The sequence below is a fragment of the Vipera berus genome, assembly GCF_964194415.1.
Source record: "Vipera berus genome assembly, chromosome: 2".
NCBI classification, from domain to species: domain Eukaryota; kingdom Metazoa; phylum Chordata; class Lepidosauria; order Squamata; family Viperidae; genus Vipera; species Vipera berus.
In genome coordinates this window covers 94,769,716-94,841,804 of record NC_138203.1, presented here as the reverse complement: position 1 = coordinate 94,841,804, position 72,089 = coordinate 94,769,716, and the positions used below count along the sequence as shown (strand labels likewise).

Below are 72,089 nucleotides of genomic sequence, written 5' to 3'. Positions count from 1 at the left end.
GCCATGGAGGAAGGAGCAAAACAACGAGAAAATTGTGCTCCCATTACCAATCCTTGGAGCTTTCCTGATACAATATCAGCATTGTATAACCTTCCTTGATTTTTAATTTTTTTTTAATCTACAGATCCCAATACCGCTGCAAATTTGGCGCTGGAGATGTTAGAAGCTCCTCTTTTTCCCATCCTCCAAGTATCCCTCTGAAAAAGTGGCAGTGTTGACCTTTGTAATGAAACGTTCTACTTCAGCTTTCAAAGATCATTAGCTGAACATTGCTAATTGGTTAAGGGCAAGCAAGACAGACGTAGATTGCTGGTTACTTTGACAAGGATCCACAATCAGGCAATTTTCTTCAGATGAGCACAAAACAAAATAGGATAAATGCTTATCACTGTGGCTTGCAAAATATTATTCATGTAAATGAGGTATCTGATCAAGGTGTTCAAAATCTGTTTTTATAAAAAATAAGTCTCTCTCTACATTTCTCATCTGCATCAGTTAAATGCAACCTGATATTCTTCTCATGCTCTGCTTGTGAAATTCTTATTTGCCACCATCAGAATTCAGATACTTGCTACAGATGGCTTCAAAAACGTTAGGATTGGCCAACGAGACGCCGAATTCTATAATCCCATAGTGTCAACTAGGCAACCTGCTGTTTCCCAGCATTTCAGTTTAGTAATCCCCATAATCCCTAACCAGATTGGCCACTAATCAGAGATTGTTATGGCAGGTACCATTCCAAACATTTTGAGAGCTCCACATTTCTCCCTTAATCTGATCCAGTTGGCTTTGTCTTAAGTAATTATGACCAATAATTGCACCCTGAGGGCATATGTTTTAAAGCCATCTACTGCTTGAGACTAACTAATTGCTCTTTATTTTGATGGCAACTAGTGAGTACCATTCATGTGCCAATTTCTTGTAATAACCAGTGAAATGACCCCCATTATAAAGAGAAAGATTTAAGCAATCCTGCGGGGAAACGATTTTATAGCCTGTTTAGCACCTCCTATAAAATGCAATAAGAGACACGGAGAACTGAGTCAGCCAAGCCCTCCTTGCATTTCTTCAGTCCTTCTTCTGCACACAATGTTGCCCTGGGTTTTATTTTTCCTGTAGTGCTCATATGCTCTAACATTTATGTGGACTGGCACTTACATTTCTTGATAACCCAGAGGTCAAATACTGCAAATGATCCTTGTCATGGGAAGGAATGTTGAAATTGGCTTCTAACCCAGGCTGTGTTTTTTTTGTAGAGGAGCGAAAAGCTCAGTTCTTATTTCTCAGACTATTAATCTAGCGTTTTTATGAGTCTATAGATAAAATTTTTAGTAAGGCAATTTTTGCCGAAGGCTCTGATGCTGACTCTAGCCTTAGTTCGTGTAGAACTGATATCCTCACACTGGCTTTGCCAAAGGGTCAGAAATTTAGCAGAGATAACTGAAGTCCTTTTTGTAAAGATGGGGAATTATGCTTAATGGAGGGCAACCTTTGAAAAGTGATTGGAAGTGCTAGCGGGTGCAGGATGGAGAAGTTCATCTCCAGAGCATGTTGCCAAAACAGAGCTGTCTTTTGGTTGCTAGTTAGCATCTGGGCTCAATCCAAGAACCTGGCACTTGTCTTTTAAAACCTACTTCAAAAAATGGCTATGCATACTTTTGGTTGATATGCCAGATGTGTTCAATAACTGGAAATTCAATATTTTTGAATTGAGTGTGATTTTCTTCTAAGTAAACATAGGATGATGTTAAGACAGCAGTAGTTTTTATCTTTTTTTTTAGACAGCACTTAACTCCTTTCTCCCTTGATTAAATTTTACATTAAGAATCCCCCTTTTTTATAGTTTATCAAAATCGTATGTTTGTTTGGTACAATACAGGTAGTCCTTGACTTACAGCAAGGAAAAAATTTGGTGGAAAAAATTACCTTTTCCAGAACAGATAAGTTACACATGTCTAAAAGCTAATCTAACATCTGGAATAATCTCACTTTCTCAACTTCTCATTATTATTCTTAGATGTCCCACATGCACTGTACAGTCATAATTTCTTATAGATAGTCTAATTTCAAAGCTTTGATGAATAGTCATTTAGTGACTATTCAAAGTTACAACAGCACTGAAAAAGTGACTTATGACCATTTTTCACACTTATGACCATTGCAGCATCCCCACGGTCAGGAGATCAGAATTCAGATGCTTGGCAACTGGTTTGTATTTATAACGACTGCAGTGTCCTGGGATCATGTGATCCCCTTTTTGTGACCTTCTGATAAGCAAAGCCAATGGGGAAGCCAGATTCACCTAACAACAGTGTTACTAACTTAACAACTGCAATGGTTCACTTAATAACGGTGGCAAGAAAAGTCATAAAGTTCACTTAACGACTGTCTCACTTAGCAACAGAAATTTTGGGCTCAATTGTGGTCATAAATTGGGGACTACCTGTACTGCTTGATATATTATAGCTGGGATGCAAACAATCAGACTACCACTAGATGGTGCTTTCTGTGCTCCTTATTGCCATCTAGTGGTCATCAAAATATTTGGTATAGTACTATACGTATACACTCTGCTCATCTGTGGTCTTCTTTGTGATAAGGAATGTGCCCAAATATGATAATAGAAGGTCAGTACTTCAGGCTAAATTCTTATTAGATATGCATCATTCCATTGTTCAATAACTGGTCAAGATAAGGCATAAAATGCCCATATTTTGTGAATTATATTTGGTGCAAAAGAGGGGAAGAAGTGAATCTTCCCATCTGTCCAAGGCAAAACCACTAATGGTGAGAGATGATGGAGCATCCGGAGATATCTGGAGTGCCGTAGGTTCCATCCCAGATTTAGAATACAAATTTGGGGGAGAAACATTTACTCAGAGAGGCTTTTGAGTGTTTGCTCAAGTTCGAACAACGTTAAGCTGGTTTAATTTCAAGTGCAAACATCAGATATTTGCTGACATGCCATCTTGTATTCGTTGACTGTCCAGAATTTATCAGTTTATTGATATTCTGAGAAAGTTGGGTGGAAAGTCCACCAAGAAGCCTTTTCCCCAATGCCTTTCCCCACACTTGCCATTATAACAAGGTTATTGACCACAGCAGCTTTCAGAAGCTTTTAACTATAAAAGCCTAAAATAAATAAATAAAGGTAGTCCTCAACTTATAACGGTTTGTTTAGTGACTTTTTGAAATGACAATGGCACTGAGAAAAAGTGACTTATGACCCTTTTTCACACTTAACGACTATTGCAGCATCCCCAGGGTCACCTGATCAAAATTCTTGGCAACTCTTGGCAACTGATTCATATTTATGACGGTTGCAGTGTCCTGGGGGGGGGTGTCACGCGATCCCCTTTTTTGCGACCTTCTGACAAGCAAAGTTAGTGGGGAAGCCAGATTCACTTAACGACCGTGTTACTGACTTAACAGCTGCAGTGATTCACATAACAACTGTGGCTAGAAAAGGTCATAAAGTGGTTCAAAACTCACTTAACAACTGTCTCATTTAGGAACATAAATTTTGGGCTCCATTGTGGTCGTAAGTTAAGGACTACCTGTACGCAAGCCTACCCTTGGCAGGAGCTTTCCAGGTAATCCTATTTCATAAGAATAGAGCTACTTGTCTTCATTGAATCTCGGTACAAGAAGTCGAGAGAGAGGAAGCGTGGCACCCATGGTTTCTGGACTTCTTTTGAACCTCTTTTCCAGCTGTGGTAAAAGGGTATTTTCTTCTGTGATAGAAAGTAGCACATGGCATCTCTGCACCTGTGTTTCTTCTCTTCCTCTGTGTCTCATCCAGTTTGTACACTGGGAAAGCAAAGTGAAGGCAGCATACAGTAGACCCTTGCCTCAGTGGAATGGGACAACTCATCATGGCCAACTTGCCGTGGACAACTCACCATGGGACGACTCCCCACAGGACAATTCAACAAATACAAAAGTTAAATTAATTGCAATGGAACCATGGTCAGTAATAATAAAATAAAGTTGGTTCAAAAATTACAAGAATTTTGATGAAAACGTGGTCACCAATAATAAAAGTATCTGAATGAAACCCCTAATACAGTCTTGAATTGTCCTGCAGCGCGTTGTCCTGGGGTGAGTTGGCCATGGCACGTTGGCCATGGCAAGTTGGCTGCCTAGATCCCTGCTTAGGGTCATGTGATTAGGGAGGAAGGAAGGCTTAGGGTTCAGAATGGAGCAGTCAAAAACATTCTGAGTTCCTGCTTAGCTGCCTTTCCCATAGGGGTAAATGGGGAAATTTGGGGTTTCTTTCTCAGCAATCCCCCCACTTGACTTGGCTCATTTTTTAGTTTGATTATGTGTGTGTGGGGGGGATACCATTTGTCCAACACCAAATTTGTTCCCATTCTATTTAGTCTTCAGAGAGTGGTCTTGATGCCTCCTACCCTCTTTATAAAATTTCTTTCTAATTTTTTTTGGGGGGGGGCTTTGAAAGAACAACAAACGTTATATTTCATTGCCTACTTCTCACCTCCCGTTGCCCAAAAGTAAATGTTGATATAGCCTGTCCACGATCATACATATCCAGACCAGCATAGTATTTTCTTGTGCACACTTGCACATACTCTTAAACTTAGCTTGAAACAATAAATTCATCTACCTTTGGGGGTGGGGAGACGTTAGTGGGGATAGAAAAAATAAAAATAAACGTATTCATCATTCTGCAAAAGAATGAAAGGCTTTCCTTGTGAACAAGTGGACCAGAGGCAAAGCGGTTGCTGAGCTCAGGCAGGTCTTAGAGACTTCAGGAAACAGAATGATGTCTCTCTCTGGTCCTTATGCTGATACTGTGAACATCCGCTTCATCAGGCTATCTTATATGTGAGTTGAAAGGAATAGAACTGAGGAAGAGAGCATCCTTTAGGCTTTAAATATTCTTTAATTGTCTTCTTAATAGTAGGAAGGCTCGTCAATGGGTAATCAGTTTCGCATTTTTTTCAATTCTTTGCATGTACACTTTGCTTTAAGGTGAAGTCTTTAGAATTACATTACATTAACAATAATAAAATAGAGAAGGCTGGTTCCTTGGAAGACGGTGAGTTAGCTCTGTTCCTGTAATGTCATCTTAAATCCTGCTGGTTTTGAACATAAAACTAAAAAGATAACGACAATTTAAGTGCCATCTTCTCCTAAAAAAGCAGCACCGACACATGAAAGGAAGAATTCTGCCCATAATGAATGCATTTTAATGTCAAAGAGCTTCAGAAAAGGAGCGAAAGTGCATTTATTTTAACCTAGTCATTTGTGCTCCGGCAAAAAAAGAGGACAAAGTGTTATTGATGTGCTGTGTTGTGTGTTTTTTTTTTCCCCTAGACAAACGGAGAGCAGAAGCACATGGAAAGATTTGGTCCTTGCGTAGACATGATATTTTGCTTGTAATATTAGCGGATATATTCATCTGAAGCAATTTCTGCATACTTACATATATTTACATCTAAAATCAGCCATTAATCAAACAATTACCTTTGAACTTATAAGGTGAGATACAGATATAGTGCTGTAGACATGTTTATTTAGTTTTCCATTTGCGATAGTTGTAAAGGAAAAAGAAACACTACAAAACATATACATTGACAGCAGGAAGAGCAGGAGAAAAAATGTTATGGACAGACTTTATCCATTTATGAGAAGAAAGGTGAAAGAAAAAGAAGCAACCAGAATAACACATTAAAAAATAAAATAAGTCAGATAGAAAGTTGTCTCTTTGGGTTTGACTGGATTAAGCTCTACTACTCCCTATCGCAAACCCAATTTTTTCAAGACTGGCTTAAGTTTGGCATAAGACTGGCTTAAATTGTGGAGCTATAATGTCTAAAAGCAATAATTGCAATAATCCCAGCCATTATTGCTTTTAGACATGTAGCCCAGATAAATTTGGATAGCCTCAAATTGGAGAAATATGATCTATAGATTTCATCTGATAAACATCAGATCTATTTTTGAGCAGCACAGATGTCTGCATTATATTTACCTACATCTGCACTCTAACATCTGCATATAGGACACTCTGTTTCTGCAAATTCTGTAAAGGAGGTACTTTTTAATGTATCACTCATGGAGGAGTAAACAATCTGTTGTCCTTTCATTTGGTTGTCCCACCTGTTCTTCTGGAGAAGTGAGTTTTAATTGATCTTCTCCTACATCTTGAGATAGGACTGTGCTAGTCATTGGTTGGGGTTCAGGCAGCATGATAGGTTTTCCAGCCTGCATTGAATTCTCTGCATAAAAGATATCAGAAGATTGATCCACTAATGGATCTCCAGTACTAAATATATGCTGTTTTAACCAACTTCCAAAGCATGGTGTCCAACCAAACCCTTGTATTGCACGGTGTTCCTTCCTATCAATTTCACCAACAGCTTCATTTCTTATGCCTTGTGGCTGTGGAAATGTTAATGTTGCCCTCTCAAACTCTCTCTTGGGCTGATTTACCTCCACGATATCAGCAAGTACAGTATGTCCATCCCCTCTGATACTAGTTTTAGAGCAAGGTATACTCTTGGAAGGAAATAATCCAGTTTCATAGATAGTATCATGATCACTTGTTTGGGCTAATAGAGAATTGGAGCACGGAGGACTCTTCCCTAGATCTGCTACTTCTCCCTCAAAGCCACCTGGATTTTCTCTGTGATTAGTCTTCAAAGAATTGTTCCAAAGATTAGACTGAATGCCAGCTAGGTATGCAGGACGCCTGGCATACAAGGCATGGCTGCCTTCAGGATAAGTTGGACTACTTTTTTGTTCCCATGAAACCGCCCTGAATTGAGGTGCAATTCTCAAAGGTGCCAGTATATTTTCATTTGCCCCTAGGGACTCACCTGCACAGCAAAAATAGTTGATAGTGGGTTGGGAGGTGATGGTTTCATGTTCTCTTGGATATCCCCCTGTATTAGGATAATTTCTCCTTCCAGGAGAATTATTACTTGAAATGGGTGGATTGATATGTATGGTTCTCCATGTATCTTCAGTATGTGTTGGGATTCTTCTGATGTTTGTGGAGTAAGGATTAAAGTAGGATGAAGTTTCTTTGGGAGCAGATGGGTCAGCCAATTTGGGGCCCCATGTATCTCTTTCATCATAAGGTGATCTTCCTTGGAAAAGATGACTAGTTTTTGGTGCAGGGTATGGTCCAGGGTATGGCAGATTCCTCTCTGTGTGTCCATGTATATTGCTTATATGATATGGAATATGTTCATAATGTTCTGAACCATGCACTGGAGAATGTTCTGGGATCTGTCTGTTAATTTCCTCATATGGCAAATTGCCTCTTCCATTGGCTGGATGTTCTATAGAATATTTGGGATTTATATGGTGCTCACTTGGATTATAGGGAGGATTTTGGTACTGTATATCAGGATCAGCCAAATGTTTTTCATGGGGCCATATATTTTGCCTGGAATATGGTTCATTCTCCTGCTGAATGCTTCCATGATATTCGCTCCTGTGCATTTGATCTGAAGGCAAAAGGGGCGAATAAGAGCCTCTTTGCCCCAGAGGTTCTATTGTAGGCAAGTTCTCTTTGTCATCCCATGCTCTGGGATAAAAGGAAGGAGCTTGCTGGCTGTAAAAAGTCTTGTCAGAATAAGTAGCATGTTCCCTCTGATGAAAAGAACCTGGGGGATACACTGAATTATATCCTGGAGGAGCTTCTTTAACCATTGCTAAATCTTTCTGGTTCCACATTTGGTTTTGTAAAGATGGGAATTGCTCTCTCTGATGATCTGGATGAATAAAGGACTGTTCCTTCCAATCATTCTTATGGGCTTTTTTTTCAAATGGAATTCCCCTTGTATCCAAAAATGTTTCTTGATGGAATTGGCCATTTGACTGTTGTTTTCTAGAAGGATGATACATATCACTGTTTTCTTCTACTTTCTTTAGAGAATGACTTTCTAATGGAGAACTAGGTTGTTTATTACCTCCATATGTTGGATTTTTATTCCATTGAGGTCCTGGACCAGAGTTAGGATCAGCTCTCCAACTTGATGGATTATTTCCAGGATAATGGGATTTCTCTTGTTGCCCAAATGTGTTTGGTCTATTTTTTGCTGTTGGGTGATTACTGTTAATTCTCTGCAGATCAGTTCTGTGAACTGAATTGTCTCTATAAACCCAAGGATCTGCTGGGTTTTCAGCTTGTATCGATGGATTTCCTCTAGAAACTAAAGTGTTGTATCTTGTATTACCCATATCTGGGTTGGCTTTATAAATATATGAATCACGTCCCCTGGATTGTTGACTACCTGAGAAAAAATTTTGAAAAACATTGGTATTTGTAGACTTAGGTCTATAATTTGATTGATCAATGCCATTTTGTGCTGCTTCATTTTGTCCTGACATATGACCAGTAGGAGAAGGTGTTGGGATTCCATTTACATGAACAAAATTGGCCTCATTATTTGTTGTGCTGAGTCCTGAAAGACTAGCATTCCCTCCATGGCTGGCTGGAATGGTGGAATTTGTGTCTGAAACCGTTGAGTTTGTTGTAGGATCTGATGCTGGATTCTCCTTAGGGGGTTCTTTTTCTTTGGGTTTCTCAAAGTCTTGTTCAAACATCTCTTCAGAATAATAAGGAGGCCGATTTCCTAACCCGTGGTAGCCATATCCAAAATACGGAGTCTAAAAAGGCAAAGGAGAAAATGAAACAGTATAAAATGATCATGTCTTAATCAAGTTTTTTTTCTGATGGTCCTAAAAGCCAATGATCCTAAACAGATCTTGACTCCTGGGTATAATTATAAATGATAAAATAAATATCATTCAATGTGCATCAAACTTAAGCATTAGAACTAGCAAACATTAATCAGCAATGTGTGCAGCTGTGGTATAATCAAGGTCTCTTTGAAAATCAGGGTAGCTCTTCTCAAACTATGCCCCCATTTTTTCTTTACTTGTAGCTCATATATAGATTAGTGCATTTAATTGTTTTACTTACCCCTTCTTCATTGCTGACAGGTGGCTGTCCAAATGGCATATGCTAAGGAAATTAATAAATAAATCAGGAAGGACTGGGAAAATACAGGACAGAAGCCTTAAATAGCTATGGAATAATAACTCAATGTTTATCAGTCAAGTATACTTATTTAAGACCTATCAAGAGCCAATCTTGTCTAGTGGTTAAGGCACCAAGTTCTAGTCTGACTGTAGGCATGAAAGTCAGCTGGGTGACTTTGGGCCATTCCTCCTCTCTTTCAGCCCAACACACTTCACAATGTTTTGTGGTGGAGAAAGTAGGAGGAGGAAAGAGTATTAAGTATGTTCAGCACCTTGAGTTACTTATAATAATAATAAAGGTGGGATTAAAAAAAATCAAGATTCCAGTCATTACTTGTTTCCCTGATATTCCTTATCTTAGTCTCCCTTGTAACTTAAAAAAAATAAAAATGCCCATGTATCTTCAACCCTTTCTTTGGGCATCAATATTTTGTCACCTGAGCATACTAAGTCAACATTGGGAAGGGAACTGTTTTATAGGGTATGACTGTGCATAGGTGTGCCATGCAAAGCTGTTCTAGATTCCCTGGTGATGATAGTGGGTGGGACTATTTGAACTACATATGAATTTGTTCTAGAAGGTAGATGTATGTGATAGCTATTAATCTGCACACATTAGAGAAAATATTGTAGAGTGAAGTGCATTTTGTCAAGATTTCAGACATTACAGTCTCCTCTCATCTCTCAATTTTTTCTGATCCCTCTTTTCAACAGTCGATAAATATTAGTACTGGGGGAATTGAGAACATTTTTAAAATATGTTGGCAGGATCTTTACTAATAATTCATACTGGTAGTGCATTGTAGTCATCACTGTATGATAAAACCTCAATGACGACAGAGTTTATATCACAATGATGGCTGATGGTTCATGTTTGAAGATACTGTAAACCAAAGTTAGGAAACCAGCAATGGAGTAATAAAGTATATTTTATTATGTTTATTCATTTGCTGAAATGTTTAGTTGAAATCTTTTCTTCAGTTGCATCACACAACTTCAAGTACTGAAGCATTTCTCTTTATTTCACTGAATTGTTTGACATTTTTAAAATGGAAAATTTAACTAAGGACAAATTTACTATGAGAATTTCTATTGGTGTTTTTTTTAGAATTGTTAAGAGTTTGTTTTTCATTAGTTTGCACATTAGGAGAATATGTGAATAAAAAACTCAATAAAACCATCAACATATTAAAAACAGAATACAAAATTCAGAAGCAAAAGTGTTCTCTGCCAATTTCCTTATTTTTTTATAATAAATAAGATGTACACTTAAAGTTTCAGTACTTATTTATCATAGATCAAGAGAATTATGTGGTATGAGTTTTAGTGGAGTTTTCCAGCTTATTTAAGAAATGTTCTACAGAATATTCTTCATATGCAATTTGTCATTGCATTGATAATCACAGTAATAATGGAAAATTGGTTAAAAGAAATCTGATTGGTTAAGAGAAATCTGACTGACTGGCTCTAACAGTAATGATATATAAGTAATGATATATTTATGTCTTCTAGCAGATCACACTGATTAGCTTCTCAGTGAAATATTAAAAATGCTGCAGGGATCACATATTTTACCAGAGAGAGACTGCATATAATCTCTGGAGTGTTCACTCTTCTTCATGATTTTTGCTTTATTATTTTGAGAATAAAAATATCTGGTTACCAGACCAAATTAACTGAAAGTTTGAGCTAAAAGTGGCATAGAACCTTAGTCACTCTGACTTGCTCAGTACTGGCATTGTAGGTGAGGCTATAAAGTTATTGTAGGTGGGCAACAGGAAAACAAAATAACAAACTTTTAAAATGCTCCCACCTCTACTATACTGTAACTGGTAACAATTTGACCGCAAATTGTTATTTGCCACCTAATTTCAGTAGAAAATGAAGCCACTGCAATTTAGTGGCATGACAAAAAGGGGTTTGTTAAAGAGTTGGTTTGGTTGCTGGAAGCGTTGGTTTGATCCTTTATTACAAGAAACAATAAGTCTCAATACAGAATATTGTCCTCCCTGATAAGATCCAAAATGTTCTGGTTGGAAGCCTCTTGGACCAAAAATCTAGACTAAAAAAGTGGTCAGATGGCTTTGATGTTGTCATAATAATTAAATGTTAGCCATGTTTCACTTGGCAACTCTAAAACTTGTTGACTTGAACTCCCAGAATTCCTCAGCCCGCCAATTTTGGAGACCCTAGCCTTAAGGTGAGGTCGCCAGGATTACATCATCCATAAAGACATAGAACATACTGGTTTCTTGAAAGATGGCTAGCTGTGCTCTTTTAAATCATCAGTGGATAATCAATGTTGCATTTTTTTTCAATTCTTTGCATGTACACTTTGCTTTAAATGTCTCTAGGATTATATCATAGATAAAGTAATAGAGAATACTGGTTCTTTAGAAGACGGTTAGCTGGGCTCCTGTAAACTCATCTTAAATCCTGCTGGTGTGAATACAAAACTAAAAAAAATAATAATGACAATTTAATTGCCATCTTCTGCTAAAAAGTATTACAGGCACATGAAAGGGGGGAAAAAATCATCCATGTTGAATGTATTTTACTATCAAAGAGCTGCATGAAAGGTGCATTAATTGTCAAGGCACCGACGGGGTTTACTTCCTCCTTTTTATCTTCACAGCAATCTTGTGAGGGAGGTGCCATTGAAATGAACCTCATGGCTAAAGGGGAATACAATCTAATGATTCTTCAATTCATAACTGTAACTCATTGGACACTTTCCAATTATATGATCTCCAGTTCCCAGAATACCCTCCCAGACTTGAAATCCATACATCTGAATACTTCAGGTTGGTGAAGGCCACAGTAGTGATTAGTGTTTTGTAAAAATTATGCTGGGTTTAGTTGTATTTTTGCTGGAGAATGCGTGGACATGTATGTAATATTTCCAGAACAGGGTCTGAATGGAGGAAGCTATTCTCTACTAAGGCAATAGGTCTTATGGATTTTTATATCACCATCTCTGTCTCTACCCCTGTCTCCCCAAGTCATTTTTTTAACAGACCAAAACCAATAAACTACAAATCTACTGTATAATCAACCGACTTCAGATTTCTACATTAAGAATAATTGACTCACCTGTGGAAAATGCCAAGGTGGTTGTGAATATGGAGGAAAGCCCTGGAAAAGAAAAGGAACCAGTTGTTATGTATTTATAACCTTAAAAATAATTGCACTATCACTATGTGATGAGTGCAGCACAGTAACCTTCTGAGGCAGCCTTGGGTTAATGAAATGTCTACAAAGTATTTCTGTTCCGGTAGCTTAATTCTAAATAGTATGGGCAGTGCACCAAAGCTACACAATATTTGCTTCCAGGCAATAGGTGACATTTAAGCTGATGGAACTTTGCTCCTGAAAAGACACCAGAAGATTGCAGTGTGTGTGATTTACAACATGAGGACATGGAGCTGAACACACGAATAGTATAGTGACAACTCTATTAGGTTATAACCTGAAAATCCAAATGGAACTAGGTAACTCTGATATTTATTAAGTGAACAAGCCTTGATAAGACCACACTTGGTATATTGTATCCCGTTTTGGTCACCACAATGTAAAAAAGATATTGAGTTTCTGGAAAGAGTGCAAAAAAGAGCAACAAAGGTGAATAGGGAGCTAAAACATATGAAGAATGGTTGCAGGAATTGGGTATGTCTAGTCTAGTGAAAAGAAAAGGGTAACCTGATAGCAAGGTGCCAATATTTAAGGGGCTGCCACAAAGAAGAGGGTGTCATCCTATTTTCCAAGGCACCAGAAGACAGGAAGCAATGGTTGGAAACTATCCAAAAAGAGAAGCAACCTAGAACTAAGGAGAAATTTCCTGATAGTGAGAACAATAAACCTGTGGAATGGCTTGCCTTCAGAAGTCGTGGGTGCTCCATCAGTAGAGATTGAACAGCCATTTGTTTGAAATGGTGTAGGGTTTCCTGCTTGAGCATGGGGTTGGATTAGAAGACCTCCAAGGTCCCTTCTAACTCTGCTATTCTGCTATGTCTCTGCAAACTTCGCATGTACATATTCTAATGGAGTTTCGCAGAAAACTAATTAAATAACACAGTAAATGTTTAGAAAACAAATAGTTCCAATCAGCTCCAAGACTAAAATAAATTCCCAGAATGGTACCTGTTTTAATCCAACACAATGCCTTGTGTAGAGCAGCTTAGTGATGTTTTACAAAGGTGTGTTTGATTTTTGACCATAAATAAATGTCACATGTATTATGTATTATGCAGCTAAGCCAACCAAGAGATTTGTTGCTTCTTACAAACTAATAAATTTATTTGACATAAGCTTTTGCGGAGTCCATCTGAGAAGATACATGCAGTATTGAGTAAATGCATTATGGAGTAAATATTATAGTTTGGGAAACATCTGAGACAGGTTCTTACCACACTATGTGTTTGTGTCTGTGTATTACATAAACACAGAAATATGTTGATTACGTTTTGGCCAGTATCAGCTGGGTTTGTGCACAAAGTAGAACATAAACTTAGTTGGCTGATAATTTAGCAAACTAAATTAAGCCAAAATCAAATAACCTGATGCAGTTTGGTACAAATTGTGAACCAACTGAACTCAGCTAATAAACAGAGAAAACTTTTTGTCCTCTCCTAATCTCTTTCTTGCTCCTCTCTTCAAATACTCTACCACAACCTGGAAACTTTATTTCTCAAGAATAATAATTCTTGATTTTATTTGATGCCTTCAGGATTCTACAATTAGCAGTAGTAATAGCACTTATATACCACTTCATATAGGGACGTGGTGGCTCAGTGGGTTAGGATGCTGAGCTTGTTGATCAGAAGGTCGGCAGTTTGGCGGGTCGAATCCTGAGTGCCGCGTAACAGAGTGAGCGCCTGTTACTCGTCCCAGCTTCTGCCAACCTAGCAGAAGGTAAAAATGCAAGTAGAAAAATAGGGACCACTATGGTGGGAAGGTAACAGCGTTCCGTGCGCCTTTGGTGTCTAGTCATACCGGCCACATGGCCACGGAGATGTCCTTGGACAAGCGCTGGCTCTTCGGCTTTGATACGGAGATGAGCATCGGCCCCTAGAGTCAGAAACGACTAGCACGCATGTGCGGGGGAACCTTTACCTTTACCTTTACCACTTCATAATGCCTTACAGCCCTGTCTAAATGGTTTACAGAGTCAGCGTTTTCCCCTCAGCAATCTGGGTCCTCATTTTACTGACCTTGGAAGGATGGAAGGCTGAGTCAACCTTGAGCTGGTGAGAAATGAACTGGAAGTGGTAATGCAGAATTAGCCTGCAGTACTAACCACTGCACCACCATGTATCTGATAATAATCTGAAACCTACTCATTTACCTGGGGCTGTTGCTGTTTTCCCTCCTTAGGATGCTGAAAGGGCACTTGTGGGTAAGTCTGAGATGGCTTGGTTTTTTGTGGCTGTTTTGGCAGAGGTTGTGGCTGCTGATATCTTGGTTGCTGTGGTGGTAACTGTGGCCTTTGATTGGGCTGTTTAGTTCCTGGAATTTGTTGTGGCTTCTGCTGGGGAAGCCTAGAAGCTTGATGTGCTGGTGTTGCTGATTGCGGCCAGAGGAAAAATCTCTGCAGAGGCAATATAGGCCACTGGGAAAACATCTGTGGGTAGCCATAAAAGGAACCAGCGACCTGAAATAAAAGTTTTTTAAAAATTAGTGTAGAGTTTCAGCACATAGGAATCAAATGTTTGATGTTATACCTTGTTGCTCTTCTACTGTGCTTGATTTTTTCAACACTAAGAGATTACAGATACACGTATATATTTTGCAAGGCAAAATGAACACATATTTGGGGTTCCTACATATCAGCTTCTATGAGTCAGCGGTGTGCTGCAGCTGTCAAAAAAGCAAATGCAATCCTAGGCTGCATTAACAGGTATAGAATCAAGATCACATGAAGTATTAATACTGATTTATAATGCCTTGGTAAGACCATAGAGGGAATATTGCATACAGTTTTGGTCACCACAATGTAAAAATGATGTAGAGTCTGTGGAAAGAGTGCAGAAAAGAGCAACAAAGATTATTAGGGTCCTGGAGGATAAAATATATGAAGAATGGTTGCAGGAATTTGGTATGTCCAGCTTAATGAAAAGAAGGGCTAAGGATGACATGATAGCAGTGTTCCAATAGCTGAGGGGCTGCCACAAAGAAGAGGGAGTCATCTTTTCCAAAGCACCTGAAGGCAGGACAAGAAGCAATGGATGTAAACTAATCAAGGAGAGAACCAACCTAGAACTAAGGAGAAATTTCCTGACAGAACAATTAATCAGTGGAACAACTTGCCTCCAGAAGTTGTGGGTGCTCCAACACTGGAGGTTTTTAAGAAGAGATTGGACAGCCGTTTGTCTGAAATGTTATCAGGATTTCCTGCTGGATCAAGGTCCTTTCTTACTCTGTATATTCTGCTATTCTGTCTGGTTTGACCCACTTTGGAGTTGTTTCTCATCTTCTACTCTTGCATGACATGAACTGACTTTGGAATCCCCTTGAATATCAGTGTCCTCTTATTTTGACTGTGTCTACTCCACTGTTTCAATACATGCAAATGTGGCTGAAACTATTGAGTAAAGCGCTGGTTACAAAACTGTCAGTATACGATGCTGTCACCATCACAATTTGTGAGGAAAGATGGCTTGGTGGCTTTATACCTTTCTTAATAACCCTCATATTTCCTGGAATATAGAACGGAGCTGCAGTTTATTTGTTTTCTTTATGGATGAAGTGGGGATAAGGACATTTCTGACAGGAGCCATGCCTGTTTAGGAGACAGAGTGGTGGTTGAATGCCATTTGTATTTCTTCTCATTGTTTAGCTGGAGGGAGCATTGGTGGGCTCATGGTAAGCAAGTTCTCAGCACTTAAAGGTGAACATAACTGAATGTGATCAGAGAGCAATTTTGATATGTGCCTTGGAGGGTTTAGGGACAAAAATTGGAGTGATCTGTAAATATACTCTTTAACAATAACAATCCAAGAATTTAGATAGTGTCTCAAAATTCTTCTATGCAAAGGCTTCCTGGAGGAGATAACCACAAATTGAGAATATTTGAATTATATTTTAAAAGCACTTTATAAAATATTTTTTTAAAAAAATGATGCCATCGGCATTTTTTCCTAGAAATTTGGACTTATGTTTAGATTACTTTGTTTAGAGTTTCATTGTCACATTGTGCTGCTCATGGTTGCAAAGATGCCTTTCTGACCATTTTTAGGAGACACATCCTCTAGCTGTACAACATTCGCTTGCAGCACCTGATCTCGAAAACCTAATTAGGATCACATTTGTTTAGTAGGACTGTGCAATGTAAGTTTAAAAAACATTCTCCGGGACATTTCTTTAATAAGATTCATTCAGTGTTAGCTATTCCTGTCCTTTCTGATGTATCTTCTGAATTAAATCCAAAGCATTGAGCAACGCTTTTTGATTAGTACCTGGATGCGAGACGAAGAAACTTCAAGGTTGTATGTGGGCAGAAAGGTTGATATGGAAGGCAATGGCAAATCACTTTCATATTATTGCAATGAAAACTACAGGGGCATGACCAACGGAGGTTAGCTCAAAGGAGAATTTACGCTAGTACAAGTAGAATGTTATGTCAGATCATATTTCTATGTCTGTCATGCTTCAGAAAAGCTGCTCTATAATTTGGCCTTTATTATACTCCTTTTAAAGTTGAAATATTGTTTTCAGCTACTTTTGTTTATGCTCCTTGCCTCAGAGGATATGAAGAACTGGCATATCTTAGTATAAAATAAAGTTAAGAGTAAATAAAACCTGATAAGACCAATACCATATCCTTCCTACTTTCATATTGAGTGAGCTGGAAGCTTCTTAGCAGTGATCGATTTCTCTCCATTTCTTATGGTAACTTTTCAAAAAGTAATACGTTTACATTTAAATTTCAAGATTCATTCACATTTACTGCACATTTAATTGTGTGTAAGAATGCTATTCTTCCAAGAAGAAGAAAAAAAAGACTTACTTGTGGTGAATTTATGTAGCCATATGGACCAAACTGCATCATCTGTAAGTAAATACATTTATTGTATTGTGTCTTCTGGGTAAATAAGAAAATCATTCATTAAACTGAACTATTGATGGATGTAATAGATGGGAAGGGAAACCCTCAGGAATACTACCTTCAAGTCTCAGAGAAAAGATGTAAAGAAAATGCAAAAATCAAACCAATGAATAACAGCTGTGATTACAACAGGTTTAGCTGATTTTTCCTGTAATTAATATATGAGTCATTTAACAAATGTTGATTTGATTATATTACCAGCGTCGTAGCAATAGCAATAACATTTAGACTTATATACTGCTTTGCAGTGCTTTACACCCCTCTCTAAGTGGTTTACAGAGTCAGGATATTGTCCCCCAACAATCTGGGTCCTTATTTTACCAACCTCAGAAGGATGGAAGGCTGAGTCAACCTTGAGCTGGTCAGGATCGAACTGCTGGCAGTCGGCAGAATTAGCCTGCAATACTGCATTTTAACCACTGTGCCATCTTGCCTCTTATCACTTAATTAAAATATGGCTAGCTGAGGAATTCTGAAAGTCCACACACCTTAAAGTTTCCAACTTGGAGAAACACTTCAGGACCATCACCCTCAGGGCTGGGAATAAAATTTATCATTGTCTGCAAGTTCTACAGTATTTCAGAATAGTCCAGTTGGCTCGATGTTAAAAAAAATCATGACATCATAGCCTTAAACATAACCACCCATAAATAATCCTAATTCATCCAGGTTTTTCCTCTTAAAGGAAAAGGGTGCTTTCTGAATATATCCAAGTTTTTTTTGGGGGGGAGCGCTTTAGGCATTTAAAAAGGTCTGTTGGCTCATCCTCAGCTAGATTATTCATATATCTAAATGGGTTTTATTTTCCATGAGTTTCCTCTCCATAATTTTACCTGTGCTAGATATTGACCTCTGAGTCTTCTGAAGGCAAAAAAAAGTATGTCCTTCCCCTCTGAGTTTGCATACTTTATGATCTTCAAAGTAGATAGTGACTCTGATCCTCCATAACTGGATTAAGTGATGGGAGAGGAGTTAACCTGCAGGGTCAGGGGTCATTTTTGCTTGAATTAATAAATCTAAGGCCTCCTTTTCAGGAAAAAAATAAATGGAAAATGTACTTACTTCTTCACTTTTGCTTCCATATCCTGCCCTGCGTGGTTTGCGCAGCTAGAGAGAAGAAAGGGACAGATGGATAACTGAATCATCACAAGGAAAGAATTAAAAAATGAAATGCAATAAGCTGTCTGGTTCTGAAATACTCACCGGACCAGCATAAGATATGCCTACAAGGCATAAATATAGGAGGATTAACTTCATCCTTCAACTTCTCCACTAAGTAGAGATAAAATACAACAAACAGTCCATTACATACTTATTTTAGCACAGTGGTTTTAGAGATCAAATCAGGAAAGAGTATCTTCACATATTCCTCATGTTATCATGAGAGATGTCAATGTGCTTGAAATGATTACTGGGGGGAAAAAAGTTAATTTTTCTCACCAGTGCAAAGCAACCACAGTTGACTTGATGAACTAGGAAACCAGTTATGAATTTATTGTGAAAAACTAAACTTACCACAGTAAGAAAACCCCAAAGGTTCCTCTGCTATAACTTCTGATGACACAACACTTGAACTGTAACCTAACAGACAAAGATATTAACTTGGCGATATAATAATAATAATAATAATAATGATGATGATGGTGATGATGATGATGATGATGATGATGATGATGATGAAGTTGGAAGGGACCTTGGAGGTCATCTAGCCCAATCCCCTGCTCAGGCAGGAAACCCTATACCAGTGATGGCGAACCTTTTAGAGACCGAGTGCCCAAATTGCAACCCAAAACCCACTTATTTATCGCTGGGTGCCAGGTGGGCGTGGCCTACTGGGTGGGTGTGGCTGTGGTGGTCATGGAAGATTGGGTGGGTGTGGCCAATGTGGGTGTGGTCACCTCAATGTCACTTGTGGGGAGGGACACCTGTGGGGGGCAGCTGGTTGAAGAGGGACAGTTGCCACCTCTGAGGCATGGCGCGGGTGCCCACAGGGAGGGTTCTGAGTGCCGCCTCTGGCACCCGTGCCATAGGTTCGCCACCACTGCCCTATACCATTTCAGACAAATGGCTGTCCAGTCTTTTCTTAATATCCTATACCACTTCTGGATCTTTATTGGATCAACTTCAAAACCTTCAAAATTATTGATTCTTCAGTAGTCCCAGGGCCCTTCCTTCGCTTTCCAAATGTTTGCATGCATGGATGCATTTATCCCCATCCCTTTTCCATATTTATCTCTTTGACACAAAAACAGACCCTTTTTTTTCTTTTCCCCTGATTGTATCATTGTTGCTGTGATATTACAGTATCAAAGCTATAGGACACAGGTTGTTCTCTTCTTCCTATTTTTCATGGTAGGTCAATAGAAACTTCGCAGCAAGGAAGAACTAATATTTCATTTCTATAGAAACAAAGTAGCAGTGTTCCTAAAATGCACAAAAGTCTTCCCTTAAAGACTTTTATGGGAAAGAGAAGGTAGTGCTCTGAATGGTGAATGGGGTGAGTTTCTAGAGCTGTGGATAGTTCATTGACTTAACAAGACATTATTATATCAACCACAAAAATCACCTGTTTTCTTTTTTTTCTTTAAGAAAAAGAAAAATTAACTGCTGACCAATAGCAGCAACCAGTCATTGGAGGAAATGAAGCAAGCCAATCAGATCAAGGAGTGGATGGGTGGGTGGGGCTAATATCTGAATGAAAGAGTTGGAAATCATTCACTCTAAAGGGCTTGTTGTTGTTAGCTGTGAAGTCGTGTCCGACCCATCGCGACCCTATGGACAACATTCCTCCAGGCCTTTCTGTCCTCTACCATCTTCTGGAGTCCATTTAAGCTCACGCCTACTGCTTCAGTGACTCCATCCAGCCACCTCATTCTCTGTCGTCCCCTTCTTCTATTGCCCTCGATCTTTCCCAGCATTAGGCTTTTCTCCAGTGAGTCCTTCCTTCTCATTAGGTGGCCAAAGTATTTGAGTTTTAGCTTCAGGATCTGGCCTTCTAAAGAGCAGTCAGGATTGATCTCCTCTAGGACTGACCGGTTTGATCGCCTTGCAGTCCAAGGGACTCGCAGGAGTCTTCTCCAGCACCATAGTTCAAAGGCCTCAATTCTTTGGCGCTCAGCCTTTCTTATGGTCCAACTTTCACTGCCATACATTGCAACTGGGAAGACCATAGCCTTGACTATACGCACTTTTGTTGACAGGGTGATGTCTCTGCTTTTTAGTGTGCTGTCTAGATTTGTCATGGCTTTCCTCCCCAGGAGCAAGCGTCTTTTAATTTCTTGGCTACAGTCCCCATCTGCAGTGATCTTGGAGCCCAGGAAAATAAAATCTGTCACTACCTCCATTTCTTCCCCATCTATTTGCCAGGAATTGAGAGGGCCAGATGCCATGATCTTGGTTTTCTTAATGTTAAGTTTCAACCCAACTTTTGCACTCTCCTTCTTCACCCGCAACAAGAGGCTCTTTAGTTCTTCTTCACTTTCTGCCATTAGAGTGGTATCATCTGCATATCTTAGGTTGTTGATATTTCTTCCGGCAATCTTAATTCCAACTTTTGATTCATCTAGCCCTGCCTTTCTCATGATGTGCTCTGCATATAAGTTAAATACAGTAGGCAGGGCGACAGTATACAGCCTTGCCGGACTCCTTTCCCAATTTTGAACCAATCAGTGGTTCCATGTCCAGTTCTCACTGTTGCTTCTTGACCCGCATATAGGTTTCTCAAGAGACAAATAAGATGGTCTGGTACTCCCATCTCTTTAAGAACTTGCCACAGTTTGTTATGATCCACACAATCAAAGGCTTTAGCATAGTCAATGAAGCAGAAGTAGATGTTTTTCTGGAACTCCCTAGCTTTCTCCATGATCCAGCGTATGTTGGCAATTTGATCTCTAGTTCCTCTGCCTCTTCGAAATCCTGCCTGTACTTCTGGTAGTTCTCGATCCACATACTGCTGAAGTCTAGCTTGTAGGATTTTAAGCATGACTTTACTAGCATGAGAAATGAGTGCAATGGTGCGATAGTTTGAACATTCTTTGGCACTGCCTTTCTTTGGAATTGGAATGTAAACTGATCTTTTCCAATCCTGTGGCCACTGTTGAGTTTTCCAAATTTGCTGGCAAATTGAGTGTAGCACTTTTACTGCACTGTCTTTTAAGATTTTGAATAGCTCAGCTGGAATACTGTCACCTCCACTAGCTTTGTTGTTGCTCAGCTTTTCTAAGGCCCACTTCACTTCACATTCTAGGATGTCTGGCTCGAGGTCAGTGACCACCTCATTGTGATTATCAGGGACATTAAGCTCATTCTTGTATAGTTCTTCTGTGTAATTTTGCCACCTCTTCTTAATCTCTTCTGCCTCTGTTAGGTCCCTGCCATTTTGGTCCTTTATCATGCCCATTTTTGCATTAAACGTTCCCTTCATCTCTCCAATTTTCTTGAAAAGATCTCTGGTCCTCCCTATTCTATTGTTTTCTTCTATTTCTTTGCACTGTTCATTTAAGAAGGCATTCTTATCTCTTCTAGCTATTCTCTGGAATTCTGCATTCAAGTGGGCATATCTATGTTTTTCTCCCTTGCCTTTCGCTTCCCTCCTTTCCTTAGCTATTTGCAAAGCTTCCTCAGACAGCCATTTTGCTTTCTTGCATTTCTTTTTCTTTGGGATAGTTTTGGTTGCTACCTGTTGTACAATGTCGCGAACCTCTGTCCATAGTTCTTCAGGCACTCTGTCTATCAGATCTAATTCCTTAAATCTATTTGTCACCTCTACTGTATATTCAACAGGGATATGATTTAATTCATACCTGAGTGGCCTAGTGCTTTCCCCTACTTTCTTCAGTTTAAGCTTAAACTTTGCAAGGAGAAGCTCATGGTCTGAGCCACAGTCAGCTCCTGGTCTTGTTTTTACTGACTGTATAGAGCTTCTCCATCTTTGGCTGCAGAGCATATAGTCAATCTGATTTCTGTGATGACCGTCTGGTGATGTCCATGTGTAGAGCCGTCTCTTGGGTTGTTGGAAAAGAGTGTTTGCTATGACCATCGTATTCTCTTGACAAAATTCTATCAGCCTGTGCCCTGCTTCATTTTGTACTCCAAGGCCAAACTTGCCTGTTATTCCGGTTATCTTTTGGCTTCCTACTTTAGCATTCCAATCCCCCATGATGATAAGGACATCATTTTTTGGTGTTAGTTCTATAAGGTGCTGTAGGGCTTCATAGAACCGGTCAATTTCATTCTCTTCAGCACTGGTGGTTGGGGCATAGACTTGGACTACTGTGATATTGAATGGTTTGCCTTGGATTCGAACTGAGATCATTCTGTCATTTTGAGGATTGTATCCCAGTATTGCTTTTCCTACTCTTTTATTGACTATGAAGGCTACTCCATTTCTTCTGAGGGATTCTTGCCCGCAGTAGTATACCTGATGGTCATCTGAATTAAATTCACCCATTCCTGTCCATTTTAGTTCGCTGATACCTAAGATGTCGATGTTCAGTCTTGTCATCTCTTCTTTGACCACGTCCAGCTTTCCTTGATTCATGGATCTTACATTCCAGGTTCCTATGGAGAAAAAATCTTTACAGCATCGGACTTTCCTTTCACCACCAGACACATCCACAGCTGAGCGTCCTTTCGGCTTTGGCCCAGTCGCTTCATTCTTTCTGGCGCTACTAGTACTAGCCCTCTGCTCTTCCCCAGTAGCATACTGGACGCCTTCCGACCTGAGGGGCTCATCTTCCAGCATCATATCGTTTTGCCTTTTGGTACTGTCCATAGGGTTTTCATGGCAAAGATACTGGAGTGGGTTGCCATTTCCTTCTCCAGTGGATCACGTTTTGTCAGAACTCTCGGCTATGACCTGTCCGTCTTGGGTGGCCCTGCACGGCATAGCTCATAGCTTCATTGAATTACGCAAGCCCCTTCGCCACGACAAGGCAGTAATCCATGAAGGGGCTAAAGGGCTTAGGGAGAGCTTATTTCATGTCATAGTTAAGGCACTAGGTCAGGGGTAGGCAACCTTGGCTCTTTTATGACTCGTGGACTTCAACTCCCAGAATTCCTGAGCCAGCCATGCTGGCTCAGGAATTCTGGGAGTTGAAATTCACAAGTCCTAAAAGAGCCAAGGTTGCCTACCCCTGCACTAGGCTAAAAACTGGGAGACTTGAGTCTTGCCATAATCACAAAGCCAGCTGAGTGATCTTGGGTTAGTCACTCTCAGTCATAGGATGAAGACAATCGCAAATGCAAACCACTCAGAAGTCTTGCCAAGGAAACTGCAGGGATCAATGCAGGCAGTCACCAGATGCCAACACTGGCTCAAAGAGACAAAAAAAAAGGCTCATGTAAGAAAGTTGCAAATTTTAATCAAAACTGGAAAACACAGCTGGAGAATGAATTTGAAACTGTCTCAGAGTGAAAGTGAAAGGACATTGTTATCCACTCCTGCATTCAGGAAGCAGAGAGTGCTCCATGGTGGGTCACTTTGCTACAAAGTGTTTTACCTTCTATACAAAGATTAAATCGGGTAGCTTTTTCACACAAAATGCCAGGGAAAGCACAAAGATCATGGCTTCTTTCCAACCCCTTAATAGTAGCTACACTCTGGGTCATGTGACCAGAAGGGAGGAGATGGGAGCTTAAGAATGAGGGTGGAGGAAGACTGGGGGGATTTCTTTTCCTCTCCACATGCTGGGGCCTGATCCAATGTGAATTTCCTTATGTTGGCTTGTACTGCCATACCCCATTTTTAAAAAAAGATTGTCCTGCTGACGAAGAAACCTTTCCAGCTTCCTGTTGGTTTGGAAGGAAGGAATTAAAAAGGGTGAAACATAAACACTGCAGAAGGAGAGGCTGTGTACCTCATTTATATGATGATGATGATAACTTTATTGTCACTTTGAATGTACACCAATCGGCATACATCAAAATGAAATTTCGTTACATACAGCTCTCAAAGGGTCACCACCTCCGATATATACTCCTTGTTCGTGGCCCGGTCAAATTTCACATTGTCCATTTTAGTCTCTAGGGAGTGAACGATGGCAAACAGGACAGATGGAAATGGGGCTCCATGTGGATTAGCCCTCAAATTCGCTTGTATTCCGACAACCTCGCCTTCTTTCCTTTTTCTGATCCTGACTCTTCCACCTTTTCCTTAAAGAGGCCTTGCTTCTTTTCGCCCCTGGAGCACACTGCCGCTGCCACCAACTCCTCCAAAAGCCTCTCTCTCTTCCTCTGGGCCTGCCGACAGCCTCATCCAGTTCCTTCGCTCCATAAGCTCCAGGTCCTCTCCTCCTCTGCCTCCTCTGGAAACAGCCCTGATTTGCAATACAATCCATCACTGGGCCAGCAGTCAGATCTTGCTGCTGGCAGAACAAATTCAAACAGCGCCAACGACTTTTAACGGTCTCACCAACAGTTCCAAAACAACTAGAAACTTGCCAGGCCAGCAAAGATTGTCGGTCGTATGTCGTATGTTACCTTAGTTCCACCATGTTGCTCAAACACATTAAAATTTTCCTGATCATGTGGCCTATAGCCCTTACTATCCCTCCCAAAACTATTCGCCTTCAAGAGCCAATGCAGCCGCAGCCATTCCAGGCGCCGCCATCTTAGAATGTTTAGAAATATGGGATCTATCTGCATAAAATTCAGTTTGCAATTGACCAAGAAATATTTTACTTCTAATATTTTTCTGCCTTTGACAGATTTATAGCTCATGTAAGAGCGCCAAACAAAAGTAATACGAACTGAACTATAATTAGGGGGATACGGAGTTCCTATTATTATGGTTGCTTTGAACAAATACCACCTTATGTTGCTACTCATTATGTTTTTAACCCTAACCTTTACAAGAAGCTCAGCACACATGCATGTAACAAGAAACCTGGAATTGTGTATTTTATTCCAATCTCCAACTTCTGCTTGCTCAGTGGAAAAATTGAATGGAAGCTTCTATGCATCCACCTTAAGATATTTGGTTTCCTAGGACTTCTAGTAATGAACAAATAGAAAAAGGTACTTCCAGGTCAATAACATGGGTTTTTCATCCTATTTTCCACAATGTCCTGCCAGGTGCTGAATGTATATCACAATGAGTACTTAGATATGACAATATAAACCCCAGAAAATAAGCTTTTCCTAATATTAAAAAAGAAAATTCCATTCATCTGGAAAATGAACATGGTGGTATACACTAAGGGTCAGCAAACTATGCCCCATGGGAGAAATCCACCTGTTTTATATGGCTCACAAGCTATGAATGGACAGGCAGGTAGTAGGCAAAGGGCAGGGCCAAAGATCAGGGAAAGCACAACTTGAGTGGATATGGCAACCTATCAGCAACCTCCTTACTGGTGTTCAGTACTATCCAATGGCTGCCACACTCGTTAAGACCTGCCAGCTGCACCCATGGAGATAGAGTAAGATTGAGATCTGGTCCTTTAGAGAAAACATTTGCCATTACAGCTTGGTTCAATCCAGTTGAGTTGTACTTCAGGAGATCTGGTTGTTACTAGGCTTGGGAATCTAAGATTCAAAGGATGGATGGATGGATGGATGGATGGATGGATGGATGGATATCCAAACATTGAGCAGACCAACCAGAATGCCTTAAGGGAATGGGGAAAAGGGGGGCCTAGAAGTTACAGACATTAACCATGAAATCTGCACTTTAGAATGACTAGCAATGAAAAGATATGAGCATACCTGCTAGTGATTCTGTTTTGCAAGTGTTTCTACCTTCACCAAGAGGCTACATTAGGCAAGAAGGATCTCGCTAGGGCTAGGTATCAAGAAATTATTGTATTTTCAGTTGGGATATTCAAGGCAACAAAACGTTTTTTATTGATTCATTATCTCAGCTTATTTAGCTGTCCATCGCAAGTGCATGACTCTAGGAAGCCCACAACAATTAAAAATTATATAAAAACAATTATAACACACACACATACACATAAACAGTATAGAAACATTATTTCAAAAAACCCTATACCCTGAGATATCGCTAAGCTATGCCAATAACAATCGACAAAGCCACTGACCAGGCTGTGTACACACAAACTCAATATAGATATTATGCATTTTTTCAGTGGAATTGGAAACATGCCTTGTCTAGAAATGTCCCAATAAGTGGAACAAATTAGTTATATCAGTTATTTTCAGTATAATTGTAGCCATGTACAGTATACATGTTTGCAGTGTAGAAATTATGGGGAAAACCCTGTGGTTTCAACTGGGCCATGTTTATAGATAATTTCTCTTCCCAAAGTCTATTAGATAGTGGCAGCATCTAGTTGAGCTTGGCTGATTTTGAAAACTTAAGCAGAGTTGGACTTGTCTAATACTTAGGACATTGCTAAGAAATCCAAAGGTTAGTTGTTAGACTGGAATACCCAAGAGAACCACACTGAAGTGCTGCACGTTCACCATAAGGTGAGGTCAACCTGAGTCAATCTTTACCTTGAACTCCTCACCATGGAAAAGTCTCTCCCTGAATCCACAGAACTTTCATGGTTGCAAGTTTTAAAGAAAAAGCAAATTAAAAGTGAAGCCTAAACGGAGACTTCCTGTTTGGCAGCCGTCGGGACAACTGGGAAAAGCCAGTGCTCGGCTTTCCAGCTTGGTTTTTCTTCATCTAGCAACCCTTAAAGGGTCGGAAAGTTGCCCTGGAGGGGCAATGAAGGAGGAGGGATACTTCAGGAGCTCAGATCAGGGGGCACCCAATCACAGCGAACTGTAGGACCCTCTGGAAAAACAAAGAAAAAGGCTGTTAAAGTCTATCAGCTATAGCCATCTCCAACAGGAAGCAGAAGGACCATAAATCAGCGGAATTTCAACTGCGTGCTGAAGCTGGGTGAGCAAGATTTTCTCTTTCCTTCTTCTTGAGGATTATAAATGTTGAGCCCCTGATTGGAAAGGGCTGGAAAATAAAGACCCCCAGAAGATTTACGAGCAGTGAGTAATTATAACAGGGGAAGACTCTTTCTTAAAAATATCAGACAGTGATAAATAAGCCAAGGAGGACATCTAGTGGTGAAAGAAGAACAAAATTTCTGATATATTGTTGTTGATTGAAGTTGACCTTGACAATTAACACCTGCAATGATAAGACTGCCTTGTTGTGAGACTGAGATTCAAAGCTACTTTTATTGACTTTGGCTAAATTTAAACAGATGTTGTTTTGGCTTTAGATTGTAAGCTGTAAAATGACTTCATCGAATATTACTAGACTCATGAAGAAAACTTCTTCTTCACCCTCAGTAGGACAATCCAGTCCTACAACACAGGGATCTATTGAAGCAATGTTACATAGGGAAAAAGCAAGTACTGCTCAAAGTAAAACACAGATTTCATTAAAATTTCTTCAAGATCTTGTGTTAAAGAATCAGAGACTTTGGAGAGGAATCATTTAGAAATGCGAGAAAATCACACAACTACACAAAGCAAACTGGAGAAATTAAATGAAGAAATTCTGGACATAAAGAGAAAATGTGAAACTCAGAATCAAATGATAATTAAAAAATCAACAGAAGATACACAAAATTGAAGAGAAAACAGATGAGAATGATAAAAAGATAGAAATTCTACTACAAGAAAATGAAAAATTAGAGAATGCCATTAAGATTTTAGAAATGGAAAAAGCGGAACATTATTTAAGATTTCAAAACATTCCTGAGGATAGAGAAGAAAACATAGCGGAGGTGATTATTGGCATCCTGGAGGAGATTTTGAAAGTGGATCGAGGAGAAATTCAACTTGAGATAGATGATATTTTTCGCTTCAATTCAAGTTATGCAAGAAGAAATAAACTGCCAAGAGAAGTACATGTACGGTTTACAAAGAAGATAACAAGAGATGAAGTACTATGGAAAGTTAGAGATGAACCAATACAATATGAAAATAAAGAGATTGTGGTTTTAAAGGAGATACCTAAGAGAGTTAGAGATACATGAAGACAGTACCATTTTTTGACCACGAAATTGATTGCCAATAGCATAGATTTTAGATGGTTGATGCCGGAAGGTATCTTAATAAACTGGAATAATACAAGATATAGACTGGACTCAATTTGGAAAGCAGAAGACTTTGAAGTGAGGAATAAGTCAATTCTAGTTGAAGGAGTAAAATTAAGTCAAGGGGAGAGTAAGCAGCAGAAACAAGCAGAAGAGAGGACTCAAGGAGCAACTGCACAAACAGAAGAACAGAAAGAGGAAGATGACGAAAAGGGAGAGAATGAAGGACTTGCTAGAGAACAAAGGACTACTAGATCTACTAGACCGAAATATAAATAAATAGAAATGGATGCAGAAAATGGAATCTTCTCAGTAAACATAAATGAACTGAATTCTCCAATTAAAAGAAATAAGATTTTTAGGAAATTATGGAAATTGAATTTGGATATAATTTGTTTGCAAGAAACACACATCATCATAAATTATTATTATGATGTACAGCATCATAAATTATTGGAATATCCAAAAATTGGGAAACTTTATTATGCATCAGCACAACAGAAAAAAAGAGGAGTCGCTTTATATATTAAAGAGACAATAGATTCTAAAATGGTATACTCAGATGAAGAAGGAAGAATTTTAATGGTAGAAATTTATTTGCATCAAAAGCAAATGTTATTAGTGGCAATTTATGCACCAAATAATAATCAAGAAAATTTTTACAAAAACTTACATAGAAAAATAATAGAAATGGAGTATCAAAATGTTTGCTTTCTAGGAGATTTCAATGCAATGATAGATGGAAAAATTGATTATAAGAGTAACAAAACAGGGAAAAATGGAAGAGGAAGACTACCTAAGACATTTTTTGATATGGCGGAGGAAATTGGAATTCAAGATGTTTGGAGGGAAGTGAATCCACAAAAATTGCAATATACTTTTTATTCAAATAGCCAGAAATCCTGGTCAAGGATTGATATGATTTGGATGACTGCCGATCTGAGAATGAATGTTCAGGACATTGAAATAGAAACAGGCATATGAACAGATCATAACCCCTTGAAAATGACCTGGAAAGGAATACAAAAAGGGCCAAGATGGACTTTAAATCATTTTATATGAAAGGAAAAAATTTATAGAGTTAACAAAAAAAGAAATGGAATTCTTCAAAGAAAATAGAAAAGAAGATGCTACTGTACAAAATCTATGGGATACAGCTAAAGCGTATTTCAGAGGTATAGCGATAACATATATGGCAAGAAAAAATAAACAGAGAAAACAGCAATATGTATTATTGAAAGAAGAATTTGGAAGGTTAGAATTAGAACTGCAGAGAAATCCACAAAAAAGACTTTAAAAAGAGAAATGGACATAATAAAACATAAATTAAATTTGTTAGACTCAGAAAAAATGGCAGAACAGATAAAAAGAGCGAAACAATTTTTTTTTTAAAATGCCAACAAGCCGGGAAGATGGCTAGCTTATAAACTTAAAAAACAGAAAGAAAAAAAGATGATACATAACTTACTTGATGGGAAAGGTTATTTACAATACAAAAATGAAGAAATAAAAAAGATAATTAAAGAATTTTATAAGGAAGTGTACGATAAATAGGAAACTTCAAGAGAGAAAACTGTAAAATACTTGGAAGAAAGTAATCTTCCAAAGATTTCAGAGACATTTAAAAATATGTTAGATGAAGGTGTTACAATGATGGAAATAACAGAGGCCATAAAGAGACAAAAAAATGGGAAAACTCCTGGTCCAGATGGACTTCCAGCAGAGTTATATAAGAACGTACAAGAGATATTAAGCCAACCGTTGAAAGATGTTTGTAATGGACTTTTATTAGAAGCTAAAATGCCAATGACATGGATTGAAGCAAATATTACTTTAATACCAAAAGAAGATTCAGATTTGACTCAGATTAAGAACTATAGACCAATTTCATTGCTCAATGTGGATTATAAAATTTTTACTTCAATAATAAAAGCCTTGGTGGAGCAGTGGGCTAATGCCTCCTTAAGTAACACCAGCTGCCTGCAATTAGTGCAGGTTCGAGTCCCACCAGGCTCAAGGTTGACTCAGCCTTCCGAGGTAGGTAAAATGAGGAGCCAGATTGTTGGGGGCAATAAGCTGACTTTGTAATAATGCCGCTTGGGGGGGGAGGCGAAAGCCCTAATAAGCAGGCATATACATAGAATGAAGGCTATTGCTAAGCACATTGATTTGTGCTTTAGATTGTAAGCCACCCTGAGTCTTCGGAGAAGGGCGGGATATAAATGGGATTAAAAAAAAATAAAAAAAAAATAATGGCAGAGAGATTGAAAAAATACTTGGTTGAATTTATTCACCCAGATCAAAATGGTGTTGTTTTTTTTTTTACCAAAGAGACAAATTAAAAATAACTTAAGAGTGATAATAGATGTATTGGAATACTATGAGCTACATCCAGGGAAACAAATGGCATTAATATTTTTAGATGCTCAAAAAGCATTTGATAATCTTTCATGGCAATTTATGATTCATCAATTACAAATAATGGACTTTGGACAGAATTTTATAAATATGGTAAAAACAATATATAATAAACAAACAGCCATAGTGATTGTGAATGGAGATGGTACTGAGAGCTTTGAAATAAGGAAAGGCACAAGGCAAGGATGCCCTCTATCCCCCCTGTTATTCATTTTCACTTTGGAAGTTTTAAATCGAAATATAAGACAAGATACAGAAATTAGGGGGTTGGGGATAAAGGGTAAAACATAGAAACTACAAGCATTTGCTGATGATTTAGTATTTATTTTGGAAGAACCCTTGGAGATGATCCCAAAATTGTGGGGGAAAATAGAACAATATGGTGAATTAGCAAGATTAAAAATAAATAAAGAGAAAACTAAGATAATAGTTAAGAACTTTACGGATAAGCAAAAAAGCCGAATGTCAGAAGTAACAGAGGTACAGATAGTGAAAAAGGTAAAATATTTGGGTATATATTTATCAGCTAAATGCTCAACAATAAAAGAAGATAATTACATAAGGTTGTTGAAACAAATAAAGCTAGACTTGGAAAAGTGGAAGAATTTAAAACTGTCATTATTAGGAAGAATTGCTACAGTTAAAATGAATATACTGCCTAAGATTTTATTTTTGTTTCAAACAATTCCGATAAAACTTGGGAAAAATTTCTTTCAAGAGTTGAATTCATTAATTTTGAAGTTTGTATGGCAAGGAAAGAAAACTAGAATAAAGATGAAAACCTTGCAAGATACTAAGGAAAATGGAGGCTTTGGCCTACCTGAGTGGGCTTTTTATTATCAAGCATCTGTATTAACATGGGTGAAAGAATGGATAATGCTTAGGAACAAAAGGTTGTTATACCTGGAGGGACATGATTTACAAATGGGGTGGCATGCTTTTTTGTGGTATGGTAAAAACAAAATCCATAAGTATTTTCAAAATCACTGTATTAGAAATGCTTTGATAACAGTATGGGGAAAAAATAAAACGAAAATATATGTAAAAATTCCAGGGTGGTTATCAACAATTGAAGCTTTTTCACACACAAATTTGTTAGATTTTGAAAAAACTTGGACATATAGTGATATTTTAAATACTGATGGGACATTAAAATAGAAACATGAGCTGGAAATTCAGGGTATCAACATGTCATGGTGGATACGCTTACAAATACAAAATAGATATGTAAAAGATATGAAACTGTATGGATTCTATAAAGATCAAAATGTATTTGATAAGATAGTATTAACTTCTGATGAGAAATTAATCAAGAAAATGTATAATTTTTTGTTAATTTTAGAGATGGAAAGTGAACAAACTAAAGAGACAGTGATAAGGTGGGCGAAAAACTTTGGTTATAATATAGAATTAGAAAAATGGCAAAAATTATGGGAGAGAAATTATAAATTGACAATGTTAACTGCGTATAAAGAAAATCTGTATAAAATGTTTTATAGATGGCACTTGCCTCCAGCAAGATTAGCAAAAATATTTAAAAATGTATCAGGTAAATGTTGGAAATGTAAACATAATTTAGGTATGTATTATCATATCTGGTGGACATGTGACAAAGTAAAGGCTTATTGGGGAAAAATACATGCTTGGCTAGAAAAAATATTAGGAGAACATGTAGTATTTAACCCTGAATTTTTTTTATTAGGTATAGTACCAGAAAAGATTAATAAGCAAAATCTATATTTGGCTTTACATATTATAATCGCAGCAAGAATAAGTTATGCGCAATGCTGGAAGAATGAACGAATACCTTCAGAAGAAGAAGTGATTAAAAAAGATACTGGAATGCGCGGAGATGGACAGATTAACTATGATGCTGAAAGATAAAGAAGAAACAGAATATTACCAAAGCTGGAATCTATTCTACAAATGGCTAGAAGAGAGAACCAAAGAGTAGGACTTGATTATGTATTAGAGTTTTATGAACCCAGGTCACATGCGGTTTGAAAAACTAACATACCGTAGTTTCCGGCGTATAAGACTACTTTTTAACCTATGAAAATCTTCTCAAAAGTCAGGGGTCGTCTTATACGCCGGGTGCTGAAAATTTAGGGACAGGGCTGGCTGGAAAACCTGGAGCGGATCTCCCATTTAGTCTGTGCAGGGAAAGCGGGACCAATTGGAGAAGAAGCTGCAGTCTGTGATTTTTTACAGGCTGGGGTCTGGGCGTCTTTCCTTCTACAGTTGAAGAGCAGCTGTAGTACATCCCAACTTGAAAGGCAGGTGGGGAAGGCAGCAGCCAGAGCAGCGGCTTAGCTCTAAGGACACATTTGACTCAGGAACTGGGCGGGCTGGCTGGAAAACCTGGAGCGGATCTCTCATTTGGTCTTTTTTTTAAAAATCCCATTTATATCCTGCCCTTCTCCGAAGACTCAGGGTGGCTTACAATTTAAAGCACAAATCAATGTGCTTAGCAATAGCCTTCATTCTGTGTATATGCCTGTTTATTAGGGCTTTCACCCCCTCCCAAGCAGCATTATTACAAAGTCAGCTTATTGCCCCCAACAATCTGGGTCCTCATTTTACCTACCTCGGAAGGATGGAAGGCTGAGTCAACCTTGAGCCTGGTGGGATGCGAACTTGCACTAATTGCAGGCAGCTTGTGTTACTTAAGGCTCTGCACAGGGAAAGCTTTAGAGTGAATTAGGAAAAGTGAAAAAGTGAATTAGGAAAATAGGGAATGGTTGCTGGAATCAGGGGCTGCCACAAAGAAGAGGGAGTCAAGCTATTCTCCAAAGCACCTGAAAGCAGGACAAGAAGTAATGGATGGAAACTAATCAAGGAGAGAAGCAACCTAGAACTAAGGAGAAACTTCCTGACAGTTAGAACAATTAACCAGTGGAACAACCTGCCTCCAGAAGTGGTGAATGCTCCAACACTGGAAGTTTTAAAGAAGAGACTGGACAGCCATTTGTCTGAAATGGTATAGGGTTTCCTGCCTTAGCAGGGGGTTGGACTAGATGACCTCCAAGGTCCCCTCCAACTACTACTACTACTACTACTACTAATTATTATTATTATTATTATTATTATTATTATTATTATTATTATTAGTAGTAGTAGTAGTAGTAGTAGTAGTAGTAGTAGTATTTAATCCACTTGCACTGTTTTATGTTTACATGTTTGATGACAAACAGCCTTATGTTTATAAGTGACAGTTTTCCTACTAAGCACCTGCATGTCATAAGCATTTGAATTAAAATTACCATCTTAAAATCAAATCTGATGTTTTTTTTAATTTTTATTTGGTGTGCGTTGGAAGAGGGGTAGTCTTATACGGCAAGTATAGCCCAAACCCTATAATTTAACAGGAAATGTAGGGGGTCGTCTTATACGCCCAGTCGTCTTATACGCCGGAAAATACGGTATGTATGTAGAGAAGAAAAAAAAAACAATTTTTTAAAAAAGTGAAGCCTAAACTTTGCCTTATGGTTCATCTTCCACTTTAACTAAAAAGGATGCCCCAAAAGGTCACAGCAACACTCTACCCCTCTGCCATATTATTAATCACAACAATATGAAATCGGAGCTGCCAGTTCTTTAGTGGGTTTTGGCTTTTATACAAATCAAGTTCTTCCCAAGAACCTAGGATGTCATAATGTATGGACCTAATATATATGCAGATCCAAGCAATTGGCCTTTTGTAGTTGACAGGTGGTAATTTTGACAAAGGGCAGATTTTCTAAGTGCCATTCAAGATTTTTTGGGATGGTACCCAGTTTGTTGATAATCACTAGAACCAGTGCTTTTTTTGTAAAAGAAAAAGGTGCCGGAACTCACACATGTCATACAACCCGCCTTGCCTACCCTATAAGGTTCTATCCAAAAAAGGTGCCGGAGCTCCGTTCTGAGCGTTCTATGACAAAAAAAGCCCTGACTAGAACCACCATGAGTGGTTTATGCCATAATTTTCAACTTAAATTTTCAGATCTTGATAGTTGATCTTCTCCAATTCTTTGTCTTCTTTTCTACTATCCCTTGGAATTGCCACATCAATTACCCACACGTATTATTTTATCTGAAAGTCTAACTATCCTCTTTTAAAGCCAATATTTCTTCCTGGTATTTCAGCTATAGATCTTCAGTTTGTAATTTTTGAAATGATTTACTTTACCATGATTTCTGGAATTCAAATAGATTTTATAGAGATTATCACTATCAAACCCATAGATTCTGCAGATGTCTTTACACTATGTATCTAGGGACAGTTGTTTTTTTCCTACAACTTTCAATAACAACAAAAGTGGATTTGCTATTATTGAAGTTTACAAAGAAAAATGCCACATATTCAAAATAACATTGTGAAAAATAATCAATGCCTCATCTGCTGCCGTGATGCAATTTTCTACTGTCTAAAAATTTCAAGAAGTTTTAAATTTTAAAAATTAGCATTAGATTGAAATTTTCAATGCAAATAGGAAAATCTCATCAGGTAAAACCAAAATCAGTCTTGCTTAGATTAATGAAACTAATATCTAGTTTTCTTACACTCTTTATTACAGAATTGACATTGGCCTGGGAATATGTAGTAGGAATTAGCAAAAAACATCAGAGACCAATCATTTTTGTTCTGTAACAACAAAAGCAACAGGAAGCTCATACAGCCACAATTCTAATTTCAATATTTGTAACAAATTTGGTAGGACCTGCAAGGTAGAGTTTATTTGCTATGCTTAAGCTTCATTTGCATTCATCACTGGTTTGCCAGTTACCTACTTGAAGTTAATAAAGTTAATAAACATTTAATTTGTAATCATACTGAAGTAAAATAAATGCCTGTATTTTCCTACAAGGTTTAAAAAATTCAATTCTGGTTCGATTATGGTTTAGATTTTTAAGTGGAATGCAAAATCCCAAATCATGGGATTGCAAACACATATTTGCAAGATAATGTTAATGCCTACTCTTGATGATTAATATTTTTGCCCATCAGAAGAGAAAATGTTTAAGTTAAAAATAAACTATAGAATAATTATAATATCATAAAAATGTAATATAATATAACAAGACAATTACCTCTTTAATGTGGGGAAATAATCTTGGGATCCTCAGAGGAGTTGAGGAAAAAAAACACAGATAAAAATGAAAAATGAAAGAATTGGCTCTCCATTCTAAAGTCATTGGCAGGACAGGCTTTAAATGTTGTTTTAGAATCTTAGAACCAATCAAGGCTTATAAGACATTTGACGTCATTCTGAATTCTAGCCTCCCAGCTGATACAGTCCGTGTAAGATTTTGGAGATGTTATTATAAGAGCTGAGAAAGCTCAAAGTCTTTTATTATGTTTAATAACAAGTTGGGAGGGGGAGCTTACACTGCAATCCTTCCTATATATACATCTACTCAAACATCACTCTCCTTCAACCAGGTGTTTTTATTTTTTCCTTTTTTAAAAATAGTGTTCTAAGTATCAAATGAGGATTCACTAGTTGTTACTGGAGAAACAGATTTTGAGAACTATATTCATATAGGCCCTAGTATCTTAATGGGAAAACCTCTCCAATAAGACATAGTAAATGTGTAATACCCAGGGCTTTTTATCTCATAGAACGCCCAGAACGGAGTTCCGGCACCTTTTTTGGATGGAACCTTGTAGGGTAGGCAAGGCGGGTTGTATGACATATGTGAGTTCCAGCACCTTTTTTTTTTTTTACAAAAAAAGCACGGGTAATACCCTTCCTTAATATGATACCCTCCAGGTGTTTAGACTACAATTCCAGACATCCTGGTCTGGAATTGTAAGAATTCCAACTTATCTGAAAGGCAACAGAATGGGGAACATGTGAATGAATGAATGAATGAATGAATGAATGAATGAATGAATGAATGAATGAATGAATGACATACATTACATGTCAAGAACATAAAAAATAGTTGTATGTAATGTAATACGTGTACATGATGATAGTCACTATGTGTACATGATGTACACATAGTGACTATGTGTACATGATGATAGTCACTATGAATGATTAAAATACTGAAATTTGAAAAATATATGTAGCATCTATATGTCCTACACACACATTTTATCATATTTCAGTGTACCAGTTTAATTTGGAAGTATGGGAGTCAACTACCTTTGGCTACCCCTACAGAGGGAAGAGAAGACTCAGTGATATCTGTGGATGGCTATACTTAAAAGCAATAAATCATGTCTTTTCATGAGACAGATCAGCTTAGCCATCTTGGAGATTCAGACCTCAGAGCTTAGAAGCTTTTGAAATGGAAGAATTTTGATCACATAGATTAACAAGTTAAGAGTATCCCACACAGGTCTATTTTTAATCATACTTTCCCAGGGAAAATGTTTGCATATAATTCTCTCATGCAGAAAGAAGCAGTTAAGTGTTTACAATTGGTATGCATATCTAAAAGGTTAAACTGAAAGGAATAGATCTATCTACTGGGACAGAATTTCAGAAAGACAGTTTTCATATATTGCAGAAGAGATTTCATGATCTTAATAACGCCTTTCAGCATCTGAAAATCATCATATGCTTGCCAGTTAGATCATTTGAAAAGCTATGGGTTCTTTGATGAATTTTGTCTCTGCATGTCACAACAAAAATTATGGCTTAGCATCAGCACTTGGTACCCTTTAGCAAGTTCTACAGTTCCAAAAAAGCCCATCTCTGGATGAAAATTCATGTTATTTTATAACTTAAAAGATAATTTTTATAAAATGAAGTACTGTTGATATATGACAACAAAGATAGCCTTGAATGTAGCAATAGCAATAGCACTTAGACTTATATACTGCTTCACAGTGCCTTACAGCCTGCTCTAAGTGGTTTACAGAGTCAGCATATGCCCCCCAACATTCTGGTTCCTCATTTTACTGACCTGAGAAGGATGGAAAACTGAGTCAATCTTGACCCAGTCAGGATTGAGCTGCCAAGCTTCTGGCAGCCAGTAGTAAGCAGAAGTAGCCTGCAATATTGCATTCTAACCACTGTGCCACTGCTGCTCTTGTATCCAGTTACTTCAAGGTTGGGTTGGAAATGTGGGCCATATAAAGTTTAATTTTATCATGCCTGGTGGACTTGTAAAAAAGCCAGACATGTTTTGGGTTCAAATACACACAATGATACAAAGATTTTTAAAACTGAAAACAAGTGGGTGGTGGGGTTGGGTTGAGACTAATGGATAATCAATTAGAAAATCTGGAATATTATTTTTAAATATGATACTGCGGTATATGCACAAAAATGAAAAGACTTTGAAATACCCACAATGGAAGAATGGTTGATAAAGATGACAGAATTGGCAGAGGGCAAAATTGAATTGTTTGATCAGATAAATAATTAAATGTATATTGTATTTGTTCTTTTGTTGTTGTTTTTTTAAATTTGCTCACCACCTTTCAAAATCAGATTTTCTCACAACAGCATCCAACAATTTAGAACAATCCCAAAAGCATTAGGTAGTTATTTCAACGTTGTTTGCTGCCCAGTGTTCCTTTTTGTGAAATGGGGTAATCGTATAAATTGGCTAAATAAATAAAAATAGAATTATAGATAGTAATTCAAACACAGGACAGTGAAGCAATAAAGCAGCACAAGGAGTATATTTAGAAAATTTCTCAAATTATCGTATCAAGTGATTAAAATGCCTTAGAGAATACATTTTATTTACTATTGTTACCATAGACTCCATAAAATTACCTTATTATGGGCCAAATATATTATAACTATGTTTGAGTTTTCAGAACAACTTAAAACCATCAGACAAATGGTGGAAAGAGCTGGACAATTCACTTTTGCTTACAAGTAGTATAACTAGCCTTCTCTGTCTTAGAAAACTTGCAGTTGCAGCATAATTCCAATTTATTTTTGAGAACTTCCTACTGAATCCAGCTACTCCTTGGTGTAGCTCAAAGAAAAGGTAATGCAAAACGACCTATTCTACTCCAGAAAAGCTGTTTGCAATAGTCAAATTGTCCCAGTATGATCTCAACACGATTAAGAAAAATGAATATACTTCCTACCAAGACAGCCTGCTCACAGTTTCTTCTGCCATATCCCACATCCATCAATTTCACTTAATCTGCCTTATTTACATTCAAGGAAAATATCCGGGTCTAACAGAGCAATCTCCATTCACAGGAGGGAAAGGTAACTTCAGCTCAAATCTTTCAGTTAACTGAAGAAAAAAAACCTGCTAATAAACTAGTAAGCAATCATCTTTCTTTAAAAAAAAAGAAATTATTTTGATCTGTACACTCACCCACAAAATAAAAGCAAAGCCACAACTGCCAAACATCTTATTCAAAGAGAAAGACATGTTTTGTTTTCATCTTTGTAGAAACCTTTTCTAAACATATGCATGCATGCATTATCTAAAAGGAAATTATGCCTCCCTATTATGGTGGTATTATGGTATTATGGTGGTGGCTCAGTGGGTTAGGATGCTGAGCTTGTCAATCAGAAGGTTGGCAGTTTGGCGGGTCGAATCCCGAGTGCCGCGTAACAGAGTGAGCGCCTGTTACTCGTCCCAGCTTCTGCCAACCTAGCAGTTCGAAAGCACGTAAAAAAATGCAAGTACAAAAATAGGGACCACTACGGTGGGAAGGTAACAGCGTTCCGTGCGTCTTTGGCGTCTAGTCATGCCGGCCACATGACCACGGAGACGTCCTCGGACAAGTGCTGGCTCTTCGGCTTTGAAACGGAGATGAGCACCGGCCCCTAGAGTTGGAAACGACTAGCACACATGTGCGGGGAAACCTTTACCTTTACCTATTATCCTCTACAAATGTGTAGAGCAATGTTTCTCAAACTTGGCAACGTCTAAGATGTATGGACTTCAACTCCAAAAATTCCCCAGCCAACCTTTCAGTTTCTTGCTGACTGGGGAATTCTAGGAGTTGCTAATAAGGTTGAGAAACACCTTAAAGAAGTAGAGGTACTCCTCAAGTTACAACCATGGGGCAGGACTCACTTAAAACGGCCTTGCTTAGCAATGGAAATTGTGGCCCTAATTGTAAGTCAAGACCTACCTATATGGAAGACAGAGAATGAGGTGGCTGGATGGAGTCACTGACGCAGTAGGCGTGAGCCTAAATGGACTCCAGAAGATGGTAGAGGACAGGAAGGCGTGGAGGAACATTGTCCATGGGGTTGTGATGGGTCGGACACGACTTTGCAACTAACAACAGCAACAACCTATATAGAAACTGAGTTGATCAAGAATGTAAAATATGTACGTTGTTCAACAAAGGTGTCATTAAAGAGTTAATAGTCCTATCAGCGAAGGGGAAATTGCATGCTTCTGTACCATTCCACTCCCACCCACACACACAAATGCTTCAAAACCTGCAGAGATTTCTAGATAGGCAAATTGGCCTGGAAATTTTCCCTAAAAGTAAAAGCTAAGGACATAATATTGCAACTGTTGGCCCTGCTGCCTGAGAATTATTGGAGACGTAGTCCAAGATTTTGGGGAGTACTGAGTTGAGAGAGTTCAGTATTGCACTGTGAACTATCTAATTTTTTATTTTTATTTTTATTTTTTAAAAAATCAGGTTTAATGACTAACAGATGTATTACAATATAGGATTTTGCAGGTTAGAGGCCTTATGGTCTGTCTTCCTAAAATGCATTGTTGTTGTTGTTAGTTGCGAAGTCGTGTCCGACCCATCGCGACCCTATGGACAATGTTCCTCCAGGCTTTCCTGTCCTCTACCATCTTCTGGAGTCCATTTAAGCTCACACCTACTGCTTCAGTAACTCCATCCAGCCACCTCATTCTCTGTCGTCCCCTTCTTCTCTTGCCCTCAATCTTTCCCAGCATTAGGCTCTTCTCCAGTGAGTCCTTCAATGATGAATTTATTTGTATTTTAAGGCACAGACAGACTGGGACCAATTTTATTGCTTGCTGGTGATAGTAGGAAGTAGCAGCAGGCTCCACTGCAAAAACACTAATGTGGCAGACCCATTAGAGAAAAACAATTAAACGATGCATTAATCATTAACTGCTTAACCGTGATCAAATATTAACTGCCAAATATTGGACATGAACTAAGCTACCACTGGGAATCCAAGCTGGGCACCAAAAATACAATTGCACAAAGTCAAGGGAACATCTACTACTATCAATACCGCAAAATGTATCATCAAGGAAAGCAAATCTCTTTCAACCCAACCATAAGGGATTTCTAAAATCAACTAGTTTGACATGCTGCCTCATCAGTTGCCCCCTGTTCTTGTGCTGATCTTACAGAAGAAAGCCATAAGTGATCATTGCAGCGTCTGCTATGGGTAGATATTATAGCACTGGTGTATCATTTCGCTCTGCCTGCTTGTGTTAAACAAAACACCTTTACATAAACAACAAATCCTCTAGCCTTGAATGTGTTGGGAAGTCTTTATGTAGACCGCATCTTCTAGTTACAGCTCCCTTCAGCTTGTTAACCCTAGGTTTAAAATTATCCATCTAAGAACAAAGCAAAATCGAAAGGTTGCTGAACTGTAATGAAAGATGAAAAGCAAATACGGGAATCATCAGCAGAATGGGTGTAAACATCGTACTTCATGATTATTCCTTTAGGCTCAGGGGAACCGCTTTTGCACTGTCTGAATTCTATTCATGTTTTCTTTGCTTCCCTTCTTGCAACATATATTTATACCAAGGATCAGAAAGTTAAGCATCATTGCACATTTTGGGGCAAGGTTCTGGTCTGGACATTCACTATCATGTGATGTCTGGCATTTAATGGAAGGGTCAGTGTTTCGGGGGAAAACACCATTCACAGCACATTTTTATTGCAGGGGTTGTTTTCTTGTGGAAGGCAGAAAATATCATGGAAGCAGATGTGCAGATTCCCAGATGACTAGTTCAGGCGTTTCAGATTTGCATTCTGGAGAAAGGTAGGGTCCTTCAGTGTGAAGACCCTTGTCCATTTGTAGTGGACAAGCTTCCTTATTGTTTTTGTATCCCTCTGAAATAGGAAGACTTGGGGAGGAATATGGAAGAGGCCATGGCTTAGTAGTCTTTCCCTAGTTATTCTACTGCTTGGGAGTGGTAGAAATTCTTAGATAGAATTTGGACCCAGATTGTTGGGGGCAATTAAGCTGACTTTGTAATAATGCCGCTTGGGGGTGTGTGTGAAAGCCCTAATAAGCAGGCATATACATAGAATGAAGGCTACTGCTAAGCTTGTAAGCCGCCCTGAGTCTTCGGAGAAGGGCGGGATATAAATTGAATTAAAATAAAATAAAATAAAATAAATAAATAAATAAATTTCTATTGTTTCTGTTAGTTGAGAACTCTAGAGTTGTGCTTCTAACATGTTGGCAGTATCCCTGGTTTGAGAAGACTGGCTTAGTGCGTGAGCAGGGAAATGACAAGAGCCAAGAAGCTTTGCTAGATGTATGTGTTTGCCCTTTGCTCCCCAAGCCAAAGACCTCTTTGCAGTCTACTAAGACTGAGCAGCATATGAGTTGAATGTTATTATTAAGTAGCAACACACTTCAGGATTTTACAATATAGAAATCAATGTAGAAATGTACTGTTTTAGCTGGCCATGACAGGGACCAAATCCAGTAATACAATCCTGTTTAAATGTCAGAGGCCAGTGACAAGTGCTTCTGCATTTTTGCCAAGAAAGCAACATTTCCATGTCTGCGTTGCTACCAGGAGCAAAGGCATCTTTATTTTGAACATTATGTGCTGGAGCGCTCCATGACATTTCCGTATATCTTGATCTGCTTTTGTAGGTTCAGATGGAACAGACACTGACAAAGTGATGGCTTCCAGGTCTTACAATTTCCATAGGTACCAGTCCAAATGGCCATTAGTCAATGTGTAAGGGACTTGCAATCCAAAACATTAATAAGACACCAGGTTGCTTATTTATATATTGTGGCTTGCATCTGCTGTGTGTTAATACCAACATGCAACAGAATAAATATAATATAGAACCAATGTCACACAGGGGTTCGGTCCTGATGTAAGCTTTCTGTCCTTATATCTATGCTGATTATACTACATTACAAACATTCTTTGCGGTCTCCCTCCTAAAAGTTCTAGAATGTTGAAATATCATAACAGGTGGCTTTGGCAAGAACTTCTTCTTAAATAGAAAGTTGGATTGATGGCTAATTTAGTTGACAAATATGGCATTAATCCAGTTACAGTTTCTGACTACGCACTGCTAAAAGTGTCACTAGGGGGAAACAGTTTGGGTAATTGGTAGTTGCAGGTCTTTTTTTGTCATAGAACGCCCAGAATGGAGTTCCGGCACCTTTTTTGGATGGAACCTTGTAGGGTAGGCAAGACAGGTTGTATGACATGTATGAGTTCCGGCACCTTTTTCTTTTACCAAAAAAGCACTGGGTAGTTGTATTTCAGAAGGTCGGCAGTTTGGCGGGTCGAATCCCGAGTGCCGTGTAGCAGAGTGAGCGCCTGTTACTCGTCCCAGCTTCTGCCAACCTAGCAGTTCGAAAGCACGTAAAAATGCAAGTAGAAAAATAGGGACCACTACGGTGGGAAGGTAACAGCGTTCTGTGCGCCTTTGGTGTCTAGTCTTGCTGGCCACATGACCACGGAGACGTCCTCGGACAAGCGCTGGCTCTTCGGCTTTGAAACGGAGATGAGCACCGGCCCCTAGAGTCGGAAACGACTAGCACGCATGTGCGGGGGAACCTTTACCTTTTTATCCCTAAGTTTGTAGATGGGTGTATTTTTAAAATAAGATATGAAGAAAGGGATGAATTTTATTTATTTATTAATCAAATTTATATAACTGCCCATCTCGTGGAAAATTGTATTATTTGTGGCAAGGCAAAAGCTTGTCCATTACTGAGAAAATAGAAAATTGGAAAAGGAAACAGAAGTTTTGAACATAGAATAGAATAGAATAGAGCTGGAAGGGACCTTGGAGGTCTTCTAGTCCAGCCCCCTGTTCAAGCAGAAGAACCTATACCATCTCAGACAAGTGACTGTCCAGTGTCTTCTTAAAAACCTCCAGTGATGGAGCACCCATGATTCCTGAAGGCAAGCTGTTCCACTAGTAACTTAATTGTCCTCACCATTAGTAACTTTCTCCTTAATTCCAGGTTGCTTCTCTCTTTGATCAGTTTCCAACCATTGTTTCTTGTCCTGCCCTCTAGTGCTTTGGAGAATAATTTGACCCCCTCTTCTTTGTGGCAGCCTCTCAAATACTGGAATATTGCTATCATGTCACCCTTATTTCTTCTTTTCTTTAGACTAGCCAAAACCAAGTCCTGCAGCCGTTCTTCATATGTTTTAATCTCCAGGCCTTTGATCATTTTAGTTGCTCTTTTCTGAACTTTTTCCAAGGTCTCACCATCTTTTTTGTAGTATGATGACCAGAATTGGTTGCAATATTCCAGGTGTGGTCTCACTAGGGTTTTATAAAGCAGTACTAATACTTTGTGTGATCTTGATTCTATGCCTCTGTTTATACAACCCAGGATTGCATAAGCTTTTTTGGCTGCTGCTGCACATTGCTGGCTCATAGTCAAGTGATTGTCCACTAGGACTCCAAGGTCCCTCTCCCAGTTACTGGTTTTGAGCCAGGTCTCATCTAATCTGTAGTTATGTCTTTGATTTTTTCCTGCCTAAATATAAAACTTTGCTTTTCTCCACATTAAAACTCATTTTGTGGGCTAGGGCCCATTGTTCAAGTTTGTCAAGATCTTTTTGAATCCTGAGCTTGTCTTCTGGGATGTTGGCTATTCCTGCCAGTTTAGTGTCATCTGCAAATTTGATGAGTTATCCTTCTATTCCCTCATCTAAGAGGAATCATAGGTTTTCACCTTTATAAATCAAATAATTAGAGCTTGAGGTTTTCACACTTTTGAATCAATTAATTGGTGTTTATAATTAAATATTTTGAATTGTAATTCTTGGTTAAAGATACATTAAGAACAGAGAAGGAAAATGGTTTCTTGTTCATGACAGCTGAGACAAAATAAGGTAGCAACTACAATAAGGAATTATTTGGCAATAATTCATGGTGATTAGACAAATTTTCTTTCTGAAACTTTAAAAATGTTATTTTCCATAAGTATACAGTATATACTGTATATGGTCTAGTGGTTAAGGCACCAGGCTAGAAACCAGGATAAAGTGGCTTCTAGTCTTATCTTAGGCATGAAAACTGGGTAACAATGTAAGAGAAAGGAAGAAAAAAAACAAAAGTCTCAAAATGTTACTGAAAAATGTGGGAAATGCCACTAAGGTAATACATTTGCCATTGTGTTTGGATGAAAATTTTCATAAGTACATCTTTAGTGACATCATTTGTTGGATTTCTGTGAGTCTGCTCGAGCATGAGAAATTTCAAGATTTATTTTTAATTGTGATGATATTTACACACACACACACACACACACACACACACACCATCTGACTGTTCTTAAGAGTGTTCGTATCTCAGTACAAAGAATATGCTGTTTCACTAAGATAAACTAAAATAATGTAATCATTAATTTCAGACAAAGAAATTCATCAGATTTTTATTCGTACACATCTTTATTTAATCTGTTGAAAAGGAATTTGTTTTATGAATTCTGTCAAAAAAGAGAGTTTTGGAGATATTCTAAAGGGAATAGTATTCTTGCATTGATTTAATAATAAGATTGTATAAACAGTGAATGTTCATTACAAACTCATCTCTTCAGTGTTTATGTCACTGAACGCCTTGGGGGTTCAAATAAATGCCAGCAGAAGGACAACATGAGGGAAAATTCATGATTTGTTTGCTTTCAGTAATAGTGTAAATAAAGAAGAATTTGTCCTTCAGAATGTGTTTGGAAAACTTCTCCTTCCCTTAGGAAATTTCCAAGAAATCAACAAACCAATTTCTCTGCCCACAGATTAGGTGAAGAAGTTGAAAGGCCATCCAGGCCTTGCTCCACAAACTGCCACTTCAAGGGCCCACTTACGGTAGTTTCAAATAGGATCCTGGGAGCATTTCTTGAAGCAGGGCACTCCTTGGAATGAAATATGATCATATGATATGATATGGCATGATATGATATGATATGATATGATATGATATGATATGATATGATATGATATGATATCTTCTAATTGAAATCTATCTTGATTATAGATTTCATTCTGAAACTGAGATTCTTTTATCCCACCTTCCTGGAACGCCAGGTATGCTGAGTTGAAAATGTTGATCCCACCAGTGACATAATTTACTACCATTAACTGCTTAGAGTCATTGCTTTAAGATAGACAGCCATAGAAACTGTCCAAATAAATAAATTCCCAACTTGAGTAACCCTCCAGAAGTACAGTATAACCTTCATCTAAATTCATGCGCTCGTGACCTCCCGTTTGGACTACTGCAACGCTCTCTACATGGGGCTGCCCTTGAGGACCACTCGGAGGCTTCAACTGGTGCAGAATGCGGCCGCGCGAGTTGTGATGGGGGTCTCCCGATACTCCCACGTAACACCTCTACTCCGCGAGCTGCATTGGCTTCCGGTTGCCCTCCGGGTGAAATTCAAGGTGCTGGTGATGACCTATAAAGCCCTACATGGCTTGGGTCCGGGATATCTGAGGGAACACCTGCTGCCGGCATCAAGTTCCCTTCGTCCAGTGCGCTCCCACAGGGAGGGTCTTCTCAGGGTGCCACCGGTAAGAGATTGCCGGCGGGTAACACCCAGGGATAGGGCCTTCTCAGTGGGGGCGCCTGCCCTTTGGAACCAGCTGCCAGTGGAGCTGAGGACTGCCCCCGACCTCCGTTCATTCCGCCGGGGCCTGAAGACCTGGCTCTTCGAGCTCTCTGGCCCAAGCTGAGGATTAATTTATTTTAATTGGGGTTTTATTTATACAGGGATAAATTTAATCTTTTTTCAACTTGGTTTTTTAACTTTTGTATTTTTGGTTTTTAATTACCCTGTAAACCGCCCTGAGTCCTCCGGGAAAGGGCGGTATATAAATGTAATAAAATAAATAAATAAATAAATAAATTCCTCTACAGCCAAGAAAACAAACTGAAGAAATGAACCCAGAGTTTTCATTTGAGGCACAAATGAACAAATTATTCTCTCTTTTTGCACACATTATGGAAAGGCCCAGCTCTCCGTAAAAGGCTCTGATTCTGTGAAAGGTAGAAGGGAAAAAGAGGAAGAACATGACCAGCAGCAAGTGGATGGACTCAATTGTGGTGGTGATAAGTGGAACGTTGGGGAACTTGAAAGAACAGATTATGGATAGAAGATAATATTTGTAATTCAGGGTTGAACTAGGGGTCTTTGATGCTCTCTGAGCTTGGTTATTTTCTTGCAGATGTTTCATTACCAAACTAGGTAAATTCATCAGTGGTAGGAGGCAGTAGGCTTGTTCTTGTTTTTATATACTAATGGCTTAACCTATCAGTGCTGGTGGAAGTGTTCTTGATGGTTCCTTGTTTGTGAGCTGAGTTGGTACCTCCAACAGGCGCATAAAGATAAACGACATCTGGATACCATTCAAAAGAGACAATAAAAAAGCCAAAGAGGAAACAAAAACCAAAACTCCTCCTTACCAGCAAGCAACACCCAGATGAGCAGTGATTAACACCAAGTTTAGAACTAGACCAACAATCCAGAAGTAAACAACAGCCCAATCAAAGGAGTATGTATTATGTAGGGTCACTGCTTTGAGTTATTTATAAAAAAATAAATAAAGGACAGATAAGAAATAGATAAACAAAAAATAACCATAGCTTGGGAGTCAGAAACATACATTGTAGCAAACAAGAACTGGGACCTGTGTGCTTGAACCATCTTCAGAGCCACAGATGTTTTTTGAGCCAAACAAAAGAAAAACCTGAAGGAAGCATCTGTGTTCCTTTTCCACATTCACAGTGGCTCCCATATAGAATATATGGGAGGTCTATACGGGAGCCACTATGAGTGTGGAAAAGGATCCTTCTTTAATCCTTTCCTTCCATTTACACAAATATTTGAGGCAATAGCATATTTTCAGAGTGCATGTTTCAGGGATCAACGTAGTTCCTTTCATTAAGAACAGATTTCGTACAGGGGCTTGAGATTGTTTTTCTTTGCCAGTTTGTTCCATCATTCAGTTCTAAAACAGTGGCAGAAACTGGCTTCCTTCCATTCTGATCTTGCTAGTTCAAAATAGGTTCTTCCTGTTTCTCACACTGAAATGATCAAAGTATTGGTTTTGGATTCCCATTCTACATTCAACTCTTCTGCTTCCCTGCCTGTTCTTGAATTCAACAACATATGCCTGGTTAGAATAATTGGCATTTCCCTTTCCTGTTCCAAAATGGCATGGAAATAATTTCTGTTTGGGCACAGAAGTAAAAAAAGAGAAGCACACAAATTATATTCATGAATCATAGCATACTGTCCTTCCCCAGTCTGGGAGGCTACAATTAGTTAGGGGATAAAATGAACACTTGCAGCAAATCAATCCTCAGAGGCCAAAAGCAGCCAGGAGAAGCTGACTTTTCAACAGAAAATTGGCACAGTGCCCCACTCTGGATCAAAGGAATGCTTCAGACCGTGACCCATATCTACTATTTTCTTTATGATAACCCAATATATGACTGATGTGATGTATGCTTGGAGCTTAATATCAGATGCTGGAGCAAAATGAGGAATGGCTGTAATTTTTATATCTGCCTTGGAGTTATTGGACATACAAAACATAAGAGATGTTGAGATAGCACTGATCCTAAATTCTGAGAATGCAGCAGCTTTGGAGCTTCGTAATGTCAGTCTTTACATTACAGTAATAAAACTAGATATTAAGGGCAGAGTTCACCTGTCCAGACTGGGGAAGGCTGGGGATGGGTCAAGAGGTCCCTTCATGGCGTATTCGGGTCTTTTCCCGTGTAAGATTGAGAGTGTCTTGGTGACGTTTCGACGAGGTCCCACTCGTCATCTTCAGGCTGGTGTCTTCGGCTTCGTGCTTGTGCGAGCAAAGCGTGATCGGAGCTGCCATCCCCACCAATATTTATAGAGAGACGGCAGCTCCAATCATGCTTTGCTTGCACAAGCATAAAGCCGAAGAGTGGGACCTCGTCGAAACATCGCCAAGACACTCTCAATCTTACACGGGAAAAGACCCGAATACGCCAAGACCTACATACCTATACCTGTGTGTGTGTGTGTGTGTTACCTCCAAAGCCATGCTATGCTTATATCAGCAGGGCAGAAGATAGGAGTTGTCTGGGTAGAAAATAAATCTTCCAGTTTCAGGTTTAATATATTTCCTTCCTACCATATTCTGGGTGTCATGTAACACACCTTGAACATTCCTCTTTTTGGTTTCTGCCCCACTACATACCACCCATCTATTTTCTCATTAATAATATAGTAATACATCTATTTTATTTTTAGCATTAGTGGGGTTGAAGTACAGGTGGTCCCCATTTAGTGACCACAATTGGGACTGGCAACTTGGTCATTAAGCAAAGTGGTTGCTAAGGAAAACTGCAAGATTGCTTACCATCTCTGTGGCTTTACAGGATTATGAAGATCGTAAATGTGAGGATGGATCACAGAGTTATTTTTTCATCACTGTTGTAACTTTGAACGGTTGCTTAAGTGAGGCATTTACTAAATGAAAACTGCCTGTAAAGATGACAGAGCAGCAAAGCAGAAGAGGATTCCATCGCTGCAACCAGAAGACTTATGGGGCTACATCTTCCCACATCCAAATGTCTGTGGAGATTCTCAGTCATCCAGGTCATGGTTGTCCCAAAGTTGCTTTTTCCAAAAGGCAACTGGATTTTGTTTTTGTTTTTTTCCTTAAAGATGTTTTGCATCTCATCCAAGAAGCTTCTTCAGTTCAGAACTGAACTGAACTGGATGAGAAGCGAAACATCTTCAAGGGAAAACAAAATCCAGTTGCCTTTTGAAAAAGCACTTTTGGAGCTTCCCACACCTACACCCTCCTTTCTAAGAAGAGTAAACAGAGTTTGCTCTGTTGTGTGTGGCATGGTCGATTTCCAAAGAATCGTAACTTAGTTATCAAATGAATGCCCCAGATAAAAAATGTATATATGTTACTTGAACATACATATTTCATAAAGAAGGTGCAGCATGGAGGATATTGAAAAGGGAAATATGAAAGAAACAGCTTTGAATTAGTTTGGAAACAGGTTTTGCATAATCTTCTCTCATGTCATCATTTTTATTTTTTATTTTTTTAAAAGGAAGCCACAAAAATCAGTACTGTGGTTAAATAAAAGTTTATTTCATGCTGCCTAAACAACTGAATGCAATACAGTGAGCCATCTAATCAGACTTAGAGAGGCAACCTGCAGATCAGTATACCTGCTTATAAGTCTTGAATGGAATCTAAAGCCAAAGGGTTCATAAATAATTTGTATTAAATATATCAGTCAGGCAAGGTCCTAGAGCACAAAAAAGCTAGAGAGCTTAAACAGGCAACGGATCACTTAAGCAAATGGGAAATCAAAATTAAGTTTTTAAACCATTGATCACCTGGCACCTCCAAAACCTTCTCAAAGATGAAACATTAAAAAAAAACTGAAGCAAAGCTTATGGCCTCCCTGCAACAAGCTACACAGTACACCCATTGATTCATGCATTGAATGTTTTGGTTCTCGTTGAATAAAAAATCATCTCAAGCCCAAAAACATACCCTAAGGAGTACACAAGCAAAAATGTGTTCTTCAAGGATTCTCAAGGCTCTTGCAAATGCCAGCTGCTTTGACTGACTTGTGGCTGGCCAGGCTCATTTCCTGCACTGGTTGAGTAAAAGAAGTCAGGAAACATGGTAGGATCCAAAGGCATGGGACTGCTAGTTGCCTCTAATGGAGTGAAGCTATCAGGAATTGCTGGAGGCAAGGTAGTGGCTTGAGGCGCATTTGGTTGCCCTTTACTCTGACCAGCGGGGTTTAATAGATTGTTATGGGCATTGGGCAAGGCAACCCTTGGGTTGCTATCTACAGGGATAACATTGTTCCCTCTGTCTGAAGGGTTGGGCCCTAGATTAGATCCTTTTTGAACTTCAGGCTGCTCTGTAATGCCCAGTTGATCATCTTCGACTGTGTAATCTCCTGGCTGGCCTCTGTTCAATGGCATATTTCCAAATCTGGCATCCATGGGAAAGACATGGGGGCCTGCTGCTCGATAGGCTGGTGCCCCAAATCCTCCACCCTGGGGGGAAAAAATTACAGCACCTGAATGGCCGTGAACCCTCTGAAGATCCAGATGACAATCTTATGAAGAGAGAAAAGTGACATGAGTGCAAAAGTGTTGGCTTTGGTGCTTACCATGCTGTCCTAAATGCAAACTTGAGGAATGAAAATCTAAACTGGTTTTTTTTTAATGCAATGGGAAATGTCCCAGAAAATAAACACTGTGTTGACACTAAAGCCTTAGAGGATAAATTTTTATTTTATTTTATTTATTTTAATTCCATTTATATCCCGCCTTTCTCCGAAGACTCAGGGCGGCTTACAAGCTTAGCAGTAGCCTTCATTCTATGTATATGCCTGCTTATTAGGGCTTTCACACACACACCCCAAGCGGCATTATTACAAAGTCAGCTTAATTGCCCCCAACAATCTGGGTCCTCATTTTACCTACCTCGGAAGGATGGAAGGCTGAGTCAACCTTGAGCCTGGTGGGATGCGAACCTGCACTAATTGCAGGCAGCTGGTGTTACTTAAGGAGGCATTAGCCCACTGCTCCACCAAGGCTCTTATGAAATGACATATGACATATGTCATAGCTTGGCATATGACATAGCTTGGTTGAGATGGAATTTGAAGTTGGGCCAGCTAAGAGCTGTTTTGGCGGGGGTGGTGGGTGGTGGTGGTGGAACTGAATATAGTAATAGCAGCAGCAGGAAAATCATTGAGAATTTTGAGAATAAGAACTGTGGAAGCATCAAAAGAGCAAAAAAAAAAAGACAGCAAAATCAGAAACTGGATTCAGCCAAATCAGTTCCTGAGAAACAATTGCATGAATGAATGCAACCCTGCTGTTTCTGTGAATAAGTAAACTTAAGTATGCAGTCCTTATTCTCACATTGGGAAACATGCTGTTCGGTCTCAGTAAACTTTGGGTGTCTTTGGCAAAAAAATTATAGCAGTGAATATAATAATAATAATAAAAAATAACAGAGAAGGGAGAAGTTAGCCTCTCCGATGCTCACTTATAGAGTGCTTAGGGGTGAGTCTTCTCCCTATTCTATGAAACATCTACTTGAAACTACTGGGAGAAATCATTCACCATGAGGTATCATCAATTCACTGATAATACCTAGTTCTACAGCTCCCTCCTGAACCCAATGCAAGATGAATGCTTGGAGACTTCTGGGTTTTGGATAGGGGGGAAAAACTGAAGCTCACTCATTTGAATGTTGCCAAGATTGAGAATCACTGGGCTACAGAGTTCCTACTAAAGCATTCCCACATTCCAGGGGCTATCAGGAGGGTCCCAGTGTTTGTCTGTTTATTAAATTTTTAAGCCACCTAGCTCCCATATAAAGTGACTCTGGGTGGCTTACAAGTTATAAATGTTAGGGGTTTCTAGTGGCATCTCCCCTCTTATGGTATACTTTCCCCGTCAAGCAAGTATAATTCCCACCCTCATGAAGGTAAAAATGTGGAGTTTTTTCAAAAAGTTTTTGAGGTTGATTCTAAACTGTATACCTACAGTGTGTGTGTGTGTGTGTGTGTGTTTTATGGACATGTATATTTTTCCTATTATTCAATATTAAACATTATAATTTTGTTTTGAAGTTTTAAAATATAATTTTATTGTTATTTTAATATCTATAAACTGCCTAGAGTTCATGAGGATTGAGGTGATAGTTAAATTGCACATATAAATACATTCTGGGGCTTTTTCATCTTGATTATGTTTATACCACTTTTATTTATTGTTGCTTTATTTGTAAATGAATTGCAAACATTCCATAGGTTAGAAATTTCTTACAAATCAGCTCTAAACTTCTGGACCATTATGTCCATCCATCCACCCATCTATCCATCCATCCATCCTTCTGGACCATTATATCCATCCATCCATTCCAAGGCAACAAATACTTTGGATTCCATCAATTTAATTAGAAGAAATGAGCATGTGCTAAATTCTGCAGAAATCAGTAGAATATAATGATGTTTATCAGTACTTGAGCTTACATATACCAAGGAAATGTTTGTCTTATACAGGCTTTCTTATCAATGCTGTCCATGGAAATATTTTATATTTATAATAGTGCAGCCCATTTTTTATCTCAGAGAACTTTTTAAAGGTGAAGGACAGAGGCCCTTCTTCAAGTGCATGTTGCATAGCGTTCCCAACCCTTTGGAGCAAAAGACTATCTTCGCTTTTCAGAATTATTCTCAGTTAAATATTTATCCTTGGTCATAATATCTTCCCCTTCCTCCACTATAACCGCTGTTTCTCAGCCTTGGGTTGTATGATTTGTTATCTTTAAAGAGAAAGTCGATTTTTATCCCTTCTTAACCAATATGTAAATGATTATGATGTCCACAACTTACCTGCATTTCTTCTGAGCTTACTATTCCTAATCTGGTAGGAGCCTGATGGAACATGTAAATAAGCAAACCACATATCAGGAATGAAACATGCCAGTCTAATACCAAACACAGTCCTAATTTTTCAGGATCTTTTGTTTCATTGCATGTAATAATGTTTTACTCCTGTATTACCAACAACAACATCAATGCTCCTAAATGCATTTTTCTTTTCCTTTGAAATATTATGGGTTTTTTTTAAAAAAAAAAAAAACCCTCGGGTATTGTGGTAAGTTCAACTTTCCTCCATTTTAAAAGCTGTAAATTGAAAATCTGAAATGTGAGCCTTCCAGTGGCCACAGTAACTTGGATAATAATCATTACCATTTGAACAGCTGGATTCAAACGTGTTTATATATTAATATGTAGGCCATGTTTTACAACTTTCCCCAATCTGACCAACTTCTAAATGTATGAATTAATTTCCAGAAATTCTGAACAATGGACATGTTGGCCAGAGAATTATGGGAATTTAAACCCACACGTAGTATTCCGTGTCTCGGTATGAATATAGACAACTCTCTTAACACGCATCTGTAAATGATGTGTAGTAACATTATTATTGTGAATAAATGTTAGGTGGGTCTGGGCCTATGTTGAGAAAAGTGTGATCTATGACTAAATCACTTTTTATTTTTTGCTCATTTTTAATGTGACCTATAAAATAATAGGTGGGAACACACAGAAGCACATTAACAGGTGGGAAGGAAACTACAGAGGTGGCCCAAGTTTAAGATTCTGCCTGCTTTATTTTTTCCTCATCATCCTTTCCATCCCTATGGGGGATGTGGGGAAAAGATTTGTTTCACCCAAGAATACTTCTTCAATGGAGATTTAAACTATTCCTTAGATCTAATTATGAACTGTTACTGTAATCAACTATTTCCCACTATTTCTATGTGGTATTTTACACAGAATACACAGAAATACATTTATTTATACCAAACATGGTAAGTCTGAAGGTTTCATTAGGGGTAGATTAATGTTAAGTACTTACTCCTTTATTTGCTACATAAGACATATATTGCAAATTGGGATATATCTAGACAAAAAGAAAAGGAAAGAATTAAACTGATTTTAAAATGCTTGTTTTGTTTTAATTTATATAAAAATAGACCTGAAAGGAAAATGTCTTGTTAGCCAGAATAATGACTCAGCTTTATCCACATCCTGGCTATAACAGGTATCATATAAATATTTCAGTCTGCAGCATGCCAGCAACTAAGCCACGCAGAAAAACCTCTCTCCACGGAACCAGTCCCTGGTACCCAAAAGGTTGGAGACCTCTGAAATATTCTTTAAGGATTTTCCTCACTATTTATTTTACTTTATATTCTGCCTTTATTATTTTTATAAATGACTCTAGGCGGCTAACATATTTAATATGTCTCCCTTCTCCTTTTGTCCCCACAACAACAATCCTGTGAGGTGGGTTGGGCAGAGAGAGAGAGAGAGAGAGAGAGAGAGAGAGAGAGAGAGAGAGAGAGAGAGAGAGAGAGAGAGAGAGAGAGAGACTGGCCCAAGGTCACCCAGCTGGCTTTCATGGCTAAAGTGGGACTAGAATTCATGGACTCCGTTTCTAGCCTCATGCCTTAACCATTTGACCAACTGGCTCTCATTATTAAGATTATGCCATTTCTGCAGGAATCCACAAGAACTTGGAAACTATCAGGATTGTGCTGGAATCTCTTAATTTAATAAACCCATGGGTCAAGTTCTTTCTAAGGAAGAATGACATTTGGGGAAAATATTTATTTTTTGTTAAATACGTTTGCATTTCAGAAGAATAGAATAGAATAGAATAGAATAGAATAGAAGAGAAGAGAAGAGAAGAGAAGAGAAGAGAAGAGAAGAGAAGAGAAGAGAAGAGAAGAGAAGAGAAGAGAAGAGAAGAGAAGAGAAGAGAAGAGAAGAGGGCTGGAAGGGACCTTGGAGGTCTTCTAGTCCAGCCCCCTGCCCAAGCAGAAGAACCTATACCATCTCAGACAAGTGACTGTCCAGTCTCTTCTTAAAAACCTCCAGTAATGGAGCACCCATGATTCCTGAAGGCAAGCTGTTCCACTAGTAACTTAATTGTCCTCACCATTAGTAACTTTCTCCTTAATTCCAGGTTGCTTCTCTCTTTGATCAGTTTCCAACCATTGTTTCTTGTCCTGCCCTCTGGTGCTTTGGAGAATAGTTTGACCCCCTCTTCTTTGTGGCAGCTTCTCAAATACTGGAATACTGCTATCATGTCACCCCTATTTCTTCTTTTCTTTAGACTAGCCAAACCCAAGTCCTGCAGCCATTCTCCATATGTTTTAGTCTCCAGGACTTTGATCATTTTAGTTGCTCTTCTCTGAACTTTTTCCAAGGTCTCAACATCTTTTTTGTAGTATGGTGACCAAAATTGGTTGCAGTATTCCAGGTGTGGTCTCACTAGGGTTTTATAAAGCAGTACTAATACTTTGGGTGATCTTGATTCTATGTCTCTGTTTATACAACCCAGGATTGCATGAGCTTTTTTGGGGTGCTTCTGCACATTGCTGGCTCATAGTCAAGTGATTGTCCACTAGGACACCAAGGTCCCTCTCACAGTTACTGGTTTTGAGCCAGGTCAAAACATTTGAAACATTTGAGGCAAAAATTAATTTGCAAATAAGTTATGTCTACATTTGTGCCGACATTTAAGATGGAAATGAAATTCCAGTGGTGGAAATTCAGCTGCATTAACAATAAGATTTTAGCTTGAGAACCAACTTACAGGTCTCTGCTGTGGTTGTTGGGCTGTGTTTTGCTGGGTTCCAAATAAGCCAGGGTAGATCTTTGCAAAAAGAAAGAAAAAGTTGAATGGGATATCCAGAAAACTATGAGAGATGATGATATGCACTGCCTTAAGAAATAATAAAAATTCTAAAGAATTCATCATATGGCACTCTGATTTTGTGTGTGCTCCTCTGTGTGTTTCTAAGTAGCTGTTTTGGTTATAATTCTCATAGTCAAATTATACTTACTTGTCCCAATGTCCCTAAATAGTCTTGTATGGCAGGTAACTATAGTTAACAAAAGAAAGTATTAAATATCATTAGCTTGCCAACATGTAGAAAATAAAGATTAAACTAAGTAAAGCTTTCAATCTAAAGATGATTGCATTATAAGTGTTTAAATTCTTGGAAGAGGCTTAAAATCTAGAAGAAATATTTATTTGTATCTTGCAGAAAAATTCAGAAACTGATACATAAATGAACCACAAGTAATTTAGGAAATTATTTTTTTAAACTAGGGAATTTGTTCATAGTATAGATTTGAAATAAATTGTTGCAAGATCACATTCCAAAGAATCTACATCAGTCAATTTACTTGGTAAATACGACCTTCCAATATTTTCTTTCATTTGACTGTAAATGTGTACAATTTCATGCAATGCAGTCAACATTTCTTTTAAAAGGTTTATTAAGGAAAAATTTGCTGGAAATTGCACATATTAATTAAAGATCCAAAATGTATTATACTAGGAAAGGCTATTGGTAAAAACGTTTATATGTGGTAAAAAAAAATGGCAAACAAAAGGAGAAATGTGCATTAAAATACATACACATTTTAGACTGTTTTCCCCCTGCAAACTATGCAAAATCAAAAAACAGAGAAATCAGAACTGAATCATTCATTCAGCCTTAATCTTGTGCCTTCATATTTTTTGTAATTACCATACCAAGATTAATAGTTTAATCACAACTAAGTTACTTAGTGACCGTTCAAAATTATAACAGATGCCCTAAAAGCTATTTGTGACCCAATGTTGAAGTTGTCACGGCCTCCCTCCCTTCCCCCACCCCCCAATGGTGATATCATCACATTTTTGACACTTTGCAACTGGATCACCTTAAAGGCAATTTGCAGTGTCCCATAATCATGTGACTGTGATTGTCAACTTTTTGGCCAGCTTCTGGTATTTATTTCCAGTTTCCAGCCAAAAAAAAACACCACACCACCCACTGGGTAAAATGAATTCACTTAATGACCATGGTGTTTGCTTAACAACTGCCACACACACAAAAAAGCTAAAACTTCAGATCCAGTTATGTGATGCCTTGACTTAACAACTACAAATACTTATAGCCATAATTATGGGCTCAATTACAGTTATAAGTCGAGGAGATGCGGAGAATTCCTACTCATATTAAATATGTACCAATTGCTTGTCCAAACTGACCTGTTGGGTCTGTCTATCCAATGATAGCTGTTGCTGAACATCTGGCTGATTTCCTTCTGATGGAGAAAACTGTTTTGGCTGAAATGCTGGCTGGACATCATAATGTGGTATTTGGACTTGCCTTGTAGGAAGGAAATGTGTGTAATGATAAGGAGGTTGCTCTTGTATCCCAGGTTGTTGTAGCAGAGTAGGTGTTTGAGATGGCAATGGAGGAGGGTGCACTGGCATTGAGTATTCATACTATAGAGTGATAGAAGATGAATAACCAGAAGGGAAAAGTTAAAATCATGAATGAACCATTTTCAGGCATACTGAAGGGCTGCATGAACAATGAATCTGATGAATGAATTTTTGACTTACAAAATTCCATACCGTAATACATTTATTTGGCTCTATGACCAGGGTTCTCGATTCTCAGGGTCATCAAAGTTCCCCAACAAGTTCCATGTCTCATCTAATATTATTGTCAATTCTTTTAATTCAAGCATGAATCACTATGCCACTATGCCTTAGAGAAAAATGTCAACATTTAGCACCTCATCAATTTTGAAGAATGTCCCAAAGGTGCTTTTCTTTTAAAAGCAACTGGACTTTCTGATTTTTTTTTCCCCAAGATGTTACAGTTCTCACCCAAGAAGCTTCTTCAGTGCTAACTAACTGGTGGGGTTCCAGAAGTGAAAATCAGAAAGTCCAGTTGCTTTTAAAATGAAAGCAGCTTTGGGACAACCCTGACCAGGATGAATGAGAATTTCCGTTGACAATTTTGAAAAAAAAGATTCCTGCTATGTATGATTTCAAAGCTTTCCTTAGATATTGAAGAAGGAGACAACTGCAACTCAGTGCTTTATGTAAAGGTGAACCACAAGGCGAACCATAAATATAAATATAAACTGAGACAAGTGATAGAAAGCATGTGGGAAAGCTGGGCTAAAGAAATATATTGGCATTTTAATAAATGGGAGTTTTGTGATTGGCCATGTCATACAGCCATTCTGGGGGACTGGATTGAGACTGATGATCACCATTTGCGTGCAAAAGATAAGGAGATCATGCCACTGAGGATCCAGGTAATTATAAGACTATAATGGATGGCATGGAATTCTTAAAGTTGCAATCCCAGGATATCCAGAGAAAACTTAAAAAACCAGGGAAGATTTTCTAGAAAGCAAAAAAAGTAGTTTTGCTTCAATTCTGGTGCTGGAACAGCTTAAATTGCTTACCTGTTGAGTTTCATGTTGAGGTCTTTGCCTTATCAAGTAGAACGATGAATGCGATGGTAGGAAATTGTGCATCCACATTGAATGATATGGATCGGCGTAGCTGTAAGTCTGGCCATACTAAAAGTGGTAGGATTAAATACATTTATTCTGAAGCTATAATTCAGAGGCTAGTGAAGTTAGAACAGGAGTTAAATTCAAGCCAATATTACCAATCAGAATTACTTCATAAATAATAAATGTAATGGGTTTTCTGCTTGATTCGTTTATAAATATATACCAAATGTATATATACAGTATATTCCTTTCTTTGATAATAGATCCATAAATTTAGCTAGAGAAAAAAGGGCAGAAGAGAAGGAAGAGGCACTACATATCTATTTATTAATCATTCTGTCTTTTGGCAACACACAAGCTTCAATAAGGAAACAAATGAAGTCAGCTCGGAACCCTTTCAATAAATATCGTATAGTCAGTTTAATAGACGTCTTAGAAGATCACTACAGGATATTTAACACAACAATAGCATAAGATTCCAGAGTGCCTTCAGGATTACTGTATAAATAAGTGAGGGGTTTTAATAACCAGCAGGATAGAGTTAGGTTATGATTAAAATCACACTACAGTGCACAATTGCTTGAAAAGTAAGAGTCACTGAGTCTAGTAGCATTTGCTGTTGAACACAGCGCATTAAACTGAGTTGCATGTCCAAGAAAGCAATTGGATAATTCTGATTTATCCACACTTTATTGTTATTATTTTAAATTTATTTGGCCACTGAACTCCCATAGAGATTTACTTGGGACTGATTGATATGGAACATCATAGGATTCTTTGAGAACATAATATGTAACTTATTAGGAAGCATGTCTTATTGAACCTGACTAAAATAATTGTACATAGAAACATAGCCCTTTCATGCTGCTCCATTGGCAAAATAAATGTTTGTTTCGATTGTAAATTTGGTCAAGACCCAGTTTACCCGTCAATAAAAGCGAGGGATGGGAAGCCTCTTGATTTTTAGATTTTGTGAGGTTTGGGCCTAGTCTTGTGATTCAGGGTCATCCTGTGGGTTCGGCAGTTGGGTCGGACGACTCAGAGGAGGAGGAGGGGGGTGTTGAAGAGCTTGCTGATGATGGCTTTGAGGCTCCGCAGAGCCCTCAGCCAGGCCCCTCCCACCTGGTGGAGACCCAGCTGTGTGAGCCTGACAGCGTGGATGAAGATGACCCACAGCTGGCCCTGTTCAAGGACGCCCGACGCAGGAGGCAGTCAATCAGGAGTAAACAGAGGAAGCCAATGGGGCACCTCAGAAGGAGGCAGAGAGAGGCCACGCCCTGAGCTGTATTTAAGGGGAATGTGTGGGAGGGCTGGTTTGCTGAAGGCAACCGCTTGGATAGTTCCTGTTTCATAGCTCCTGTTTCATGGTTTGTGTCTGTTTTATGTTAATAAATTTGGCAGGCTTTATTCCAGCCTCTTGCCGTTTGTAAAGGGGTTGTCCCTGCCTTTTCTGCAGGGCCGGTAGCAGGCTGGTACAGAACACCTAGTTCCCTGATCAGCGATCATTTCAGTACAGTTAATCAGTTAATTCTCTCTGACTTTAGAGGTTCCTTGCTTTGGATGTAAGCAAGTCAATAAATAGAATAAGTCTGGAATAGCATCATCAGCTTATTCTCATCACCATTAATTCCCCCCAAAAAGAGGTTATGTGGCATAACTGTGATTACCTGAGGGAGTACCTTTGATATACTTGGTCCACCCAACTGTCTCATACCCTGTAAAGCAATATTTAAAATCCTCAGTGTTAATGTAATCAGCATTTTCTATTTTGCAATATTTACACAGCTTTTCAGGGAGCTCACACAAAGAATAGTTAAAAATAATAGCTTTCACTCACTCTCCACCTAATGCAGCTTGCATTCAGAATTGTATTGCCTTTGTAATAGAAGTGTCTGATTACGGTAACATCTACACAAATTCTATTACATTTATCCAATCTCCTTTTACAAGGCATCTTAATTGTTTGCAGTCACAAGGGGTTAATTATAGACTGTGTGAAGAAGCACTTTCTTTTGCCCATCCTGAATCTAATGCCAACTAATTTGCATGGATGTCCCTAACTTTACATGTATAAAAAAGGAGGAAAAACTCTTTCAGCTGTTTGACAAAACTGACTCAAAAGATTGCTGTTGAGAGAGCAGAGTTATTCATACAGAGGTATTGCAAAAAAAAAAAATGTTTAATCCCACTTATATCCCGCCCTTCTCTGAAGACTCAGGGCGGCTTACAAGCTAAGAAGCACAAATCAATGTGCTTAGCAATAGCCTTCATTCTATGTATATGCCTGCTTATTAGGGCTTTTTGGGGGGGCCCAAGTGGCATTATTACAAAGTCAGCTTATTGCCCCCAACAATCTGGGTCCTCATTTTACCTACCTCGGAAGGATGGAAGGCTGAGTCAACCTTGAGCCTGGTGGGACTCGAACCTGCACTAATTGCAGGCAGCTGGTGTTACTTAAGGAGGCATTAGCCCACTGCTCCACCAAGGCTCCACCAATTGGTCTGTCTATGTGAAAATTACTTCCAAACTTTTGCTTTAGAAGATGGATTTGATTTGCACAACTAATGTGAACACACTAGACAATATTTTCAGAAGCGGTTTGCCCTTGTGTGCCTCCTAGGGCTGAAAAAAAGGGATTGGTGCAGGATCACCCAGGAAGGACTAGAACTCACAGGTTCCTGGTTTCTAACCCGGTGCCTTAAGCACTATACCAACTCACTTTTATTCAATGGTATAGAAACATTATAAACAAAATAATTTAGAAACATAGTTTGAAATACAAAAACACGCACACACACACACAGACACACACATGGGAGAGAGAGAGAGAGAGAGAGAGAGAGAGAGAGACATACCTCAAGGCTTATACTACCCATTCCAGGAATCCCAGCATGATGGGGCAGTATCTATAAATATGCAAGATAAAGAATAGTTTATGTGATCAGAGATGACACTATTTACAAGAATATGAATAATATTACTGAAAATTGCTCTTGTGGGCTGGGTGGAAACATGATGACATCATTGGAGGATTGGGGTATGACATTGAATATGATTTCTTCTTTGTTATTTTTCCTTCTCCTTGGTTATTGGAGGAAATTGCTGTCATATTTCAGCAATCTCGAGTAATTTGCGGGGCACAAAAAGAGAAATGCTGGCAATCCACTGGTTCAGTTTAAATTACTAAATGTCAGGATGCACTCTGGATTTTTAAAGTATCGGACTTCAGGTTTCCATCACTGGGATGAAATATTTCAGACTACAGATTCTCCTGCCTTCTTAGTGGATTTTTAATTAAAACAATTAGGAATGTAAAACAGGTTTAGAAAATGAGAACTCATTTGCATATTGAAAGCAACTGATGGAAATTTCAAGTGAAGTACTCTAAAGTAGAACGTTTATTCAAAAGTCCCCATTACAGGAGATACAAAAACTGTAATTTATGCTAGACGTACGAAAGAGCAGGACATTGTTGTAAAGTGCCTTTTAACAGTGTTTTTTTGGGGAACCATGGTAATATACTGTAATTCTGATATGAGAAAGAACCCAGCTAAAGATTTGGGAACTATATCTGGAGACTACTAGATTGGATTAAAAAAAAAAGATCTCCTAGTAGTCTTTCTCAACCTTGGCAACTTTAAGATATGAGGACTTCAAATCCCAGAATTCCCCATAAGGTCACTAGGGAATTCTGGAAGCTAAAGTTCACACATTTTAAAGTTCTCAAGGTTGAGAAACAGAACCTGGCACAAAACGGATGACCACATAATATTTTTTTTTATTTCTGCTTTTTTAAAAAAGAAACTGATTTGTTTTAACTTTATTGGCCAGAAGTAATTGTTTGAGATAAAGGTGTAAGAATTACCGGTAAAGCAGTACATGTTCCTAAAAGGCATAACACATATATCCATTGTTTCATAATTGGAATGTGGCCCATAAAAGGGGATTAGAAGGAAACGAAGAGGGTGCTGAAACCCTGGAAGGAGAGAAAAACAAGACAATATATAATGAAACAATAAAATCACCAATATGCAAATATCCTATTATTATTTGTCCCATTCTTACTACTACTGTAGTTTGATATTAGGATGGAAGATGAATATGTCCCATCAACTATTCTGTCACATTAAAATTCTTCATTGCATTAATAATTCTGTCACAGTAAAAATTACAATTGAATGGCAAGTTGTGGGTAGCTCAGTTAGTGCATTTCTGATGTCAATCAAAAATGTTTTAAAGTATTTAGCGGAGGGCAAGTGCTCTGGATAGAAAAAGCAATATTCACAGCATGTCAGTTTTAGTATTCACAGCCCATCAGTTATACTAGCTTCTCATCCTTAGAAGATGAAGCAGGATTATTATGTCCCGTAGTGTAACTAAGAGTCATTGGAGCTAAGAAAGGTGTGTGTGTAGGGGGGGGGTCCTCTACAAAGGAATCTTTGTCTTTGTTGTCACCTCCACTTGGTTATAAATTGGTTGGCATGAAAAGAAACAAATAAACTATGACAGTTATGCTCTGGGCATGCTTCCTTCCAACAGTGATGCAAACAGACCAGGCCTTTGAAGAGAGGCTTCCAAGGTCTCCTTGACTCACTGCCAGAAAGTGATAGGAGATGGCAGGGAACCGAAATGCAAGTCACACAGGGCTATGTGACTACCCAAGTGCCTGTTGATATCTCTGCAATCATAGCCATGGATCTGTGTTGTGGAAACTAAGATATTTCTTAGGGTGTACCTTTGAACCTAGCTTTTATTTGTTTGTATCCCATCCCATCGTGTGAGGTGACTTGCGCTGAGAGAGAAAGTGACTGGCCCAAAGTCACCCAGCTAGCTTTCATGGCTAAGGTTGGACTTGAACTCATGATTTCCTGCTTTTTAGCTTGGTACCTGTAGACCAAACTGGCCCTCTTAATGATTTCTTCCTCACAGTTGAGTGCCAAATCTTATACATATTATCTTGAGCTGGCACCGAATTAGACCAGCATAACATTGGCTGCTCTGCAGGCAATGCCTACCCTCCACAAACACAGTGCTGGTAAATTATGCTATCATTGTCTCTTGCAGTATTGCCCAGAAGTTAATTTACTAATATAGTGCCCTTATTTATGGTGCAGGACATATAACAGATAGGGAATAGTGGATTCCCTGACCTTCTATCTCTCTAATCACTCTTCCAGTATAGGTTTACCCAATTGTGAAAACCTGGTGTGATGTTGCACATTTTTGGTTGTTTAAAGGAAGATTGACAATCAGCTAATAGTCAATTAGACTTTTGGACATGGCTTATGTTGGGATAGTTATTCTGAAAGAACACTTATGTCTGCATCTAAAAATAGCCCAAATAATAGCTGGAACAATATCAGTCAGTGTTTAGGGTCTCTCAGATCTCAGATCTGAAAAAGAGCTCAGAGACCTATAAGTAGCAGGGAACAGAGAGTCTGGCTGAAATAATAGGTATAGGATCTCCTGCTTGAGTATGGGGCTGGACTAGAACAAGGGTCCCCAACCCCCAGTCCGTCAACTGGTCCAGGGCTGCAGCATGCCAGCAACTGGTCCGCACAAACAATCAAAGCCCCAGGCAGCACACAAAACCACACACCCTCCAGTCCATGGAAAAACCTCTCTCCACGGAACTGGTCCCTGGTGCCCAAATGTTGGGGACCTCTGGACCAGAAGACCTCCAAGTTTGCTTCCCACTCCATTATTCTATATTCTACTCTGCCCAAGATAGAATAACTCAGAATCAGCACCAGCTTAAAGGCCTATATATGTGATGGACAATCGCAGCACCCAGAGAGTCATCTGACTGCAGCATTGACAGAATCATTGACAGAGTATATCTGCAGCAAAATCTGTACTGGAGTAAAGAGGAAGTTTAACAAAGGTACAGGATATTTTTACAATGGTCTCAAGTATGATTCTAAATGCAGGAGGATTTGGCATGAAAAGAGTTGGCACAAGTCAGTGGTGGGATTCAGCCGGCTCGCACCACTTTGGCAGAACCGGTAGCTATTTTTTTGTTGCCCAGGCTCAGAACTGACTTCAGGAAGTGGCATCCACACAGAGAACCATTTGTTCACATATTTGAATTCCACCACTGGCGTAGGCATGCTTGTGCGAGGGGTAGATGCAAGGAAAAGCCCTTTAAAATGACAATGTGCATGACTTAACTTCAAAATAAGATGTGGCATCTTCATTAAAACTGGTGGTCCCTTTCCTAAACAGACTCCTGTTCTTCTGCCACAAGACTTATCTCAGGGACAACACAATTCCTTCCATAATTGATGGTCCACTCCTTTCAGTTATAAGGAAGCATGGTGATTTCCCTTTCTTTTCCTCACCAACAGACAACTGTCTCAACTTCTGCTGTGCTTATTGCCTCCGTACAATTCAGTTATACTGTAAAAATAATTCTGGTTAATTTTTTCAGGCATTGTAACACCGGTAGTTAACTTCAAGATACGGTAATGATATTTTCTGATAAAAGCAACCTAATCATGCCATATTCATCCTGTGCCTAAGATTTTCAGTGCCTGTCAGATATTTATAGGCTGACAGCAAAAAAGAAAAAAAATGTTTTGAGTTTCCCAAGCTGCAAATATAAGAAGCAATGATAAGAAATTAGGCCTACCATGGTTGGGTTGCAGTGATCTAGGTTATAACAAGGTTTTTTCGCATGAATGAACTCAATGCTTTTTTTGTAAAAGAAAAAGGTGCCGGAACTCACACGTCATACAACCCGCCTTGCCTACACTACAAGGTTCCATCCAAAAAAGGTGCCGGAACTCCATTCTGAGCGTTCTATGAGAAAAAAAGCCCTGAATGAACTAATCCCACCAAACCGTGCAAAATTGCCATGTTTCACAATTTGGAGGCCTTCCGGACAAAGCCAAATCATCCTCAAATTCACTTACAGTTGAACCAAAGAATTTGGCAATTCTTTGACATACCATTGGACTTCAGTCTTAATGCTAGCAAGCTTTCTTATGTATCACATTTCAGTAATCATGGAAACCTTTGCAGGAAACAACAGAGTTATTTGGGACCCTTTTAAGATTAACATACTAACTGAAACTTTGTCATATAGATCCCTAGGTTGTTTCTATACATCTTTAACTTGTGGCAAAATAAAATTTTGGAAGTGCCGTGTTTCCAATTACTGCAGTGAGAAGAAGAACGGAAATACACTTGTTTCAGAGAGATCTTAAAGAGGTAGAAGCCCATCTGAGACATCTTAACACCAAGCTTGTCCAGTGCTGAATATTGAAATAAATTTTACCTTCAAACCGTCTGGAAACTTCCTCCCAATACCTGTTGAGCAATTCAAGAAATCTTCACAAAAATAAAGCTTTCACAGCCACGGGAGCTTCTTTCTCCCACTCTAGAATATAAACCTGATTGAAAAGACTGGTTAGCCAATCAAATCAAGAAAGAGGGCAAGAGAATTACATACTTCTCACTTCATCCCACCCACCCTTTCTGTGCTCACAAAACCTGCAGCTGTAACATCTTATTATTTATAATTGGATTCTTAGGCCTGTATTTAGGGAAACTATTTTCTAGCGGATAAAAAATGAGCATCAGAATAGAATGTGCAACAAAACAACAGGGTGATAGTCTGTTTATGACACCATGTCTCAAGATAAGTCATTTTACCTGCTGACAGAGATGGTACATTTTTAATAAATTCCTGAAAGGCTAGAATTTCACATGTAGGTGTCAGACATCTGTGGAAGAATTAGCCAGTAAAATAACTGCCAGTCATGGCTCAGAGCTTGTGCCAGGAGAAATATGGCCCTGTGGCTCTGAAGGAAGCAATGATGTACCCGCTCCTTAACTATCATTACTTATAGCAATGTTAAACAATTTCTGATCAGTCTCCAATCTGGTGGCCAGTTTTCAGAGTCTCCTGAAAGAAGTCTATATCTTTTCTAGTCTGCTTTCATGCCTGGTTATAACAAAGATACTGCATGGATTGTACTTGTAGATGGTTTTTATGGAGCTGATATGGATGTAATGCAACTTTGAACCTTAATAGTGCTGGATACCATCAATTAGTGCTGGGTACCATCCTGACTTCAAGGATTAGGAGTGGTGGGCCCAATGCTACAGTGGTTTCCCATGGTCGGTCTCTCCTATTTAGCATCTAAATGAAGCTGCTGAATGAGATCATCTGACAACACAGGGTCAGTCCATCAGTATGCTGATGATACCAAGTTGTATTTCTTGACCCGGGGTCAATCAAGCAATATAATCAAGATTTTATCTCAAAGCTGTTGAAGTCTGGGTGGAGAGGCTATTGAGTGTCGGCCTTGTAGCCTTAATTAATTGAATAGTGGCAAAAACAAAGTCAAAGCAAGTGACAGGCATTCCTTGTGGTCTCCTTCCCAAGCATGCTGGAATGTTAAAAAATAGCCATACTTCAAGGATACCCTAATAGGTGGGTTTCCTGAGCACTTAATCTTTCGATGAAAGATGGACTGATGGCTAATTTAGCAGACAAGTATTAAATTCCACCAGGTATATGCTGTCTGATTTCTTTTCTTTCCCAGACTCCATCCAATATGCAGATGAATGCTAGGCTTAGTATCTTGAGAGAAAAAGACAGAAATGTCTCCCTGCTCCCTTTCGTCATGTCATGCATAATTTTATACACTTCAGTCAGACACTTTTGTTACACCTGAAGAGCCCTTTGACTCCTCTGACCATTTGAGTTGCCTTCTGCATTTCTTCCAGCTGTATTCTAATCTTTTTCAAGTATGGCAATAAGAATTGTATTCCTGATGAGGATGAACCATAGATCTGCGTACGCTTCCTGGCTGGTGGGATTCAAGCAAGAATATGTTGGGAGGTTGGATTAAGGTAGGTTAAAGATCTTTAGTTTACATAGAATAGTGACCCTCGTGCTTTGATACCGGCCAAAATGTTCCCAAACTACCAGGACTGCTCTTTTTGTTATCAGGAAATGCTGCATAAGGAGAACAAGGCAGGTAAGCTGAGTTTTTTTCTTTCTCTATTTAAAAGATATTATGTGAAAGCACAAATGGAGCTGTGCACATGTGTGCAAGCACCGCTGTTCGTGCAACGGGAGCTGCACACGAGTGCTTGCTCATCTGCTGCTTGCGCAACCCAGTTCCTTGTTGCCTAGGCCAGGGGTCGGCAACCTTAAATACTCAAAGAGCCACTTGGACGCATTTCCCAGAGGGGAAAAAAAACACTGGGAGCTGCAAAACGTGCATGCACATGCGAGGGGGGAACTTGATTGAAGAATTTAATTAAAAAGAAAGAGAGGCTGCTGTGCATGAGTTCTCTCTCTCCCCCGCCCCTCTCTCTCCCTCTCTCCAATCTTCTGCTCACCTGGAAAGCTGGCTTCACACTGTTCTAGACAAGAAGACACACATTCTTATTGGGCTGGCTCTCCTGCCCTGCTTTCTGCTGCTTCCTGCTTCCTGTGGAGACCCAGAAAAGGCAGGAGCCCCACCCAATAAACTTGTCAGCTTCTCGGAGAACAGCATGAGTTACACACACACACACACACACACACACACACTCACAGAGAGAGAGAGAGAGAGAGAGAGAGAGAGAGAGAGAGAGAGAGAGAGAAGGGAAGCGCAAGTGCCTCTCTCTGTCTCTGTCTCTCTCTCTGCAAATGGCTGGGAGCCATAGGAGAAGGCTGAAAGAGCCGCATGCGGCTCCAGAGTCGCGGATTGCCGACCCGTGGCCTAGGCCTTTGGTGAGGCTATTATGTGTGGGTTGCTTTTCTTTGTTCTTATCTGATTTTGTCATTCTTACCACTGTTATTCTTCATGCTTCTTTCTTCTAATTCTTAACGTTTTAAGCAATTTGAAAACCACCTAGAGCCATTGGGAGTCAGGCGGCCATATACATTTACTATATTACCGTTGCTGTTGACGTTAAATATGGATGGGGTTTGCTTATGAAATGGCAATGCAGTTTGTTTAGTGTGTGTGTCAAGCCTGCATCTCTGCTTGTCAGTCAAAGAAATGTTCCTATTCTTCTCTATAGAATGAAGGATAGCAACATTTACAAGGGGAGTAGCTTGTTAAGCGTGCTTGGGAGGTGTCTAGTAGCATTCTGATTGAAGGTGTACAAGAGATGATAAAATATTTTAGGTACAGAGAGCTTTTTAATTCAGAGCAGAGGGTGTGTGTATCACATTTTTGTTGTTCAGCAGATCCTTGAGAAATGTATGAAACAGAGGAAGTTTATCATGTATTTTCTGATCTAGAAAAGTGCTCATAGGATAAATACGTTTGATTTATGAAATGCCTATATAAATATGACATTGAAGTTCAATTGCTGAATATTATAAGTGTCAGGCCTAAAACCAAGAATGACATGTGGCAATTCTTCCAAGCTGACTTCATTATTGTTTTACTCCTATAGACGAAATCTTACCAGACTGAAGACTCTACTTATTATCTGCATCTACAATTTACTCTGTGAACTAATAGGAAGGTGCTGTCTTCACCTCTTTCTCTCACACATAATTTCTGGGCTGAGATGTCTCTTAAGCATGTACCTCCTCTCTCCTCCACCTCCTCATCACATTTCATCACATTAAGAGTAATGTACAATGGAAATAAAATATGAGTGACAATAAATAAAATGTCTAGCAAATGGTTAAACCCGAGCAGGGTATAAGACAAAAATGTGTGCTATTCACTTTATTGTTTAATGTTTTTGCAGATAAATGCAAAAGTTTGGAGTGATATGAAAGTGTTCGGGATATGAATATTTATGTACTCTTGTCTGCAGGGAATATTCCATTGTTGGCTAAGAGCCTGGATGATTTGCAGCAAATAATAGATAGTTGCATAATGCAAAGAGAAATGTGCATCTGAATATTAAGATATCAAACATCAACGTATATGTGAACAAATTACATTCAGCGATGTGATAGACTTAACTACAACGATTAGCTGTCATACTTTTTTTCTATACTTGCCTGGCAAAAGAGATACCATGGTCAAGACACTTATTTCTCAATCACAATTTGTCACCTGAAGTAGCAATAAGTAAGTGTTGGGTATGCTATGTAAAATAGCCCCAGTATTTATCTATCTATCTATCTATCTATCTATCTATCTATCTATCTATCTATCTATCTATCTGTCTGTCTGTCTGTCTGTCTGTCTGTCTGTCTGTCTGTCTGTCTGTCTGTCTGTCTGTCTGTCTGCCTGCCTGCCTGCCTGCCTATCTATCTATCTATCTATCTATCTATCTATCTATCTATCTATCTATCTATCTATCTATCTATCTATCTATCGTAAAGGTAAAAAGGTAAAGGTTCCCCCGCACATGCGTGCTAGTCGTTTCCAACTCTAGGGGCCGGTGCTCATCTCCATTTCAAGGCTGAAGAGCCAGCGCTTGTCCGAGGACGTCTCCGTGGTCATGTGGCCGGCATGACTAGACGCCAAAGGCGCACGGAACGCTGTTACCTTTCCACCGTAGTGGTCCCTATTTTTCTACTTGCATTTTTATGTGCTTTTGAACTGCTAGGTTGGCAGAAGCTGGGACAAGTAACAGGCGCTCACTGTTACGCGGCACTCGGGATTCGACCCACCAAACTGCCGACCATCTGATCGACAAGCTCAGTGTCCTAACCCACTGAGCCACTGCGTATCTATCTATCTATCTATCTATCTATCTATCTATCTATCTATCTATCTATCTATCTATCTATCTATCTATCTATTTTTAAACCATTCATTTCCCTCATAGAGGGATTCTGGGCAGTGTAGAATAAAATATTAAAAACAGAAACAGTGTATAAAATTTCAAAGAGGCAATCCATGTTAAAAATTTGTTAAAAGGTGGCAAGAGGGTTTTCATGGCACTAGCCAGTCAATAAGGGCATTGTTCCTTAAAAACTAAACTAATTTTTCACTTATGTCTGATAATTCTTTTCTGCACTTATATCCTACCTTTCTATTAGGAGGTCAACACAGTATATATGGGGAGCCCCTCTCATCTTAATCCTCATAATCCTTCAACCCTATGATATGCATTAGGTTGGGAGACAGCAGCTGGCCTCTAATTTCAATCATATGCAATAATCCAATATAAGAAATTGGTTCCATCTTTCTCTGTTTCTAATCTTTCTCTATTTCCAGTCCAGTTCGTTAGTTATTCCAAAGTATTAACACCATTCTCACTCCTCCTGCCCAAAGATAAGTTACAAATGTAGAAATGCCATCTATCTAAGACTCCCTTCAATACAATACTTACAAAAATATTTTAAAGTGAAGATTTATGATAAGTCCTCAGTGTGTTTAAATGAATGACTATATACAAATTAATACTATTTTTCCTTCTGTGGAATATGAAAGAGGAATATTTCTGGCAAGTAAGGTTAAACAATAGATGCAGAGGAATGAATAAAACTTAAAACAAAAAACCTGCCTTACCCTGTAATCTTTTGAAGGCTTGAAACTTTGAAAGATAATTTTGATTTCAATAAGTAACTGATAAATAATTCTATTTCAATAAATAAATAAAGCTCCTTCTATAGCACCATTTTTCTTTTCCAAAACTTTTTGTACTTTATATCAGAAGAGACAACCAAACAATCAGGTTTTTGTCCTCCAATGTGGTTTGATTTGATTGGCTTTTATGTTTCATATTTTTATTTATTTATTTATTTATTTATTTATTTATTTATTTATTTATTTATTTATTATTTTTGGGACTTATATGCCGCCCTATCTCCCGAAGGACTCAGGGCGGCTAACAACAATAAAAGGTTAATGTGTCAATTACTTTCTCTCATAGCCAGATTTTCAAAGAACATCTCAAAAGTGTTGAATAAACTTGAAAACCAAAATCTAGGAGATCTGGGATAGTGAGTCTCATAATCTTAAGATTTTCCTATGAACCCAACTATCATGGTGCTCATAAATTAGTAAGGGGATGTAGTACAACATTGTGACAATTATTTGGGTAGCTTACAAATTTTTATAATGACAAAAACCATAAAGATTCTAAGAAATACACTTTTAAAAAAAATCTGAGACCTTTAAGATCATGGAGGAGTCAATATCATCTTCCAGAATTCACTCTGGTGATCTTTAGCACCACCTGATTAGTTTGTTCTAGTGGTTAAGGCACCAGGCTAGAAAGTGGGAGCCTGTGAGTTCTAGTTCTGCCTTAGCCATGAAAGGCAGCTGTGTGACCTTGGTCCAGTTGCTTTCTCTTCCCCATCTTAAAGGGTTGTTGTTGTGGGGAAAATAGGAGTAGGAAGGTGTGTTGGATATATTTGCTGCCTTGGGTAATTTGTAAAAGTAATAAAAGGTGGGATACAAATAGATAAATAAATCTTCTCAAACTACATCCTAAGACCCTCATAAAATATGTGGTTCCCCATACCAGCTCACCCACCCATGGGAAACATACTGCAGCATTACTTTGGGGTGAGCACAATATCCATATTGTGGCTCCAGTCATGTGACTGAAGAAAAAGCAGTAGCAA

At 38.7% G+C, this 72,089-nt stretch overlaps 2 protein-coding genes across 2 annotated transcripts; both read right to left on the bottom strand.

Moving 5' to 3' along the window:
- Positions 1-6,075: 6,075 nt before the first annotated feature.
- ENAM (enamelin) lies at positions 6,076-23,734 on the bottom strand (the record flags this gene model as incomplete). Its single annotated transcript, XM_081316207.1, has 7 exons — positions 6,076-8,646; positions 12,115-12,156; positions 14,366-14,671; positions 17,027-17,068; positions 18,188-18,232; positions 18,329-18,348; positions 23,626-23,734. 7 exons carry the CDS (start codon positions 23,732-23,734, stop codon positions 6,076-6,078), a joined length of 3,135 nt encoding a protein of 1,044 aa, XP_081172333.1.
- Positions 23,735-50,261: 26,527 nt separating this feature from the next.
- On the bottom strand, positions 50,262-62,534 carry AMBN (ameloblastin; the record flags this gene model as incomplete). The annotated part of the gene is made up of 10 exons (XM_081320324.1): positions 50,262-50,738; positions 53,096-53,137; positions 54,129-54,173; positions 55,875-55,934; positions 56,125-56,163; positions 57,324-57,563; positions 58,544-58,660; positions 60,265-60,312; positions 61,453-61,503; positions 62,463-62,534. The coding sequence occupies 10 exons, from the start codon at positions 62,532-62,534 to the stop codon at positions 50,262-50,264; spliced, it is 1,191 nt and encodes a 396-aa protein (XP_081176450.1).
- Positions 62,535-72,089: the final 9,555 nt, after the last annotated feature.